Source organism: Carcharodon carcharias, chromosome 9, assembly GCF_017639515.1.
Source record: "Carcharodon carcharias isolate sCarCar2 chromosome 9, sCarCar2.pri, whole genome shotgun sequence".
Lineage (NCBI taxonomy): Eukaryota > Metazoa > Chordata > Chondrichthyes > Lamniformes > Lamnidae > Carcharodon > Carcharodon carcharias.
The window spans coordinates 121,156,901-121,228,989 of NC_054475.1; the positions used below are offsets into that span (position 1 = coordinate 121,156,901).

General features: G+C 43.9%; 1 protein-coding gene across 1 annotated transcript; it reads right to left on the reverse strand.

The window, feature by feature from the left end:
• Nucleotides 1-7,346: 7,346 nt before the first annotated feature.
• cysltr1 (cysteinyl leukotriene receptor 1) lies at nucleotides 7,347-49,308 on the reverse strand. Its single transcript, XM_041195892.1, has 2 exons — nucleotides 49,114-49,308; nucleotides 7,347-11,728 (listed from the first exon to the last, which is right to left on the reverse strand). The coding sequence occupies exon 2, from the start codon at nucleotides 11,689-11,691 to the stop codon at nucleotides 10,600-10,602; it is 1,092 nt and encodes a 363-aa protein (XP_041051826.1). The 5' UTR covers nucleotides 11,692-11,728; nucleotides 49,114-49,308; the 3' UTR covers nucleotides 7,347-10,599.
• Nucleotides 49,309-72,089: the final 22,781 nt, after the last annotated feature.

A 72,089-nucleotide genomic window follows, 5' to 3' on the forward strand; every position in this document is an offset into this window, starting at 1 on the left:
TGTGAATCTCTTTGTTTTACTCTTGCTTTGGAAGTTGCTTTTTTCCAGAATGTAAACATTTTTCATGTTTTCCTCATTGCCAGCATTTTCTGGAAAAATAAACTTAATAACTCTGCCTTATTTATCTTGCCGGATGTAAAACACCTTATCATGACCCTTTGAAAATCAACAACCTCTTATCTTCAAATGCAAATTCCGTTCACATTGCATCTGCTGGGACTTCATCCCAGTTTAGACATCTCCATTCCAAAATGCCTGTGTAACACTTAACCCCTTGCAATCTGACCTCCTTTAGTTTAGTTAAATTAGTCACACAGACACACACACACACATACACAGACATATACAGACACATACACACACACACACACGCACACACACATACACACACAAGCCTGCTTCAGTATCCTACAGTAATATTAGGGAAAAAATGAAATTTCCTTTATAAAGCAGACGTGTACATGAGTGCTCTGCTGGGGTGAGCTAGTCATACCATTTGAGCAAGTGCTATATATGGAAGATTCTAACTTCCAGAATCAAAACTATGTTTACATGACATCAGAAACAGAAACAACCCCAGTTTATACTAATATAGCACCATTAATGTAATAAAGGGTCCCATTGCATTTCACAGAAGCATTATAGAACACAATGTGACACCGAACCACATAAGGAGATATTAGGTCAAATGACCAAAAGCTTGGTTAAAGACGTAGGTTTTAAGGAATGTCTTAAAGAAGGAAAGTGAGTTAGAGAGGCGGAGAGGTGTCAGGAAGGAATTCCAGAGCTTCGGGTCTAGGAAATTGAAGGTGTGGCCACCAGTGGTAGATTGATTAAAATCAGGGATGCTCAAGATGCCAGAATTAGAGGAATGCAGATATCTTTGATGGTTGTGGGGCTAAAGGCAGTTACGGGGTGGGGTGGAAGCAAGGCCATGGAGGGATTTGAAACCAAGGATGAGAATTTGGGAGCTAATATGGGTCAATGAGCACAGGGGTGAAAGGTGTGCAGTACTTGGTGTGAGTTAAAGACAGCATAGTTTTGCATGACCTCCAGTTTATGGAGGGTGGAATGGGAGAAACCAGCAAGGAGTGCATTGGAATAATCAAATCTAGAATCAGGGCTTTAGTAGCAGATGAGCTGGGAAGGGGTGAAGTCAAGCAATGTCACAGAAGTAGAAATAGGTGGTCTTAGTACGGCATGCAGTCAGAAGCTCATTATCGGGATAAATGTAACACCAAAGTTGTGAACAGATTGGCTTAATCTCAGGCTATTGCCAAGGAGAGGATGGAGTCAGTAACTGGGAATGAAGTTTAGGAAAGGGGCTGAAAGTGATGGCTTCAGTCTTCCAAATATTTAATCAGAGGAAATTTCTGCCTTAGCAGCAGTGAAGGAGTTAAGAGAGGTGAAGATGAGGTTGAGATGGCTGTCATCAGCGTAAATGTGCAAACTGTGCTGTACTTTCCAACGATGTCACCAAGGTGCAACATGTAGATGAGAAATAGAAGGGGGCCACTCTAGAGGATAGACTCTAGGGCAGCATCCATCACCATATATGTAATTTTATTTTATTAAATCAAAACTGCTACAGTTCTCACACTAACTCACTCTAACATTCATTAAATAAGACAGGTCCATATTGGATAATGGTGACACAAATGTAAACCAGAAATCAATTCTACATGGCTGGTGGAGTCGAAATAGACTCAGAAGCCGGGGGCACCAAGTACTTCTTTCCAGTGTGATGTTAACTAGATAGTTTGCAGAATAAGTCTCATCAGTATAAGTAGTTATCAACCAGTGAGAACTTGATTGACCTTGCAGATACTCCCTTGTTGGTAATCGCAGGTTGGAACAGAAGATCTGAAAACCGTTAAGCAGGAAGTTACAGATGGTAAATAATTGCATAGCCAGCATCACAGGGAATGGAACAAAGCTAATAATATTGCCAAATGAAAACATTGGTGGTGTGTTGTTGAGTGTTGATGCAGAACGCAATATGCTGACATCACACATCAATGGCTGATCTGGACCCCACCTGGAATTCAAGTTTTGCTGTCATACAATAATGAAAATTATACAACAGAAAGATAAAAGATGCTGTGGAAAGCCTTTCATGATGTATCCAGCAAAACTAGTTCTTTGTTTTACATTTACTATATAGCCTTTGTTATAGTGGGCATTATGACCATAGATGGTAACTATGATAGATAAACTAACAAGGCACATACCATTTAAAAGGTGCAGGCATGTAGTGAATGGAGATTGTGATAGAAGCTCATTACTTTCATTTAAGGCAGATTGATCTTATTGCAAACTTTTCAGTTCTTTGGGTGAACAAGGGCAAACTCCAACAGATGCTGTTCATTTTCGGTAAGAAGGGCATATCATGAGCATTACACACACCGGTGATGAGGGTATCATTCATACCAATGACTGCCAGATACCCAGTTATCATTGCCATTGATTCCTATCCATTACTGGACTGAACATTTCTGAAGTCACCTGCATGCTTGACTGATGCCTGCAATGATCGGGTAGTTTCCACCATGAATAAAAATTAATGGTGTCTTGTAAAACAGATAGAATGATCCAAGACTCTTGTTTGGAACTGGTCAAATCAGCCTTTAAGCTGGAAGAATCAAAGTAGTTTATTAGACTAACAAAAGCTGCACAAATTGAGCTTGAATTCTCTTTGTCTCTTTGCCAATAGTCTGGTTACAAACTTTGGGTTGATGCTCAACTGACCCAGCATAAGCCATGTATTTTGGTCCCTTTAGTACTGGAGGTATTATATGTCTCTACAGTGACATGTGGGATGACCTGAAATCTACAAATAGTGGAGTCTGAGAGGCTAACGCAGGAATAACTGGGGCTGGCTTTGAGAGCAGGATGGGGAAGGAGTTTGGCCATGTGACCGCACACTGTGCCACTTTGCCTCCACAATATGCTTCATTTTATCAAGCAGGTTCCCAATATGGAAATCAGATTGACAGTCTTGGTTCCTTCTGGAATGGGGAATGCTCTGAAGGTGTCCCCTGGACAGGGGCAGGTAGGGAGCCAGCAGCTAGGCTAGTTACCACGGGGACGGGGAGAGAGGCAGGATCTTGGAACGGGGCTTGGTAACTAATTCTGATTCCTGATCCTGTGGGTGACCAATCCCTAATCCAGGGTGGGGGGGTCTGATCCTAGGATGGGGGGCAGGAGTGTGGTTTGTGGGGGGGAAATCTGAATGTGAGGGGTCTTTGGATTCTTATGGGAAGGGATTATCCTATAAAAGACAGGGAAGAAGGTAAGCTGGGAGAAAGGACTTCTGGTCTCTTGGCCCTCAAGCAATGCTGTAAAAATACGTACTCTTTCCATGAAGTGGTTCTTATCTCTCTTTAGCTGCTGAGTTTCCCAAGGTTTGGGAAACTCAGCCAGTCTGTCTTAAAGCTCGAAGGCAGGTTAAATCTGAGGCAAGCAGCCTCATCAAAACATTTAAATAATCAACCCAGGCAGGTTGGTTTGGCCTTGAGATTTTAAAAGTTTCTACGTCTCACCCAGTTGAGTGTAGAAATAATAAAGCATGGAAGAAAGTTTCAGCAGCAAGCAGCTGAGGTATTTTTAAAGGCAAGTGACATTATGGAGATGATGTAGGTGTTCCTTAGAATGGAGGGAAAGCAGCCAAAGCAAAACTACACACACTGTGGAACCAATGGATCAAATAATTAGACAGCCATGGAGTTGGGGCTGGAGGCGGACAGGCTCCCTATTTCCTGACAGTGGCTGGTCTCCCGCCATAGTCCCACATCTGGGCCATTTTGTTTCTGGAAGTATTGGGGTGGGGGTGATTGGTCTGATCACAAGTGATGGGTAGCCTAATAGACCATTTAATTGCCCTATAAAAGGCTACTCAGCAAAAGTCGACTGGAATGTTCCAGTTAGCTTGTTGAAGCTGAAACATGGCTTGGGTTGGACGTGGCCTCCCGATAGGAGTCCTGGTTGGGGGTTGAGGGTGATGCCAGTGCACCACCCTCCACCATAGGCTTTAGGCCACAACTGCGGCCACTGGCCATCCAGTGGAGAGGTTGCCCCTCCACAATGACGGCTTGGTATCTGTGGCCTTTTAATTATCAATATTTTTACCATCTCTTCAGAGGGCACCTCCATCATGAGGGGCCCTCCATCTCTCCTACCTGCATTGCCAGCTCTCGGTAAGTGAGGCTGCTGATGGCTTATTGTTGGAAGGCTCGTTAACTCAGTTGGCTAGATGGCTATTTTATGAATCAGATTAATGACAACAGTGTGGGTTTGATTTCTGTTCTGGCTGAAATAGACTTGGGACCTGTCAGCCTGCCCCTGAGAGTGCAAACCACCACTGCCAAGAAAATGGTTCAGGATCAAGCATCAGCAGACAATGAACCAAGGACAACCTTCAGGCAGAGGTCACATGAATGAATAGATAAATATGACCCATTCTCACAATAAGATTTAGCTGAACAAATATATTAGGCTCAAGAACACAGGGATATTGTTCACTTAATTAATCAAGAAGGATACCAGCTTGATTTCTTTATTCTAGGCCCTGGTTAATCTCTTTGCAATTTGCACACATCTGTTAGATACAAACCAGCGATAAGGTGTCCCCATGATGTATCATATTATTGTGCAAAGGAAAAACTGGCAGTTATACAGTGCCTTTCACAATCTCAAATTGTCCCATACATTTTCATTGCCATTGAAGTGTAATCACTGCTGTAATGTAAGGAATTTCTCTCCGCACTGAACAAGGACTGAACCTTATCAACTTGCTTCCTGCTGAAATGGTGGGATGATTAGCGGGTTGGGAATCTGAGGCCCTTTAACTGAGCCATGGCAATAGCTTCCTGCTTCTGAGTTCCTCACACAATTAGGGAGGCTGGGCGAGATGATGCTGGGTTTGAAAGGAAGAATTTCTCATTGAAGGGATCCTGACATGGGCTTCAAGGGCTTGGCTGCACAAGGATTTTTGAGACTGCAGCAACCCCAGGAATGGAGAGGAGACCTGGGTAGGCTGCTCCCCAGGCCTTTCACGCCTAGCTGGTGTTCCTGTTGTGGGATCTGAGGGGCGGCAGTGAGGTGATTATCGTAAGGGTGGGAGGAAGAGGACACCTCTCCAAGCAAGCAGTCATGGTTGAAAGTGAGAAGTGTGGTTTCTCCAACTTGGAGACAGTGCACCAAGAGGATCCACGACCTCAGGAGGGTGGGAAAGATGAGTGGCAGAACCCGTTCAGTTGCCAAACCCCATACTCTGACTTCCCCAGCATTCTCCTGCACAGCAATCCTCGGAACAACACACCTAGGTTGCAGCTCCACTAATTACCATCTCTCTCCAGGCACCTCAAAACCCCATGTGAACACCTAACACTCACACTTACCCTCATCCCTTTGCCCTCCCATGCCTCACAGTCACCCTCCACAAATTTTATTCCTCCCTCCCAACATGCACAACACTTAGCTTTCTCTCCTTGCAGAAGAGAGGGCTCTATTTGCCAAGAGGCAGAGACCCAGGGTGGGGTTGGTGGGGGGATGTTAGCTCTCCAGTGATGGGCATCTTGTTGTCCCCTGACAATGCTAGGAAGGAGGTCTTGTTTCAGAGGCTGCAGACGTCAGCAACAAATGGCTATGAAAACCTGAGCCTCATGAGGCATTGTTACTCATGCATGTCAAAACTGCTGACCCTCTGCCTGTAGATCCTGCATTGGGATTCTTGCCTTGGAGCTGAATCCCTGTGACCATCTCCTTTGTCCTCACAGGCAGATGGATGAGGAGAGGACAGCTGCTGCTGGTGTTGCTTCTGCTGCTGCTGACATTCGTGTCAGTGTTGGTGTTGGTGTCCTTCTTGTTCCTCATCAGAGATGCATTGTAGAGCTGAATAAGCTGCTCATTGCTGATAGCAGGGCAGTAGCATTGAGGTGAGTGAATTGCAAGACAGATGAAGCGACTTCCAAGAAATTGTCAATCACCTGTCATGCAGTGAAAGCATTCTCTGGGAGGGAGTGCTGTGAGCAAGAGAAGAAGTCCTTTCTCCTGAACATGACCGTTGTCCCCTGACTTTAACCCTAATTCCTGCAGAAAACCTCTCTAACCAAGTGTGGTATCAAGGAGCCCTAGAAAAATTGGAGTCAATAGGAATCAGAGGGAAAACACTCCCCTGGCTGGAGTCATACCTAGCACAAAGGAAGATGGTTGTGGTTTTTGGAGGTCAGTCATCTCAGTTCCAGGACATCACTGTAGGAGCTCCTCAGGATAGTGTCCTAGGCCCAACTATCTTTACCTGCTTCATCAATGACCTTTCTTCTATCACAAGGTCTGAAGTGGGGATGTTCGCTGATGATTGCACCATTCAGCAACTCCTCAGATGCCGAAGCAGTCCATGTCCAATTGAACAAAACTTGCACAATATCCAGGTTTGGGCTGACAAGTAACAAGTAACATTTGCACAACACAAGTGCCAAGCAATGACCATCTTCAACAAGAGAGAATCTAACCGTCACCTCTTAACATTCAATGGCATTACCATCACTGAATCCCCCACTATCAACATCCATTGACTAGCCATATAAATACTGTGGCTACAAGTGCAAGTCAGAAGCTAGGAATCCTGTGCGAGTAACTCACTTCCTGACTATCCACTATCTACAAGGCACAAGTCAGGAGTTTGATGGAATACTCTCCACTTGTTTGGATGAGTACAGCTCCAACAACACTCAAGAAGCTGGACACCATCCAGGACAAAGCAGCTCACTTGATTGACACCCCACCCACAACCTTCAAAGTTCACTCCCTCTACCACTGACACACAGCAGCAGCATTGTGTACCATCTACATGATGCACTGCAGAAACTCACCAAGGCTCCTTAGACAGCACCTTCCAAACCCACAACCGCTCCCATCTGGAAGGACAAGGGCAGAAGACACATGGGAACATCACCACCTGGAAGTTCCCCTCCAAGCCACTCACCATCCTAACTTGGAAATATATTGCCGTTCCTTCATTGTCAAAATCCAGGAACTCCCTCCCTAACAGCACTGTGGGTGTACCTACGCCACAGAGACTGCAGCAGTTCAAGAAGCCAACACCTTCTCAAGGGCTATTAGGGATGGGCAATAAATGCCTGCCTAGCCAACGACACCCACATCTCATGAATGAATAAAAAAAGTGCCCCATTGTCACATTTCCAATCATGTTGGTATCGTTGAGTACAACCAAGTGGCCTTTCCTCAGAAACTGGATAAGGCCAGTCATACAGAACAGCACTGACCCAGTGACTGAGACAGCCTCTCAGTCAAGAGAATTTGCAGTGTGCAAGAAGGCGCAAACATGGTGAGAAAAAATTCATTTATTATTTCCTGCTGTAGAAAGCTGAATATAAAATAATTACAAATGGTGAAACTTGCTTCTTGTTTCATGATAACAATACCATTTAAGGAATATAAAAATAGAACCTTCTGACATTATAAGTCAACATAACAAAGTTATGGTTGGTGTTCCTCCAACACTATTTCACCAACCAAAAAAAAATTGAGAAATTTGCTAACATAAGCAGAAATACACACTTCACATTCTTATGTGTTGAATTTACAGTGAGCACAAAGTGATGTTATAGACAAAAGAATTATGATACACAGTCGTTTACAAAGGAACCTGTTTTGTAATTATTCCTTTTAACCTTTTGGCTTTCCTAATTACTTCCCCCTTAACTAGTCAACATGAAATTACGTTTCTCTATCATGTTTATATTACACGCCTTCGTGGGGAGGTATCACCACATGAGACGCAAGGTGATGGAGATAAAGACATAATTGACCTGCACTTCCTGTTATGCCTCACCCAACGTGGGTTCTACCAGTGGAATCCCTGACCCCCATGGACCTTCTCCAAAATCAAAGGCATCCACATCCAGAATTGTCAAGGGTAATTTTAATTTAACTTGCTGGGTGGGCAAACCATCGGGTCGGCTGGACATCCAACATTACGCTCCATTGGATGTGAAACCAATGTAGCACCCAATCTCACCAGCTTCCCAATGGGGTGGGCTGGTGGACGCAATAAGTATGATTTTTTGAGCATTCCTTAACATATATAGTCACATTTGCTTTGATCCTGTTGCTGATTCTCTGAATCCACTCAGTGTTGTGATGAATAGAACTGAGAAGACAAGCAGTCTCACATTGGCTAACTTCCACATATAAATGTGCCAGCTATTTATTTTTAGTTCAAGTTTGCCTGCTCCATCAATTTAAGTCAGTGCATTTTGATTTTCAATGTTCGATTTAATATGTATAAATATCAAGATGAGTTTACCAACAGATCTTGGTGTTCAATTTTGGGCTCATTCACCAATGGTGTAATAGTGCTGGGAATAATTATCTTGAAACCTCCAGGTCCAAATAATTTTAATGAGACAAAATAGCGAGGAAGAAATATGAATGCAAATAGAACTATGTTGCCTGGTTGCAAGGACTGGAATGCAAGTCCTTGTGAGCCACAATTTGGAGCCCCTGACAGTGAGGTATAATTCTCTCAATTACAAAGAAAGGGATTAACTTTACTAACTTTCTGTTTGTTCATGTGAATTAATACCTTGTTGACAGCAAGCAGTGTACGCTATGGAAATTATGTTTGAAGTTACATAGATCATTTGTACAAGTTCTAGCAGCACTAACAGAATGGCGAGAAATTTAGTTTACATTTCCTTTAGGAAAAAGCTGGGCAGATTTCTGAGAGAGGAGATCAGCCTGAGTTACAGACGGTAGGTTTGGGGAGTCAGGATGAATTATACTAATGAGCCACCTCGGTCCCTGAGATCTTTGCTTGATTTCCTTCAGGCTTTGGAGAGGAGTTTTGCACAGTTTTTTTGATATTGGATACTGGTTGCTTTGCCAGGAGACCCGATGACAGAGGGATGGGTTGGTGGCACACCTGGGGAGCACCATGTCTGGATGGGGTAGGCTTGATGAATCATATGATCTTTTCCACTCCATTCATACTTATATGGCTCCCTTAATTTAAAAGAAATGCTTGAAGGCATTTAAAAAAGGGTTAAAAAAAAGTATCTCTGAAGGAGCAATAATTGTCATCAGTACTGCAATATATTTTACAAAGAGTTTTCAAAATATTCTAATAAATTCCTCATCCTACCCCCACACCATGTTATCTATTCCTTTTCCCCCAAAGTCTGAGCTTTGGAAAATTTAACTTTAATATGCCCTGAACAGCATAAATTCTCAGTAAAATGCAATACATGCCTGTGTCATTTGGCAATGGCTTCATGAGAATGGGTTGGAACCTGTATTTGTTTTGTTTATAGGTGGAGAAAAGCTGTCAGATACATCACAGTTAAATCATATGCTTATCACTTAATTTTGTATTTTAACAAAATTGAAGGAATGAGCATTTGAAAAATCAAACCCACATCTTCTGGCAACAACAACTCATTTTTCTTAATATCCACTTTTCTTTGTCTTGCCATTTTTTTCCTCATGAATGTTTCTCTGCTTTCTTGCTCCCCTGAAGGGTGCAGTTCCATGAGTGACAGATGTTCTCCAGCACTTGCCCAGGTGGACATTATTCAAGCATAATTGTCAGCAGATCATTTGATTGTGAGAGGGTATCACAGTCGAGATCCAATGCTAAACAAATGCACTGCCCATTTGATGAATGGGCAGCTGAAGTGTTTTGTAACATTCTGAGCACTACCTTGGCTGAGATAAGTTAACTTAAACACAGAAAAGTGATTCAACTTGGAAACTTTTTGCTCTGTATGGCCCATCTACTCATTTATTAAACTTGATGAGGCCTCATGATTCCTTAGTCTTCAATTTGGCTGACTGTTGGGCAACAAGCAATCCTTCATAATTAACCCCATAACCTTGAATCTTGCAGTCAGCTGGGGAGCTCCTCAGATTCTTCATCAAGGATTTAATCAATGATTCTGGTAACCTGTCTAGCATTTTGAGGAGGAAACAACTCCTTTATTGATTTTGTTTGAGGCTTGTTAAACCTAAATGTGTGCCCCCAAGCTCTCTCAGAGACCTCCCAGAGTTTTAAAGAATTGGATTATATCCCTCTCAACCTTTTTCCAAAAAAAGGAAGTTTAAGTGCTGGGACACTGTGCACATTAGCTTAATTAATTTCTAAATCATGGAATCATTAGTACCAACCCTTTTGAACCAAATCAAATTCCATTGTAATGTCAAGACCCCCAATAAATCTGATCAGTAATCCAAATATATATTTATCTATACATAAAATATCCACTTCAAATTATAGTTGGATGCTTTTCAGATACATTCTACATATATGTGTGTTTGTAAACCAACAAAAAGATTTTTTCATGGAGACCGTGGCCCTTTGAAAAATTATGAATATTCATCTTTTGAATACTGCAGTGAGTTACAATAAAGTTTTTAAAAAATTACAATAACACCACAATCAGAAAGTTCCTTTTACATTTGGTTTCTACACATTGAATCTAGGCATTTAAGCGAGTTTGGTTTACAATTGCTTTGTATGATGGCAACACTATGCTGGCGGAAGAGATTCCACATTTGAAAGGCTCAGTCCTTTTCCATTTACCTTGCTGTTTCGTTGCTGTTGCTTCCACTTATCTGAGCAGGATTGAAAGGATCTTCATCAGATTTATCTGGTTCAACACGCATTAACGAGCGCTTCTTTTTGTTTGACAGTTGATTGCTTGAGATGGAGGATTTTCTAGTGAAGGAGGTTGTGAGTCTTCGTCTAAAGTTCTCCCCAGAGAAGAAGTACAAGAGCGGGTCAAAGCAGGTATTGGCAGCTGCCAGACAGAGCGTGACAACTACTGACTTCTGCATGTAAATAACGTCATCGCAGTTCTGCCCCCACTGCTGCAAGGAATGCAGGTGTACTGTACGCTGGATGTGATACGGCATGAAGCTGATCAGGAAAGCACCTAACACGATTATGATTAGATGGATTGCTCTTTGACGCGATGCTTTTTTTTTGTTAATAGCTGCTGTGCTTTTCAATAATGTCCTTATAATAAATATGTAACAAATAAGAATGATGAGGAATGGCAGGATGAAGCCTAAAACCAGCGAAACATAGTTCATAATCAAAAGGCTTTTTACACCTCTACTGGTCCCAACTTTTGGAGGTTCAAAGCACTTTGTTTTATTTCCATAGGTGTGAGAGCCTGAAAGCAGGAATGGGCTACTAGTAAGGGTGACAAAAATCCATATCATGGCACAGACTATCTTGGCCTTCTTAACATTCACTATTTTCATGTTCTTTACGGGGAACACAATGGCCAGGAAACGATTGAAACTCATGGCAGTCATGAAATAAATGCTGCAGTACAGATTGACATAGAGAGAATAAGAGCTGATTCTGCACAAGAAGTCCCCAAAAATCCATCTGCCTTTGGAAGCGTAGTAAACCACACGCAAAGGCAAGGTGCAAACACACAGCATGTCCGACACTGCCAGGTTGAGCATGTAGACGTTGAAGGCCGTCCTCTGCTTGAAAGTTTTCACAAGGACGAACAGAGCAAATGCATTTCCTGAGAAGCCCACAACAAAGACAAAGGAGTACACTGTAGAATAGACTTGATTTCGGAAATCGTCAATCAGTGGACATGAATAGTTACTTGAAAAGTTAGTTGGGTATGATATTATTCTTCCAGCCATTTTTGAAGATTTTGTTGGAAGGAAATGTCTTCAGAATCTACACAGGACAAAAAGATGAAAAACAATGAATGCAATGGAATCTGACTACCACAACTGTGCATCTATCTTAATGGTTAACAGGATCTTGAACCTTAAAAACTTGTCTGTTTGGAATATCTGTCTGCAAAGGCAAAATTGAGTTGTCTATCGGATGAATATTATGGTATTTTTTTTCTGAAACTGCATTTAGGCAGCACATTTAAAGGAGCAAAATATCTTAAAGTGATGTAGAAGAGAGGGTGTCATCTCATATTGAGCAGCAATTGGGTGAAAAGTTAGAGGAGGTAATAGCAGGTGAAGTCAAAGAGGTAGGCTTTTTAAAGAAGGCTTTTGAAAAATGATGCCAAACAGATGGGTTGAGAATAGAGTTGAGAGAATTCCAACTGGGGCTATTACATTTAGAGACATCTAAGGTTAATTAGAGTTTACACGCTGTTTGGGGCATTCTGAGGTGTATTACATGCTAACTGCAAATTTGCAACTCCTTCAAATATGGGGGATAGAGGCAGGCAGGATCATTACATTTTGATACTTAAAAAATGAGTTGTAATTGGTTGCTGGTTGAGAATATGTTTGAAACAATTAGGCACAGGCATGACACTGCAGTGAGATGGATTTGCTACAGGACTTTTATACACACACATAATGTGCACACACCATGCATATGTCAAGTTAATCTGGCAACGAGCCTCATTGTTTTGTACTTCACAATGCCATTAGACCGTTTATATAAACTACACTGTGATCTTCAAGTCAGAAGCTGGATGAGCAATGTTCTAGTAAGAAAGTGGTTTAAATTAATCTTATCAGCCAGCCAGCAAGGTGTCTACACATCATGTTAAGGAAACAATTTATAAAAAGACCTTCGGTCGCTGTGCAAGGACTTGTGAATTTGAAAGTATCACTTTTATTGAGCTCTCATTTTGTTTTTGCAAGTCTCTGCTATTTTAGGTGATTACACTTTGATGGTTTATGCATGAAAGCTTTTCCGTTTAACCATCTGATAGCTATCAATATCACACCTCTGACCACAGTTTTCCTGTGATGTGTAATTGAACAATTACAACCAAGAAATTCTCTTAACTTTCCAACTTGTGCAATCCTGGATAATTATTGTTGGCAGGCTTTTCAATCTGTGGGTACCTAGCCTGATTCTATAATGTTTACACACTAGGAATCAGTGCATAGTCAGGATAAGAATCAGGAAAGCAAGCTGACTTAAACAAAAACAAAAATACTGGAAAAACCCAGCAGTTTTAGCAAACTAAGCAAGCTGACTTGTTTTCTGCCTATCCAGGGGATGCTTAGTGACTTTGTGGCAGTCCCAGCAGCTGAGATCATCTTGTGCTTCATTCAACAGGGGTGTACTTGGTTCTTGGACTATATGAATGGCTCAGTTTCACATCATTAATCCAATGAAATACCAAGGCAGGTAATGGCCTACATGAAAAAAATGCTGGCTGCTTGGAGAAGGCAGTGACATAGTGGTAATGTCACTTGCCTAAAGCTAGAGGCCTAGCTAATTCTTTGGAGACATGGGTCCAAACTCCACCACAGCAATTTGATTAAAAAATCTAGAATTTAAAAGCAGCTAATCTCAGTAATAGGGACTTTTATTTTTTTGGAAATCAGGTTCACTTTGTCCCGCAAATGCTAGCTGCGCCCTTGATATTAACACATTAGTTGAAACTTGAAACAATATAGGCAGAGAACTATTAACAGAGCAAACATTGGTGGCTTATTGGAACTAAGAATACAACACTAACACCATGTGTGCTTCTTCAATCACCTCCAGCTCTACACTTACAGTTACCCAAGAAGCTTGCGCTGTGTAGCGATTGGTCAATATAGTCACATGGTCGACTAACTACATTCTCTTAAAGGTACATAGCACTTCACTATACCACAGGGACCATGACAAAAACCTACCTGGTTCACTAATGCCCATCAGGAAGGAAATCTGCCATCCACCCCATGTGACCTACAAACTCTAGACACACAGCAATGTGGTTGATTCTTAACTCCCCTAGCAAGCTACTCAGTTGCATAAAACTGCTACAGAAAAGTTAAAAAAGAATGAAACCAGGCAAACCACCTGGCATTGACCGAGGCACTGGATATGATAATGGAACACCCAGCCCAGTCAACCCTGCAAAGTCCTCCTTACTAGCATCTGATGGCTTTGACCAAAATTGGGAGAGCATTCCCTGAAGCAGCATCACCATCCTTTTCCCACAGACCAGAAGTGGCAGCTCAGTGGTATACAGTTGGGAGGCAGTTGCTTGGGGGTTCTCAACATTGTATTCAGACCCCATGAAGTCTCGTGGCCTCAGGTCAAACATGGGCATGGCAACCTCCTAGGTTAACACCTATTGCCTCCCTCCACTCTCCCTAACCCCACCCCCCAACCAACCTCCTCTCAGCTGAACACCACTTGGAAGGCACTGAGGATGGCAAGGACACAGAATGCACTCTTGGTGGGGAGCATCAGTGCCCATCACCGAGCTGGCTGAGTCCTAAGGACATAGCTGCTAGACTGGATCTGTGGCAGGTGGTGAGGGAGCAAACAGGGAAAAACCTACTTGGCCTCATCCTCACCAATCTACCTGTCACAGATGCATCTGTCCATGACAGGATTTGTAGGAGTGTCCACTGTACAGTCCTCGTGGAGACAAAATCCCATCTTTACATTGCGGATACACCCTATTGTGTTATGTGGCATTAACACAGTGCTAAACAGGAAAGATTTCCAACAGATCTAGTGACTCAAAACTGGGCATCCATGAGGTGCTGTGGGCCATCAGCAGCAGCAGAATTCTACTCGAACACAATCTATAACCTCATGGCCCAGCATATCCCCCACTCTATCATTACCATCAAGCTTGGGGGATCAACCCTGATTCAATGAAGAGTGCAGGAGGGTATGCCAGGACCAACACTAGGCATATCTAAAAATGAGATATCATCCTGGTGAAGCTACAACACAGGACTGCATACATGCCAAACAGTGGCGTAAGCAGCATGTGATAAACAGAGCTAAGCGATCCCACAACCAACGGATCATATCTAAACTCTGCAGTCATGACACATCCAGTTGTGAATGGTGGTGGACAATTAAACAACTCACTGGAGGAGGAGGAGGCTCCACAAATATCCCTGTCCTCATTGATGGAGGAGCCCAGCACATTAGTGCAAAAGACAATGCTGAAGGCATTCGCCAGGAGTGCCGAGAGGATGATCCATCTTGGCCTCCTACGGAGCTCCCCAGCATCACAGATGCCAGTCTTCAGCCAATTCAATTCACTCCACATGATATTAAAAAATGGCTGAAGGCATGGGATCCTTCAAAGGCTATGGGCCCTGACAACATTCTGGCAATAGTATTGAAGACTTGTGCTCCAGAACTAGCCGCACCCTGAGCCAAGCTGTAGCAGTTCAGCTACTGACATTAGCATCTACCCAACAATGTAGAAAGTTGTCCGGGTATATCCTCTCCACAAAAAGCAGGACAAATCCAACCTGGCCAGCTACTGCCCCTCAGTCTACTCCCAATCATCAGCAAAATGATTGAAGGTGCTGTCAACAGTGCGATCAAGCAATATTTATTCAACAATAACCTGCTTGCTGATGCTCAGTTTGGGTTCCACCAGGGCCACGGACCTTATTACAGCCTTGGTTCAAGCATAGACAAAAGAGCTGAACACAAGAGATGAGGTGAGAGTGACTGCCCTTGACTCAAACAGCAATTGACTGAGTCTGGCATCAAGGAGCCCCAGCAAAATGGAATCACTGAGAATCATGGGAAAACTCTCCGCTGGCTAGAGTCATAACTAGCATTGGTTGTGGTTGTTGGGGTTCAATCATCTCAATCCCAGGACATCACTGCAGGACTCCCTCAGGTTAGTGTCATAGACCCAACCATCTTCAACTGTTTCACCAATGACATTCCCTCCATCATGAGGTCAGAAGTGGGGAGGTTCGCTGATGATTGCACAAAGTTCAACACCATTCGTGACTCATCAGACACTGTGGCAGTCCGTGCCCATTTGCAGAAAACCTGGACAGCCTTTGGGCTTGGGCTGACAAGTGCCAAGTAACATGTGTGCCATACAAGTGCCAGGTAATGACCACCTCCATCAGGAGAGACTCCAACCAAATGCCCTTGAGGTTCAGTGGGACTATCATCGCTGAACCCCCCCTCCCCTACTTTCAACATCCCAGGGGCTACCATTAACAAAAAATGAACTGGACCAGCCATATAAATACTGTGGCTACAAGAGCAGGTCAGAGTCTGGGAATTCTGTGGCGAGTAGCTCACCTCCTGACTCCCCAGAGCCTGTCCACCATCTACAAGGCACAAGTCAGAATGGTGATGGGAAACTTTCCACTTGCCTGGATGAATGCAGCTCCAACAACACTCAAGAAGCTCCACACCATGCAGGACAAAGTAGCCCACTTGATTGGCACCCCATCCACCACCTTCACATTCACCTTCTCCACCACCAATGCACAATGGCAAAAGTGTGTACTATCTACGACTTGCACTGCAGTAACTCACCAAGGCTCCTTTGACAGTACTTTCCAAACCCATGACCTCTACCACCAACAAGGACAACTAGGCCAGCATATGCATGGAACATCACCACCTGCAAGTTCCCCTCCAAATCACACACCATCCTGACTCGGAATAATATCGCCATTCCTATGCAGTTCCTTGGTCAAAACCTTGGAACTTCCTTCCTACCAGCACCGTGGGTATACCTACACCACATGGACTGCAGCGGTTCAAGAAGGTGGCTCACCACCACCTTTCAAGGACAATTAGGGATAGGCAATAAATGCTGGCCTAGCCAGTGACGCCCACATCCTGTAAACAATAAAAAAAGTTCCGAGTGGAAGCAGTGAGTGCTAGAGAGGAGGGTGAAGGAATGGCAAATTTCAACCCCAAGTATGAAATGCATGGCAAATTCAAGATGAGTTGCATTAAGCCCACAAGTAGTCTTATCATCTATTTTTAATCAATAACGTATTCTAAGTTTTTTTTTAGGAAACTGCTTCTTATGTTGCATTTATATTACAGTTAGCTGTCTCAGACCAGTAGCTGTGGTTTCCAGCCACACAGTTCACAGTTTACACTGGAACTCCAATTCTCCTGCGCAGAAGAGGGAACTGCACTCCACAGCAATGTTAATGTTACATTGAATTACATCAAATGTACAACACAGAAACAGGCCGTTGAGCCCAATTGATAAATGACAATGTTTAAGCTCCATGTAAGCCTCCTCCCACTCTTTTCCTCTGACCCTGTCAGCACATACTTTATACTTTTCTCCTCAACTGTTTATCCAACTTCCCCTTAAATTCATCTATGAGACCAGTTGTGGGCTTGGTTTGCTAATTTATAGCTTTGTCAACCTACATCACTAGTTTTGGTGATTTGTATATTCATTTTATAGGTTCTCCTGCCCCTTTCTCCCATTCAGACTCTTAGGGCAGAAACTTCTGTTCTGAAGCTTGGTGGTGGGAGCGGAAGTTGGAATGATTTCTGCTGAGGGACGGATGGCTGGCCACACGTGTCCTTGTACTGGTCAGCTCATTACTCATACATCCATGCAGAGCATGGCGATTCTTGCAGCAGGGACAGGCAGGAAGTCACCATCTCCACTGTTACCTCATGAAGTCCAAGGTCCGGGCACCATATTTAAAGAGCACACAGACAGCCTGCTCTATCCCTTCCACCTTTGCCCGCCCCCTGTTCCATCCTTCCATACTAATCCTTCCTCCCTTCCTTGGTCATCCTCCATGCAACTTGCACTGCCACCACCTGGTCTCAAGCATAGGCTGGCATTGAAACATAGAAAAATAGAAGCAAGAGTGGGTCATTCAGCCCTTCGAGTCTGTTCCGCCATTCAGTATGATCATGGCTGATCCTCTATCTCAACGCCATACTCCCGTTCTTTGCTTATACCCCTTGATGCCTTTAGAGGCTCCCCAAAGAGGAAAATGTAGCAATAGCTCACCATTAATCATGGAAGAAGTCTACCTTACCAGGTCCATGCTACTTGGGTGCAGTCATGAAAGTGAACATTCTAATTTCTTGTTGGCAGGGAACTTACTTTGGAAGGGAAACTTAATTCTGGCAAGGTGGCCTTTTGATAAGCATGCATGATATGCTTATGCAAGCAAAAGGGCTTCCCAACATTGTTTTTCGGGAAGCTCAATCCATCTTTATAGTCCCAAGAACAGAATTCACACAGTTCATCCTGATGTCAGGAAACTGATTTTTGGCCTCAAGCTAAATTAAGTTTCCCCGCCCATCAACTTTCTGATCCGGCAGGACTGGAAGATTCCACCCATTATATCCAAGCAGTATCTGGCCTTCTTATCCTTCATACTAAAATGCACAACTGCACACTTAACAATATTAAAATTCATTTGCCAATTGTATGCCCACTGTGGAAGTTTATTAATGCCTTCCTGTATGCTGTCATATCATCCTTTGTAATAACTACACCTCCTAATTTGTTATCATCTGCAAATTTTTAAATTTCAATTGCCCATTCCAAATTATCAGTGTAAATTGTAAAGAACAGTGGGCCCAGCACCAATCACCGTGAAACATCAATTCTCATCTTTTTCAGTCTGAGTAGTGCGAGGGAACTATGACCTTACCTTGTATATTTTTTATAAAATATATATAGATATCCTCATGACTATTTCTAAAATTTTAAGAACTAGACAAAGACCTTTTAAGATGGCTGAATCTATATCTGAATGTGACCCCATGAACAAAAGGAGCTACCTGGCAGTATCGAAGAAACTTGCACCTCGTTATCTCTGAAGAGCCACTAACAACACATTGTGGGCTGCACAGACCAAATTCAAAGAGAACTATACAGAGACCACTTGCATTTCATAACCAAAGCTGGCCAACCAGAGTCCACTTGTCTGCTAGGTCAAAGGACCCCACAACCTCCCTTTGAATAGTTGAGATGTTTAACCATCTCAAGCACCCAGGCGAGGGATACACATCCCTCGTCAAAGATAATGTGGAGAGGTGGGAGTCAAGTGACATGGACTTCTAGCTTGTGGAACCAGTCATATTGCCTTGCTGCACTGCAAAATCTCAGACTGCCATTTTACCATCTAACTAGCAGCATCACAGAAAAGGAGTTCTGCCCAGATTGAATACCTGGCCCCATCTACATTGTTTCTGTTGGAACTTCTGTACCACCACCTATAAGATTCATCTCTGCATGCCTATCTTATTGTGTGAAGTAAACTCAGTGGAAAAATGAATTATACAACATTGGCTTTCAACCTGCTGACCTCCGTGGACAAATACCTCATTGGACTTTGATTCTGGAATCTGGTACCCATGTGAAACACCATTCCTTTTCACTATGGTCTCTGTACTGAATCTTTCTTTTCTCTATCTCTCTTTTACTGTATGAGTGCAAAGTAGGCAACATTGCAACCCACCCCCTTCCCCCTGCATTTTGAGTATTGCAAATAAACTAACCCTTTGAGCTCATCCTATCTCAAGTTTGCTGTGGGGTATTAATAGAAATTGGAACATATCAAAACCAAGGGGTTGGGAAATACGCCACCACTTATAAAGAGGGAGACAAATCAAAACACCACTCTGTTTAGGGACAGGTGTTGAGAGGAGAAATTAGTGCTGTTTAAATTAACCCCCCTCATCTCTGTAACAGTAGCTACCCTTCTTAACCATTGCTCTTTGTTTTCTGTTTGCTATCTATTCTGCTACTTATCCCCTGACTCCGCAGGCTGGATTTTAGTGTTGGGCCATTTTGGAAACTCGAGCATGTCACCTCTGCCCATACCCACCATATTTTTGTCTCTTGGAGATGTAGGTGGGCAGGGTTAATGTCTTCCGAATCCGGAGGTAGCGACAGGGAAGTGCGCGTGTGGAGGCAGCCTGGTTACAAGCCCACTTTGGTTTGCTGGGACATTGGTTCAACTCTCTGACATAGTTCATATGGCCCCTAACCTTCATCCCTCACTTCCTCACCCACCCATCCCGATGCCCCCTCATATCCTCATACCACCCCATGTCCCCCAAATCCACCATGTCCCTCATGCCCCCTCATGTCGCCCACGCACCTTCATAACCCCCATTCCCACTCATAGCCCTCATTCCCTCTCATATGCCCCCATGCCCCTCCATGTCCCCTTGTATCTTCCATAGTCACTCACCCAGTATCAACTATGGGCAGGCCTCAGGATATCTTTGGAATGGTCACTTAAAAAAAAACTCCTGAGAGCTGTCATATTCAAGGACACCTCATACTGAAAAAACTCTTCTCCATAAAATTTACATATTCTCAATTAGCAGCAATTCATATCTAAACCTAATAGAATCACCAGTGGTCTAGTATAAATTAGGGTTAACATAACTAAAAATGAATTAGGAATTTCTTACTGATTATTTATTACTTATGTATAACAAACATTCATTTGATGCAAGTTTAATGTTGACTTCCATCACTAGATGTATTTAGGGCGGGGGTCTTGTGGTGCAGTGGGTGGTAACCCTGCCTTGGAGCCAGAATCTCTAAGCTCAAGTCCCACCCAAAGACACAATGATCCTGGAAGGTACGTTCATAATGTGGCCAAACAGCATTACAGGCCAAGAAAATTGATTGTCAACCTGTAAGTCCTTTCAATATGACTATGGCAAGTGGTAAGTGTAGGAGTGTGTCCCGGTCAGACATGCTTGATGTGGAGCGGTGCCCCTCAAGCTCTGGCAACCTGTTCTAGGAAAAACTAGCCATGGAAACAAACATAAGCATGTGCTTTATTTGCCTGATGTGCTAAGTCTAAGATATATTTAGGCTTTTGAGCTTATTGGTTTGCCTAAAAAATATTAATATTCTCTTCTTGAGTTCTCTGCCCAAAGGCTTGTCTGACACAAACAGCCACCACCTCCTACGGGTCGGACAAGGAGGCAGGTCCTGAATCCAACCCAGCCAGAACTGTTAGCATCCAACCAGCCATCCAGCTCAAGGAGTCTAAGTTGCTTTGGCAACATACACTTTTGCATGTATGTTGTAGCCTGGAACTAGGGATACTAGAGGCTCTAACTCCTTTCCATCACATGATGACCAGAAACCTCTCTAACTTACCACTTGCCATTGGTGTATGTTGGGAGGATTTACTAATAGATATGCAACCCATTTGGCCATATTATAAACTCACCTTCCTTGGCCATCAAGTCCTGGAGTGGGTACTTGAACACAGGCTTCTAGCTCAGAGGCAGAGGCAGGGACACTATCCACTGTGCCACAAAGCCTCCTCCATACTCTTAATACTTTACATAAATGATAACTTAAAATTTGGTTCATATTTCTCCAGCCTGCTCTCCATCACCCTGTGCTCATTATGATTTTTTTGTGTTTTCTGTTTGTGTATTAGCTCAGTTTCCCATCTTTAATCAGCTGCTGCTCTGCCTCCTCTCCTTTTAAAAATGTTTTAATTTATCCATTCATGAGATGTGTGCATTACTGGCTAGACCAGCATTTATTGCCCATCCCTAATTACCCTTAAGAAGGTGGTGGTGAGCTACCTTCTTGAACCGCTGCAGTCCATGTGGTGTAAGTACACCCATAGTGCTGTTGGGGAGGGAGTTCAAGGATTCTAGTGACAGTGAAGCAACGGCGATGTATTTCCATGTCAGGGTGGTGAGTGGCTTGGAGGGAAACTTGCAGTTGGTGGTATATCCATGCATCTGCTGTCCTTGTCCTTCTTGGTGGTAGAGGTCTCGGGTTTGTAAGGTGCTGTCGAAGGAGCTTTGGTGAGCTGCTGCAGTGCATCTTGTAGATGGACTGCTGCTACTATGCGTTGGTGTTGGAGGGAGTGAATGTTTAAGATGGGGGATGGAGTGCCAATCATTCAGGCTGCTTTGTCCTATAATCAGCTGTTGGCTGTCCCCAGTATTTTTTTCTGATGCTTTCTGCTTTCTTTACTTTTAAACTGTTGGTGCTGGGCATTCCCACTCTTCCTCTGCTGTCTGCTTCCTCTGTCTCTGAATTGTTACAATATAAATTCATCTTTGGATTAGTCCACTAATGTATAATCTGAATCACTGTTACTGACCAGGTTATCATTGGGTATAGATCATGCACATATAACAGCTTTATGTACTTATGCTAATATGCTTTGTGCAGTATTTAACTGTAAAATGGTTGGTCGATCATGACATTAAGTAAAATTCATGAGAGCCGTAAGTGAGAATGTTACTCAATGCAAATGGTGATTTCAAAATAGTCTCTCACCAAACCATAATATTATTTTGAGGCAAGTTATTTGTTTGTCAGTATAAGCCTTAGGTCATTGGTACCACACTTGCCTCTGAGTCAGAATGTTGTGTGTTTAATTTTCACTCCAGATACTTGAACACATAGTCCAGGCTAACAATCCAGTGCAGTAAGGAGAGGGCCCTGCACTGTTGGAGGTCCCATCTTTTGGATGAACTGTTAAGGCCCCACCTGCCTTTGCAGGTGATGGAAAATGTCCCAGGGGTGCTATTTTGAAGAACAGTGGAGTTCTCCCTGGTGCCCTGGTCAATATTCATTCCTCAATCAATGTCACTACAATTGATTATCTTGACTGCCAAGCCCGTTATGATATCATGAAGTTAGGAAGTGTGGGCAGGCCTGAAAATTTGCATCACTAGGCAGTGTGCAGGTTTGCTGGTACCATCCCTCCCAGAGACCATTTTCCCAGAGGTGGGTTGGGGATCATCAATAATGGGAATTAAAGGCCACCTAAGGCCTTTTGTCTGAAAGGGTGTTGGGGACAAGGCCAACTGCCTGGAGATGTCCTCACAGACATGGGGAGGAGCAGCACACCAGGCAAGCATCGAGACCCTTCCTGCCTGCCTGGCCACAGCTGTGGCCACAGGTCATCCTGTAGAGGGCATCCCCTCCACCATGGTAGCCCAGCAGTTGAAACCATTATTGAATTTAAACATTTCACAAGCTGAAGAGATGATGTCTCAAGATGGAGGGGCACCCCCTCTCTCTCTCTCACACACACACCTGAAAGGGCAGACAGTTCTTCAGTGCTGAAAGGCCTCCTATTGAGCTTCCAGCTTTGAGAGCCGATCACCATCCTCAATTGGATTGTGAGCCCATTCTCTGATGATTGAGTTTCAGGCAGACATCTGATAATAATGTGTTTTTAAACACAAATGTATTAATGTGTTTTAGCAGACGCAGTGCATTAGCCAAGATATGTGCACATCTTAGTTCTGTATAAATTATCAGCCAAAAAATTCAGCAACACAAAGTAACCAATCCTCCCAGCTTTATATTGTTCCAATGCACTTCCATCAAATTTCCCTCCCTTATGGTGAACATTTTAGGCAGATTAGCCATTAAAATAGCAGCAGGAATAATTTAACACAAATAGGTTGACCATTTGTCAGATAACATCATACAGTAATTTCTCCCTTATGCTTAAACTGTGCCTAATCTCAAACCAAGAGGTTACAGAGTTCTGGCTAGGTTAAAGGTATGCGGATGTAACTGTTCATTTAAAGTCATGTTTAACTGCAAAACACAGCTTAAAAAGTACCCTCCAGGATGAAAGTGAAGGTTTAAAATAGCAAAGAAAGGTTATGGTTTGTAGCCTTGCAGCTTAATTCCTGTAAGAGATGATGAATAATTACATAAAGGCAACTACAGAGGCATGAGGGAGGAGCTGGCCAGAATTGACTGGGAGATGAGCCTAGCAGGAAAGACAGTGGAACAGCAATGGCAGGAGTTTCTGGGAGTAACTTGGGAGATACAGCAAAAATTCATCCCTAGGACGAAGAAGAATATTAAAGGGAGGATGAGGCAACCATGGCTGATAAGGGAAGTCAGGGACAGCATAAAAGCTAAAGAGAAAGCATACAATGCGGCAAGGAGCAGTGGGAAACCAGGGGATTGGGAAGCCTACAAAGACCAACAGAGGACAACTAAAAAAGAAATAAGGAGGGAGAAGATTAAATATGAGGGTAAACTAGCCAGTAATATAAAAGAAGATTGCAAGAATTTTTTTAGATATATAAAGGGTAAGAGAGAGGCAAAAGTGGACATTGGGCCGCTGGAAAATGATGCTGGAGAAGTAGTAGTGGGGAACAAAGAAATGGTGGAGGAACTGAATAGGTCTTTGCATCAGTCTTCACAGTGGAAGACACGAGTGACATCCCCAAAGTTCAAGAGTGTCGGGGGGCAGAGATGAGTATGGTGGCCATTACCAAGGAGAAGGTGCTAGGAAAACTGAAAGGTCTGAATGTGGATAAATCACCTGGACCAGATGGATTATACCCCAGAGTTCTGAAGGAGATAGCTGAAGAGATAGTGGAGGTGTTAGTGGTGATCTTTCAGGAATCACTGGAGTCAGGGAGGGTCCCAGAGAACTGGAAAATCGCTAATGTAACCCCCCTATTTAAGAAGGGAGTGAGGCAAAAAACGGGAAATTACAGGCCGATTAGCCTGACCTCGGTCGTTGGTAAGATTTTAGAGTCCATTATTAAGGATGAGATTTCAGAATACTTGGAAGTGCATGGTAAAATCAGGCAAAGTCAGCATGGTTTCATCAAGGGGAGGTCATGCCTGACAAATCTGTTAGAATTCTTTGAGGAGGTAACGATTAGGTTAGACAAAGGAGAGCAAATGGATGTTATCTACTTGGACTTCCAGAAGGCCTTTGACAAAGTGCCGCACAGGAGGCTACTCAGTAAGATAAGAGCCCATGGTGTTAGAGGCAAAGTACTAGCATGGATAGAAGATTGGCTGTCTGGCAGGAGGCAGAGAGTGGGGATAAGGGGGTCCTTCTCAGGATGGCGGCCGGTGACTAGTGGAGTTCCGCAGGGGTCAGTGTTGGGATCACAACTTTTCACTTTATACATTAATGATCTAGATGAAGGAACTGAGGGCATCCTAGCTAAGTTTGCAGATGATACAAAGAAAGGTGGAAGGACAAGTAGTATTAAGGAGGCGGGGAGGCTGCAGAAGGATTTGGACAGGTTAGGAGAATAGGCAAAGAAGTGGCAGATGGAATACAACATGGGGAAGTGTGAGGTCATGCACTTTGGTAGGAGGAATAGAGGCATAGACTATTTTCTAAATGGGGAGAGAATTCAGAAGTCTGGAGTGCAAAGGGACTTGGGAGTCCTAATCCAGGATTGTCTTAAGGTTAACTTGCAGCTTGAGTCGGTAGTTAGGAAGGCAAATGCAATGTTGGCACTTATTTTGAGAGGACTAGAATATAAAAGCAGGGATGTGCTGCTGAGGCTTTATAAGGCTCTAGTCAAACCACATTTAGAATATTGTGAGCAATTTTGGGCCCAGTATCTCAGGAAGGATGTGCTGGCCCTGGATAGGGCCCAGAGGAGGTTCACGAGAATGATCTCAGGAATGAAAGGCTTAACATATGAGGAATGTTTGAGGACTCTGGGTCTATATACTCGATGGAGTTTAGAAGGATGAGGGGGATCCGATTGAAACTTACAGAATACTGTAGAGTTGTGAATCTTTGGAATTCTTTACCCCAGAGACCTGTGGTTGTGCCATCATTGAATACATTTAAGGCTAGGATAGACAGCTGTTTCGTTTCTCAGGGTATCTAGGGATATGAGGAGCAGACAGGAAAGTGGAATTGAAGCCCAAGATCAGCCATGATCATATTGAATGTTGGAGCAGGCTCGCTGGGCTGTATAGTGTACTCCTGCCCCTATTTCTTATGTTCCTCCTCCCTTGGCAGGTTGCGAATCTGAATTCTGAAAAATCTGATCATTTGTGGGCTGCAACCAGAAATGACTAAGGAAGCTGCTGAATTATTATGAAAACTCAACACTGTTCACTCATGTCTTCCAGTAAATGAGAATTCAACATGTCTATGTGGCAATGTGACTCTAGTTTCACACTATGTGGTTGACTTTTATTGCTCTAAGAAGGTTTAGGCATGGGTAATAAACATTGTCTCGCTAATGTTATCCATTCCCCAGGAACAACATTAACAATTAAGCAGCTTGCTTTCCCTCATGGAGTCAAGCTGTTTTGCTTCACAACAAATCCAGTGTTTTTCCTCCAAATCCAAACAGATTTTTGAACTATGTTGCATGATGTGCACAGCAGTTATGCATACATGTGTCAACGTGCCAATGATTGTGGTATGTGGGTGTACTGAGGCCCTAGCAAGGAAATTGCACAAATTGGTGGTATAACCCAGGACAATCTGTCCATCATGCAGTCGAATGTTGACTGGTTACAAACTGTACAAGCAATGTGATTGCAATTGCAATGTCTTGTGGCTAAACATAAACTTATTTCCTTAAAGTGGTAGGGGAATTTTACAAACTTTGTAACATGCCCTAAAATACGAAAATGGCATTTACAGGAACTAATGAAAGACGAAATAGGACAGATCATTTGAAAGTAAATATGGAAAAATAATATTCTGACCGAGCAAACTTTAGACAAGGTACTCTCTTCTGTGCTTTGTCTATTTTAATCGGCAACATTATAGCTGCCACATTTGTTCCTCTTCACTAATTCAAAATGCCTTTAATATGCCTTTGAGCTTAATTGGATATATTTATGAACTCCTAGACCTGAATTTTCAGCTCAGCGGGCATGATTGGCGGGCCTGGGAGCGGTCAGGAAACGGGCTGCTGACTGTGATCAGCACCCAATCGCGATTTCACGCAGTCTGGCCAATTAGCAGCCAGCCAGCATGAAACGCGCGCTGAAAAGCTCAGTGCTGCTGGGGTGAGGGCGGGAAAAGGGCAGGCGAAGAAGTTTCTGTGGGTGCGGGTGAACACTGACAGAAAGCTCCATGAAGGCAGAGAGCTGCCTCAGGGAACTACAGACCCGCAAATCATGAAATAAACTTTTGAAAATCAGGAAAAAAAGTTTCAAGTAGCACAATGAGGCATCTGAACATATAGATAATAAAAATGCTGTCCATGGATTTTTATTTTATTTAATAACAGAAACCTCATCCCACCCTTGGATGAGGTTTCATGAAAAATGCAAAGTCTGCCTGCCTGGCTGATTCACCCATCTGCTAACCGTAAGGTTGGATGGACCACAAAAAATTGGAGTTAATTGCACCGTTACTGGGCTTAATTGCCCTCTTAATTGTCGGCAGGCGTGCTTCCGAGTTTTGCTGAGTGAAATATCGTGCGAGTGTGGGATGATGTCGGGTGTGGCGCCTGCCCGTGAGACGCAAAATTCTGCCCCTTCTTTCGGTCAGTGAGTAGGATTTGGGACCATTGATGGGTCAGGTGTATGGGAAGTGCGATTACAAAGAAGAGATGTAATGTCCCAAAAGTCCACATTACTACAAGGAGCGGGGACGCATGGTGTCTTTTATTTCTAGTTCCTCACCGAGCTCCATTCAAAATTTCCCTTCCCCAAGTGCTGGCTTGTACAAAGCACTCCACTCACCACTTTGCTGATACTATTATATCTTCTAATTCTTAAACTCAAGCTCCTCCCTCAAGTAAAATGTTTAAGTTATTTCAACTCATTACTGCCATTTCTGAACTGGAACAAACGAGTTGACTGAGCAGCTTTGGAATGCTGCTGAATTTTCCCATTAATAATCTGACCAAGGCCATTAGAAGCATTCAATGTTTCCCGGAGTCTTGGCTGATTATTACTACATTTTTGGAGGGTTAGGAACCTTCACAGCTACATAAAACTGGTTGAATAATGCATTTGTGCTTTTTGATGACATGTGGCACTTACTCACTTTTCACAATAATAGGGGGCCAATGAAAAATATAGCCTTCATAGAAGTCTTTAATATTCATGAAATGTACTTCACACTTAATCAAGACAGGTGGCTATGGAATAAAAAAGACAAAGAGAAAGACTCCAGGATAGGCACTATATTGAAGGAAAATCTTATGGCTTGAATTTTCATCCTCGAGGCGGAGAGCAGGAGTTGGGAAAATTCCAGGCTCGGCCCGCCTGCCTTGGGAGAAAGTGCCCACAAAGACCGGATCTTCATTGCTAGGAGGCTGGTGAGGGCTGGAGTTGGGCCAGCCAATCCGGGAAGAAGTCACAGCTGCTACTGGTTGTGAGGCGGCCTGATTAAAAGGCCTCGGTGCTGTAGGACTTCATCCCAGTTAAAATGAAAACAGAAAGGACCTCCAGCCCTCACCCCTCACACTCCCTCACCCTCACACATTCCCCATACCCTCAGCATGCCACCTTATGCCCCTCAAACCTTGTGCTTGCTGAGAGCCGAGGCATCCATTACTCTTGTTGAAACAGCCACACCCAGGGAAAGCATTGTTTAATTGACAGCTCAGGCTCTCTGATCACTGCAGTCAATTTTACAATGTTTATTTATACAAGGTTAAGTGGTTTCAAGGCCTTGTAGTTTTTGCTATTGATACTTTAAAGGGTCTGGATGATTGACACTTTTATTGCCTTGTAGTGAAATGCCATTTTTTTAATAGTGGAAATTAATAAATGAATTACATTTTAAAAACTTTTCTTTTACACATTCTATTGCTTCATAAACAATGGGTCAATGAGCATGGAAGTCCCATTGATTGGCATAGGGAGCACAGGGGCCATGGGGCTGGCTGGAGTACCATAGCTTGGCAAGGGGAGCATGAAGGGCCAATTGGGAAAAGGTGGGGTGGCAGAACTTGGCATAGAGGATGTGAGGAGCATAGCTTGGCATTGGGAGCATGAGAAGCTATGGGGGTGGGTGGAGTGTCATAGCTTGACATGAAGGGCATGAGGGGCTATAGGGAAATGGGTGGGAGGGCCTTACCTTGGCATGGGGGCATGAGGAGAAGCTTTGGAACTCACCTTTTAAAAGGCTCCCTCATGCAGACTAGGGTTTGTGATTCCCCTGAGGGACTGTAAAGCATGACTCTTTCAAAACCTGGCCAATCACAATGGAGCCAGCCAGGTCGGGAGTGCCTGATGAGGGCTTTTGACAGGAACCAGCCCACACCCTTTAAAGGCACTCATGAAAATCAAACAGCCTGGGAATGGAGTTGCAAATTCTGGAATAGGGACCCGCCCATCATTTTTAAAAGTTCTCCAGTCATCTCGACAGAGTGAAAATTCAGGCCTATAACTCGAACAGATTTGCTGATGAGGTAGTCTCCGCAAACATGACTAAACCCGCCAAGAAAAGGGATTATAAGTCTTTTGGAGTTTGCATGGAAAGTGAACCTACTTACATCAATGAGGAAGTTGTTAAATGAATGGATAAGTGCTATCCAATGAATGAATGTTAGATTGGGTTTCTGAAGGCATTTAGCTGAGTTGTAAATATAAGACTTTTAAAGATGCTTAAGGCTCATGGAAATAATAGTAAATTAGCTCTTGTTGATGTCTGATTTGGCAAGGAAGAGACCGCTGTTGTTGACACCTGAAAGTCAAATTGAATTAGGGGCTATCACATCAGAGCCTGTCCTGTCCTAAACTGATATCCAGATGGGTGACAGCCCCCACTGATAACATATATTTGGGAGATTGCCCCTAACTAATACTGTCTTAATGTGGAGTTTACAGCAACAAATATTTCTGTTCTAAATAAAGACAATTCTGTTTTAAATCAAAAACAATTATCAGCTCATTCACACAAGGGTTAGAACTTCCAATGGCCAAAGCACAAGTAAGAACAAGGTTGGACTACTTACCTATGCATGTAAATTTCAAACAATTGACAATGTCTGCATAAAAAATAACATGTACAGAATTTAGCTTGAGTCCCTTAAGTGTTCATACATGAACATTGCTGATTAAAATATCGGCCCGATTATTGTTTTGAGGCAGATTAATCCAAAATTTGTGAGAATACCCAAGACAGGAGTCATCTATCACAGGGCCGCAGTGTGCACAACCGCAGCAGTGATTTTGAATGGTTTTTAAAGGCATAGGACTGCTTGAACTGTAATGCGGTGACATTTGGACAAAATGTGTTCTTTAGGTTCAGTGTGGGCTAGAGTTCACTGATTACGGAGATAATCTGACTACATAATCTCTGAAAACTGATAGAAAGTTTACACATTTCAGAATGTAACAGAAACATTTTGTCCTTCTGGATTGAACATTTTAACCAATTATTCTAATGTCAGTGCTGTGATATATGATTCATTCCTATGGAAGTGAAGTTGATTTTTTATTTGCTTCTCTTTTCAAGAGTGTCTGCCCAAGGCTAGGTCCCTCAATCAAGCACCAAGTGGCTTTGACTAAGGGAACCCCACCTGGGAACCTGCAAGCAAATATGCCAGGGTTTGCTTGTGGCTTTCCCTGCATGACACGCCCCTTGCCACCACTAGGTTAATACCAGCGGTGATGGGATGAGGCCCTTAAGTGGGCATTAATTGCTTGCTTAAGATCCTCGGTTGGAAGGCCGTCTGTGGGTCTTCCCATCATTTATTTATTGGGTGGAGACAGGCAGGCGGCAGGCTCCACTCCCACCATCCTCCCGACTGATTAAATGCCCCCGTTCCACCAAATTTGCCACAGGTTTCTGCCCATTTGTGATTCCCCGGAGGGGCTGTAAAGCATGACTCTTTCAAAACCTGGCCAACCTCCACAATGGGACTCTCTCTCTCTTTCTCTGATGTGATATTGGGCTATTCTTCCATAGTGGCATCACAAAGAGCATGATGGCCTCAGTGCAGATTTTTCATTCACGGAGCCATTGGGCAGCATTTTATAATGTGTACAAATATCATTTAAGTCAAAGCAGATAGGCTGTCTCTCCTGATTGAGCAGGAGGTGGGTCAGATGGAGATTGTAAAGAAAACACAAAGAAGGGTAACATTCAATGAGCATTATACTGCTAAATGTTGAGTAATTTTAATGCACACAGATAGATCAAAGGCAATCCATTCTAATACTTTGCTGTTCTAACTTCTTGAACCTCTCTGATTTTAATCTCTCCATCATTGGCGGCCGTACCTTCAGCTGTCAAGGTCCTAAGCTCTGGAATTCCCTCCCTGAACCTTTCCACCTCTCTTGCACTCCTCCTTTAAGAAGCATTATAAAACATTTTGTTTTATAATGCTTCTAAGAAGCATTTTGAGATGTATTATTATATTAAAGGTTCTGTATAAATGCAATCTGTTGTTGTTTAGTACCGCTGAAAGACTGTTACAAGATCTTATAATACAAATGAGCCAGAATACAAACCACTCTCATTCAGAACCTTGTCAGCTTGGCTCCACTAGTTGTACTCTTGCTTTGGAATCAGAAAGACTTGGGATTGAGCCCCATTGCAAGATGGGGGCCCACAGTTTTGGTTGATTTGGTGCAGTACTGAAAAAGTGCGGCATTGGGAGAAGTGCCACCTTTTGGGGGAGGTATTAAAAACAGAGACACATGGAATTGTGGCTTGGAGCAATTACCAGGTGTAAAAGGTCGAGCACAGAAATACAGAAACATAGAAAATAGGAGCAGGAGTAGGTCATTCAGCTCTTCTCCCTCATTCAATATGGTCATGGCTGATCCTCTATATTAACGCCATCCTCCTGCGCTCTCCCCATACCCCTTGACATCTTTAGAATCCAAAAATCTATTTCCTTCTTAAATATATTCAGTGACTTGGCTTCCACAACCCTCTGTGGTAGAGAATTCCATAGGTTCACCACCCTCTAAGTGAAGAAGTTTCTCCTCATCTCAGTCCTAAATGGTCTACCGTGTATCCTGAGACTGTGGCCCCTTGTTCTAGACACCCCCTAGCCAGAGGAAATATCATTCCTGCATCCAGTCTGTCTATCTCGGTCAGAATTTTATACGTTTCAATGAGATCCCCTTTCATTCTTCTAAACTCCAGTGAATACAGGCCTAGTTGGCATAATCTCTCCTCATACAACAATCCTGGCATCCCAGGAATCAGTCTGGTGAACCTTTGCTGCACTCCCTCTATGGCAAGTATATCCTTTCTTAGCTAAAGAGACCAAAACTGCACACAATACTCCAGGTTTGGTCTCACCAAGGCCCTGTATAGATGCAGTAAGACATCCTTGCTCCTGTACTCAAGTCCTCTCACAATGAAGGCCAATGTACTGTTTGCTTTCTTAACTGCTTGCTGCACCTGCATGCTTGCTTTCAGCGATTGGTGCACAAAGACACACAAGGCCCTTCATACATCAACATTTCCCAATTTATCACCATTTAAATAATACTCTGCCATTCTGTTTTTCCTACCAGAGTAGATAACTTCACACTTATCCATGTGAATCTGCCATGCATTTTCCCACTCACTCAACCCTGTCTAAATCACCTTGTAGCCTCTTAACACCCTCCTGATTGCTCACATTTCCACCAAGTTTTATGTCATCAGCAAACTTGGAAATATTACACTTGGTTCCCTCATCTAAATCATTGATATATATATTGTGAATAGCTGGGCCCAAGCACTGATCCCTGCGGTACCCCACAAGTCACTGCCTGCCACAATGAAAAAGACCCGTTTATTCCTATTCTGTTTCTGCTAACCAATTTTCAATTCATGCCAATATATTACCCCCATCCCATGTGCTTTATTTTGCACACTAACCTCTTATGTGGAACTTTATCAAAAGCTTTCTGAAAATCCAAATACGCTACATCCACTGGTTCTTCCTTATCTATTCTGCTAGTTACATCCTCAAAGCATGTCTGGCACAAGCTGTTACGCAGATTGTTACACCATCGCCAAATTACCTCGCTCTTTTATGGCTGTATATCGGTCTTTTTGCTTCAATGCACTGTGGCTCTATGTAATAGCAGGACATTACGGTGAATCTTTATAAAACACTGGTTCCAGCTCAACTGGAGCCTGGTTCTGGATACTTTAGAAAGGATGTGACAATATTGCAGAGGGTGCAAACAAGATTTACATGAATGGTTCCAGGGATGAGACACTTCAGTTACATGGATAGATTGGAGAAGCTGGGATTGTTCTCTTTAGAGAGGCAAAGGTTGAGAGGAGGTTTGATCAAGGTAATCAAAATCAATGGTGGACAGATTAGAAGCTGTTCCCATTGGTGGAAGGGTTGACAACAAGAGGATGCCAATTTAAAGTGATTGGCAAGAGAACCAGAAGCGAGATGAAGAAAATATTTTTTTTAACACAGAGAGTGGTTAGGGTCTGGAATGCACTGCCTGAGAGTGTGGTTGAAGCAGATTCAATGGAGGCATTCAAAAGGGAGTTGGATAATTGTCTGAAGAGAAAAGAATTGCAGGACCTTGGGAAAAAATAGGAGAGTGGGTCTAGCTGAAATGCTTTCACTGATAGCCTGTGCAGACATGACATATAAATGGCCTCCTTCTGTGCTGTAACCACTCTATGATTCCATATTCACATTTCCTACACTTGGGTTGGTACCAAAACATGAAATAAAGTCTAGAATTTTGGACGCAACAAGAATTCAAGTTATTCTTTCAGTGTTTTATTGGGATTCCTTTTATCCTCACTTTTCTGTCTCCTTGGAAGCATTTTTAAAGTAATAGTATGTGTCATATTAAAAATTAAATAGCTTCCACATCTGCATGTCCTTCTGGCTAATGTGTATGAATGATGGTTCTAGAGTAAAGGGTTAATGGTCATGTATTTACTATGAGGTCTTTGTAAATAGTTCTAAATAAATCGTTTCAAGAAAATCTATGTACTATCTCCAAGTCACTTGTAGAGCAAGTAAAGCCTCATCAAAACAATGATAAGCTGGCTTGAAACTTTAAATAATTAAAGAAGGAATATATTATGTGAATTCCAAACTTCCCTCCTTCTTTATGTAACAACAGGTGACTGGAACACACCAGTAAGCATACTGACTTTTTAAAAAATGGAATCTTTCACAAGATGCGGGCGTTGCTGGCTAGGCCAGCATTTATTGCCTATCCCTAATTGCCCTTAAGAAGGTGGTGGTGAGCTGCCTTCTTGAACTGCTGCAGTCCATGTGGTGTAGGTACACCCACAGTGCTGTTAGGAAGGGAGTTCCAGGATTTTGATCCAGTGACAGTGAAGGAACGATGATATATTTCCAAGTCGGGTGTGCGGCTTGGAGGGGGGCTTGCTGGTGGTGGCGTTGCCTTGCATCTGCTGGCCTGGTCCTTCTAGGTAGTAGGAGTCACTGGGACTTAGAAATATATTACCATTCCTTCACTGTTGATGGATTAAAACCTAACTCCCTCCCTAACTGCACTGTGGGTGTACCTACACCACATTGACTGCAGCAGTTCAAGAAGGCAGCTCACCACCACCACCTTCTCAAGGACAACTAGGGATGGGCAATAAAAAATGCTAGCCTAGCCAGCCACACCCATTTCTCTGGAAAGAATAAAAAAACAGAACTGGATCTAAGAAACTGACCAAGAGTTGTTTTGCTTCCAGAGCTGTTGGTAAATAATTGGTATATTCCTATTTATCCAAAGTCCAGAGGTTCTGCACAATTTTTCCTCTGTTGAATTCCATTTCCCCCTTTTTGTTTCAAGTAGTTGCTAATACTTGTTAAAGTTTGTGTGAATGTTAGACCAGCCACATGATCACCCTGGAAATAATTTACTATATCAAAGGAATGTTGATGGACTTTGATCATTACTGAAGCCTCTCATTAAATAAAAAGGAGTGTGTCTCACATTATGTATCCTGTTCTTTTGCACGCTTGAAATGCTGGAAAATGTTTTGCATTGTCACCGAGATATAGGAAACCAAATAAGGATATTTTATTGACAGAAATCTTTGGGGAATGTAAGGATTTTCTTCCCTCAGCACAAAGCTGCAGAATCAGATTCTGTGCAACTGTCACAGGGAATGGTTGAGGGAATAGATATCTTTAAGGGGTAGATAAACACCTGGGAGAAGGGAATAGAAGGGTATGTTGGTAACCTGACATGAAATAAGGTGGCAGGAGTCAGGTGTGGAGCATCAACACTGACACAGACTTTGGGGCTGAATGGTCTGTTTCCCTGTTGTAAAATGCTATGTAATTATATGGTACTTCATGCATTGAGACAAACTTGCCTAAGAAGAATAGCTTCTCTTTCACTTGTTCAATTTACCCTATAACTCTGGTTGTGAATCCTCAAACGCATTGATTCACGTCTTCAGATATACCGCTTAGGTACAGGACAGAGTTCAGGCAGCAAGAATATGCATTCTAAGTCTTGGACTCCAGCCCCTCCATCAGAGATTTAGGCCAGAATTTTCTTGTCAGTGTGCGGGACATGCCACGTGGTGACGTTGGACGACTGTCCCAACGTCACTGCAATATTTCAGTGGGCGGGCACACGATGATCTCCGATGTGTGCCCGCCATTAATTAATGGACCACTTAAGGCCCTTGAGGCAGCAATTGACATTGATTTTTTGGGGCCCATGCGATCTTCAGGTCGTTGCATGGGCGCAATGGTCAGGCAGGTAGGACACATTTGAATATCCTCATCCACAGGCGGGATAAGAGGGGTGAGCGGGGTTGCGAGTGGTATTTGTCAGACATTTAGATACTCCTGTGTGAACAGGAATACTTCAAAACTCTTCACAGCTGTTTGGACAGGAGTAACAGCCTTCAGGTCAGGACTCTGAGTAAACATCATTTCTGAGGCCTTGCTGGTTTCAGGAAGCCTTCCCTTAGCCTGGGAATGGGAGTTGTGCTCTCCACTGGAGGCACCTCCTCCTCTGAGGAGGAAGGGAGGGCCAGAAGGGGGAAGAGGCCAGGAGTCCATATTCAGCCTCCAGGGTAGCCACCTTTGGGAGGAGAGGCACAGGCACAAGGGGCGCAGGGCCAACAGGAAGTCCAAGGCGGAAGGGGTCACAGTAGACGCCACTATCCTGCTGCCAGTGTATACAGGTGGCAATGCAGTTACCTCAATTTGTCTGAGGTGCAGTGCCAAAGGATGCTCCGTCTCTCAAGGCAGACAGTGGCCTCCATCTGTCAGATGATAAGCCCTGAGATCTGCATCAACTATGTGGGTGGGCACCTCATACCAGTGGCATTGAAGGTCACAGCTGCCCTCAACTTCTATGCCTCTGGCTCTTTCCAGGGGTCAGTGGGTGATCTTTTTTGAGTCTCCCAATCAGCTGTCCACAGTTGTGTCAAGCAGGTGACAGATGCTCTGTTCAGGCATGCATTGACCTTCATCCACTACCGCTGGGACGAGGCCAGCCAGAGCGGGCCAGAGGCTTCACGGCCTTGCTGGGTTCCCCTACGTCCAGAGGCAATAAACTGCACACATGTGGCCATCAAGGGGCCAGCAGGTGAGCCCGGTGTCTTCGCCAACAGGAAGGGCTTCCAATCCATGAATGTGCAGATAGTGTGTGATCACAGGATGCAGATTCTGCAAGTCTGCAAGGTACCCAGGCAACTCCCATGATGCTTACATCCTGAGACACTCCCAGGTGCCGAGGCTTTTCAGTGCTCCTGCCCGGCTGGATGGATGGCTGCAGGGTGACAAGGGCTATCCCCTCAGAAGGTGGCTTATGATGCCTCTCTGCCATCCAAGAACAGAAGCTGAGCAGCGGTACAATAGGAGCCACACCTCCACAAGGGCTGTGGAGGAGAGAACCATTGGTTTTCTCAAGATGCACTTCTGTTGCCTGGACCGCTTGGGGACACACTCCAGTACTCCCCAGAATATGTGTCGCTGATAGTGGTTGCATGCTGCACTCTCCACAATCTTGCGCTGGAAAGGGGCGACGCAGTGGAGAAAGAAGATGTAGATGCAGTTCCAGCTGCACACGATGAGTCCAGTAATGATTCCGAGGATGAGCAGGCTCAGGAGAACGCTGAGGGGGGAGACGCTAACCCGGGCATCACCCAGGGAGGCAGGGACACGCGGGAGGCTTTAATCCAATGAATCTTCAGCTAGTCCACTACAGATGGACCTTCAACACAAGCCAGGGCTGCAGGTGCCATACTCGATAACTGAGTGCTAAATCTGCCTGGGTAGGAACATTAACTATGTGCCTTGTCAATAAAGCTCAATGTGACACAACTCACTCATACATCATGGGTTTCCCTCCAACAGCAGAAGTAAGGAATCACTCTGAGCCATGTTCACATTTCAAAATTTACTGATTTAACAAAATGAAGCACAAAAAAAAAAGCAAAGGTGTTACGCATCACACCGAGTGGTCATCAACTAATAGTGGGGCAACATAAAAGCACCAGTGAGAAACCCGTGGTGCACTTAAGTTGTTTTAAGTTTACGTTTCCAGGTGCTACTTCTAGGTGCTCCCCCCCTTGCTGGCACTGGCATCTGAGACAGCCTGCTCACCGTGCTGTCCTGTTGGTCTCGATGACCTTGGCAGATGTCTTCTGGCCTGTGGAGATTTTGATGGCCCTGCCTGGGAGGGAGCAGCCACTTCCACAGCTGGCTTCTCCCCAGTCGTTGCAGCCTCATTGGATGCTATGGTCACTGGCAGAGGATTGGAGGAGCTGCTGCCCTCATCTGGAGTGCCCTGAGAGGAGCCCGCAGAGACAACAGGCGGCTGCTGCACCAACGTGAGGTTGCTTCGGACCTCCCTGCTCACCATTGATGGATGGACACTGAGCTAGGATATTTGGTGCCCAAACCATCTCCCACACTGTCACTGACCAGCTGAGGTCAAAGCCGCTGTGAGGGCTTGCTGGTCTGAGCACATCCCCAGGAGGCCCTGATTGGTCTCCTGGAGGAGCCTTTCCACAAGAGTTGCCATTGTCTCCATGGAGGAAGCATGGTGCTCAGCCATGAGGCTCATTGCATCAGTGATGCTCCGCGTGGACTCTTTCAGCACAGGCACCATGCCATGTATAGTCTCATGTATCTCCGCCAGATCCTCCCGCATACCCTGCTGCACTTCCAGAGTCTGCTGCCTCACGGATGAGTCCAGAGGCACATCATCAGCTACCGACCGAGCATGTGCCTGGTTCCCAGCAGTCCTCCGACTGCTGGTGCCCTGGGCACTCTCTGTCTCTGCCCGTACCTCAAGCGAGTGTGAAGTGCCCTCACCGCATTGCCCTGGGACACTAGCCGATGATCTAATCATCCAAGGTGCTAGTATCTGCGCTGGTGCCTGCCTGGCAGAGATGGTGTGTCGCTGGTAAGTCCAATTGTTCAGTGCCCTCAGGTGTCAGAAGTGGACTCTCTGCCTCCTCCTCCCGACCCTGCTCCAGTGATCCTGAAAGGAAGAAAAAGGGCATTTGATTAGTTAAAGTCGAGACAATGACAATGTCATCCCAGGCCCCCAGGTCAGTGTGATCTCATCCTTCCATAATCAATGGTCAACCCATGTTGCAAACTTCAATCACTGAGCATTGCCATGGCTGCTGGGACACACATGGTGACCTCAGTGCTCGGCAATCTTACCTCTCCGTGGCACCCCAGCCTCACCGCCACCGGTGGACCTGGGTGCATAGCGCCTCTCCAGATCCATCGCCTCCTGCTCGTATCTGGTGGTTATGGCCAACTGAACCTGCCCTCTGCCAGACCACATCCGCTTGGCGGCACTATGTGCTGTCTTCTCCTGAAAAGGAGGGAGGGCCATTGATTAGTTCACCCTGACCTGGATTCCTATCGCATCCCTGCTGCCTCAACCAGAGTGGGACATTGCAGGGCTCCAGTGAATCATCACCCTGCAGCTGCCACACACTCGCACCAAGAAGCCAGGGCTGATCCCCCCCTTGCCCACATGCTGCCTCCATCACATTTGGCACCACACGGTCTAACCTTGCAAAGCAAGCATGCGGAACGCCAAGGGCAGCAGGTGGAAAGGTGCCACGTCACCTCCCAGCATGTTAGCACCCTGACTTTGACATGTTTCGCAGTTCCAGCACTGTGCCTAGGTGCAGATCCTTGAGGTTGCCCCCAAAACAGTGCTCTGGGTGTCAGTGTCACACATGCAGCGGGTGCAGGACCCATCTCAGCATGATCCTCTCAGGGTCAACTAGGCATAGATGATATCTGCTGGCCCACCCAGCGAGGGAAACATGTCGTGAAGGATTCAATGCTGCAACTGCACTTGGGTTTGGGGGAAGGGTGGGGGGGGCTTGGGGGGAAAGCCTACCTGCTGTGTTCAGTGACCCCTGCCAACATGGTACTCACCGTTCCCGAGTGCAAAGGTTGTTGAATTGCTTGTGGCACTGGGCCCACGTGCGTCACACCACATCATGGGAGCTGATTATGTCCGCCACCTCCTCCCAGGCATGGTTGGTCATATGGGGGGGCCTCTGCCTCCCGTCCCTTGGAACGAGGACCTCCTGCTGTGCTGCCACCTCCTCCAGGAGGGCAGCTAGGCACTCATCAGAAAACCCACTGTCCTACCCTCCTGCCTAGCTTGCTCTGCAGTAGCACTCTGGGGAGCCCTTCTACTAGCCAATATGAACAGCCTTTGCAAAGGCTGCCTGCACTCTATTTGAACAGGCCACTGGGTCACCATTGGACCCGGTGGTCATTGTACTCCCGTCGCCACCTGCCCACTCCCGCTATCCTTGGGAGCTGCGTGAAGCTGGGCAGGCCTTAATTCACCTGCCCACGTAAAGTGGTGGTGCGGAGCTGATCACTGGCAGCGAATGGCTCTGCACCAGCCCGCACCTGCTTCTGAACGACCCGCCTGATGGGGAGAAAATTCTCCCCTTAAGTCCACAGTTAAACTTCACACTTGTCCAAGATTTGTAGCTGTAGCCTGGGAGGCACAGCCAGCAAGACTTGAGTGACATTGTTAGCTGGGACTTTATGTGCCCAATAGAAGAGAATCCTTCTTCCTGTTCTTAGCTTGTGCTTGCTGAATAGTCCGTATTATGGTGGGATAAATGAAGCACTTGAAGTTTCTACGGAGTCCTTCATTATTAGTGCTTTTATTTCTAAAATGCCTGACTTGCTTTGGTCTTTTCTGGTTGCAAAGTATATTTACAAATGTAAATATAAATTGATTATGTTACGAACCTGTCCTTTCTACATCTCTTTATATTATTCAGTATCTTGTGTATGACACATACTTTTTGTCCATAGATCTTATTTATTATTGTTACAATTTTTGGCTGACTTTTAGCAACAAAATTTCCCATTCTATGTCTATATTTGATGTCAGTTGTCATGATGGACTAGTAAGCTCGGTGATTCTGTGGGGTGAGTTTCTGACATCTTTGCATTTTGTATGTTACAAAAAGTATTAAGAGCCTTTTTTTCTGAATTATCATGATTGTGACACTTAGTACATTGAGATTAGCAACAGCACCATTTACATTGTGTTACATGATCGAATGTTCTTCATCTTCTAAAATAATGCTTCTCAGACTGGAGTCCATGGATTCTTGAGGGGATGTATAGACTTTCAGGGAATCTGTTATGTCGAGCCAGTTGTAGAGGTGGGCAATGTGAACAACCGCCTATGGTGTCGTGGTCAAGAGTAAGAGGAGTGGCGACCAGAGGGATGCTCTTGCTCTCTCCTGTTCTCTGCTCTCTCCTACTTTTCCCCTACTCCCCTAGTGCTCTGTCATGCTTTTCCTCTTTATGAGCTCCTGCCAAGGATTGACAAACTCTGCAACGAACGGCAAACTCATCTAACTGATATCTGTAAGTAAACATTATTGAAACAGACTTTATGTGTAGCCCATTCATATCATGAACTGCTGTTCTATAATGACATATCCTCAGGTTTTATGTGAGAAACTCCATGGGTGGCCTTCTTATAACTAATATACAGAATAGCATGTTAAAAAGATGAATCGGTATATAAGAGTATATCAGAAAGAATGAATCAAGAAAAGGTGATTTGTTCCTCTCATGTGTCCCTTCTATAGATTATTTTCACTTTTCCCCATTATAACAAACTCCAGCTAAATGAGTGCTAAAATTCTTCTGTGGTAAACCTCATATGGTTATTTAGTTTCAAACCTGCTGTCAATTTAGGAAGCCCAGACTCCAACGTTAAAATTGCTCTTGATATATGTAATTTGTCACTTAGATGAGTCAATGGTGATTGTTGCACTTTTCACTTCCTGTCGTCTTTAACAGCATTCAGTAACTCATCATGCAACCAATCTTGTACCAATTAGCTGAGGTTAGGTCCAATTCTGATATTATCATGCAAATTTTTCGCACATTTCTGCCAGCGGTAATTAATTGGAGTTTTACAATACTTCAGTTAAAACATTTATTTTATTCATTAATGCTTTGTTTTGTGAGTCACTAGAGGATTTAATGAAAGAAAGAACTTGCATTTTTATAGCGCCTTTCATTTGATGAAAGAAAGAACTTGCATTTTTATAGCGCCTTTCATTACATTAGGGTGTCCTAAAGCATTTTACAACCACTGAAGTACTTTTGAAATGCAGTTACTATTGTAATGTAGGAAATGCAACAGCTGATTTGCACATAGCAAGGTTCCAGGAACAGCAATCTGACAATGACCAGTTGATCTGTTTTAACAACGTTGGTTTAGGGGAACTCAGCTGCTACTATTCTATGTAGTGCAATGGGGATTTTATAAATCCACCTGTGATGTCTAATCGGAAAGATGGCACCTCTGACAGTTTTCACTGACGCTGTACTGCACTGGGGTGGCAGCCGAAATTTTGTGCCCAAGTCTCTCCCAATTTCAACACTTATGTTGCAAAGATGAGCATATTACCCACTGAGTCACAGCTGGTACCATTCTGGTGGTACGGCTCGCTAGGTGCTGGCTGGCACAGGCACTATGTTAAAAGGAGTTACCCCTATAAGATGTCATGTGGTCAGGCCATGTGCATGCTTCAGAAATCGAATTGGCATGTGAGATGTTCGGAATATCAGGTGAGTTGGGAAAGCCCAAAAATTAGGTGCCAGCAATTAAGAAAGTGTTGCTGACTGACCATACAGTGCTGGCAATTTTTTTTAAAGTGGGAAACAAAATCCTTTGGGGAGAATCAATGGTTGATGACCTCCTGTTCTTATTATAATGTTAATTTGCTAAAAAAAATCAATTTTCAGTGCTTTTCTTCAGGCTATTATTTGCCACAAAAATCTTTTCAAAATGATCTGATTTTCCACAGCTCTGTTGATCTTTGCCTCGAGGTTTATATTCAAGTCTGCTCAGCATGATTGAAAAACACAAAAAGAATAATGTTGCAGACATTGGAAATCTAAAATGAAAGCTGAAAACATCAGAGATAATCATCTGCTCAGATAGAATCTGTAGAGCAAAGAGACGAGCCAATGCCTTGTCCACCTTTGATGACGGTCCATCAAAGATTACACTAGGTGGCAGTAACAAACATCCTAACTATTGCAAGATAATCAAATTGATTTTGGCCACTTTAGATAATTAAGGGGGCATCACCTGCACTGAAAAGTGGGAAATCGCTCTATTTGTTTATCATCAAGTAAACAGCATAAAATTGCACTACAGCATTGTGACATCATCGTGGAAGTGAACCTCTGCAAGAATAAAAAGTTTGAAAGTACTTTCTCATAAAAATCCTGTCCCTTTCCTGGACAACTCATGTATACAACTAAAACAGACTGGGCCTGAGTCCACTTTCCTTCGTTGAGAATTGAAAATATCAGATTGCATATATGGTTAGTTTCCGCATAAATTGTTCCAGCGAAAAGACTGTAGAGAATTATTAAATATTAAGTGTCCTGAGGTACTGGGTGGTGGCAGGTGAACATTTCATTTGTTCATATGACATCCCTTCATTTTTACTTTAACACAATTTTTTTTTCATGGATGATCTTGAATGTGCAGCACTTTAATCTTCAACTGTGGGCATTCTCTCTAGATCATTTTCCTACATCATTAAATAAATGTAGCATTGAAATGATTATTCTACCATTTAAAACACCTAGTTAAAGTACAATGGACATATCTTCACACTGAGCAGTGATATTTTCACTGTAACACTTACTAATCAGTAAGAATGAGTGTTCACTGTTCTGAAGTTTGGTTACGTGAAAATCCAAAACGCGGAAATCAACTGTAGTCTTTGACTCTTTGAGTCTTTCTAAACAGCAGCAAAAGACACAGATCTCAACCACACAAATCACTTCTTCCTTTATTACTCCGAACATGGATTTAGGTTGCACCTTGACTAAACACAAACAGACATCACTGGAATAGAAAGCATTCAAATGCCCTTTACCAGGCCCCTAAGAACAGGACATTAATATAAGGATAATGACAGACAGGAATTGGTCTGTCTAATCTGTCCCACACAACTGCAATGCATTGTGTATCACAACGTATATATACACCTCACCCCATCCAAAAGTCTGGGAGAGACAAAAAAACACACACAAAAACCCAGTAGATATTATTGCCCCTGAAAGATATAAAGTAACACAACACAAAAATTGCATTACATTCATGGATATCAGGACTTGAATTATGGTATGAATATGAGCAAGTTTACTATTTTGTTCTGCTGCACCTGTGCGTTACTATACATTTTCTAAAAGGACAGGTCAATGTGAAATTATCTGAAGCAAGCAAAATGAACTGGAATTTGCCTATTTTGATCACAAACACAATTCTGCCCTTGTCCTTATGACTAGCTCCATAGTTGCACTTAAACTTGAACTGCCTATTGTAGAAAAGGAGAATGTGTGGGCATGGTAGAAAGGAGTAAAATTTTGTGCTTTCTGAATGTGTTGCTTATTTGACACTCATACATTGAAAGGAGAATCATCCACCATTTGAAATGATTTCCTTCCTATGTTTGCATGCTGTCTCTTCAAAGAGGGAAGACTTTGAGGGCTATGTCTAAGGCAGTCTGGTGGTGTGAGAAAGTGAATCAATCAACTTATCTTCTGATTTTACATCCTACGGTATGGAATCTCATCTCCATTTAATGTGTCCCCTTCAAATAAACCAGACAAAATGAGGCCTATACTCCTATACATATGTTTTTCAACTCCATGCTCCAACATTCTTCCTCAATTATCAAGGGATTGTCAAAGGAAAGGACACTATCTCTGGTACTCTGTCACTTATACCTCCTTCGCATTTTTTGGTTTGTTTTATTTTCATCCCCCACACCCCACCTCCATCACGCACCCCCACCCCTAACCCCTCCAAACCTCATGCTGTTCTCAATGTTCTGCAGGCCTGAAACCAAAGAGGTTTGTACAAGGCATGTGGAGACAAGCATAATTGAGTATAATAAGTGACAGAGGTCAGAGCACTTTCAATGCCAGTGCTGTTTGGATGTCAATAGTTTGAAGGCAACTACATCAACTGCCGGCAATAGTGAGTGTATTCCCATATCTACTAATAATTGAAAGCGAAAATGTCTATTTAGTGATTGTGAGCCATCCACCACAAGTATTCAAATTCACAAGCCTGGGAATTTGAATGACCTTTCTGAGGGGTAATTAACAACTAGTGAAATACTCAGTGCAATTTACTGATGAAAGTTTCAAAAGCTCAGTAGATTATGGCTCAGTAGTGGGGGCAATAACAATGGGTTCATACAGATGTGGATAGCCACCAAATCATCCTCTTTGGCTTAGGCTTCTGGTTGCCAATATTTTAATACACACAGTCAAACTAATTGGAAACTCTGGGACATTATATCCAAATTTTTAAAAATGTGGGCATCACTGGCTAGGCCAGCATTTATTACCCATCCCTAATTGCCCTTGAGAAGGTGGTGGTGAGCTGCCTTCTGCTTTGCCAGCTGCACACGACTGAGTGGCTTGCCAGGCCATTTCACAGTCAATCACATTCCTGCAGATCTAGAGTCACATGTAGGCCAAACCAGGTGAGGCCAGCAGCTTTCCTTCCATAAAGGGGATTAGTGAATCAGATGGGTTTCTATGACAACCTAATCATTGTCATCATTAAACTTTTAATTCCAGGTTTTTAAATTCAAATTCCACAATCTACCATAGTAGGATTTGAACCAAGGTTCCCCAAGCATTACCCTGGGCCTCTGGATTACCAGTCCAGTGACAGTACAACTACACCACCACCACCTCCCCCATACTATTGGTAGGAATACATAATGTAGGCTAAATGCCCCCTCCCTGCCAGAAACATTAAAAATAACTTCAGTTGAAAAACTGGACCATAGTTAAGTGTTCATCCCCAGTACAAAGAACAATCACTTCTAGGCTGCCTTAAGCAAAAAGTAGAAATATTTTGACAAAAAGAAAAATAAAAGCCAAGAAGAAGAAGAAGGAATTGCTTGGAATTACTGACGCTGGAACTTGTAATTTGGCAGGGGAGTCTGAATGGATGAAATTGGAGGATTGGAGAGGATGCAAATGAGATGAAATTTAGAAAACAGCCGACATCGTCATTCTGGTCCTCCTAATTACTCGTTGGAGATGCTGTCTTTTGAATGAGATATTAAATTGAGGCCACATCTGTCTCTCTAGGTGCATGTAAAAGATCCCATGCCATTGTTTGTGGAACAGTGAGATTTCTAGGCCAATAACTATCCTCAATCAAAAACAGATTAATGCGTGATTCGTGTTACTTGCAGTTTGTGAAACCATCCTGTATGAAAGTTGGCTCCCTTGTTTGTTTCCATAACAGGAAAGTTTGACAGGAAAGAAAATATGTCTATGAAGCACATTGGCACAATAGAGGGTGTGATGCTTGAGTACCACAGTTCTGTCCAAGAAGTATATTATTTTCAATAATAATTCTAGCGGTAAGTACTCCTTAAAAGATTGGAACAAAGGTAAAATTTGCAGTACCAAATGCATTATTATTCAATATCTGTATTCTGCACATTGTTTGTACAAAAATGAATAAATTAATGATCAGCTGAATGACAGGAATCTTTCTTTTATTTATTGTCTAACTAATTTCTTCTTCCTACACATCCTTTGGGGACTCTTAGTTGTCGATTCTTGCACAACCCATTGATAGTAACTCCATGCTGAGTCAATTGATTATATCAGTCTAAGTATGTAATGTGTCATTTGATCTGTGGTGTCATTATGAACTTCATAGTGCAGCGATCTAATCAATCCCATTTATCTTCCCTTTTCATCCACGTCCTTTAATATTTGGCCAGTCCAGCCCACAGATTTGGATAGAATAAATTACTTGTTTCTCTCACATTTCAGTGTTATACTTCACCCAGAAGAATTACCAAAAGTGAACAAAACTCACCCCACAAAGCGAAATGAGCCTTAATGGCAGTCACATTTATTTTATTTCCCCTTTCTTCAAAACATAGATATTGGGCAAGATAGATGGGCTGAATGGGCTCCTTCCTGTTACTACATCAAAATCACAATCTAGTATAAGGACGCAGCTCTTGTTTCCTTCAGGTTTCCTGCTGTGTGCATCAGGTTTGAGTTTTTTTCTGTGGAAATTCTGCATTGCCAGTATTCACAGTGTATTTTTCTGGGGGCTAAAGGGCAATTTTTCATGACCTGTGGTAGAGCTTACAGAAAATTATGCTGCCCAAGATAAGAACGAGGTGACAACAGTAGCAAAGGTAGAGGTTTTTCGTCACCATTCTCACTGATAGTGTGTTTCCTGAAGACTTGGATGTGAGTAGGAGGAGGAGATGTTAAAGATCATGAAAGATTAATTACAGTCATAGACAAGATACCAGAGGGCTGCTGCAATGGTTTGAATATATAAAAGCTGCAATTTCCAATTGCTTGTAGAAATTTGAAGCAATTAATTGTAAATTTGTACAAATATTGTAGAAAATTTACAGAGGCTGGTATAAATATACCACTTGTCTCTTACATCCAGACACATGGATATACAATCTTGTAATCTAGGAGGGGGGAAACATTGAAAGAAGAAAGAAAGCTTTGAGTAGTATGTAAAAGTAGACAAAATGGAAATTATTGAGAAATTAAGGTCCAATGTTTTGACAGCAACAGGAACTCCAGGAAAGATTCAGAAACATTTTAAAAGCTTCAAAAAGAGGAAGCGTTATAGAAATGGTATAACAGATGAGCAAGAAAACTCAATTCAATAAAGAGACATTAAAAAAACACTCATGTTAAGTGATGAAGACAGCAAATGGAATGGAAATAAACTGCGCAGGAGTATAGTGCTAATGTAATAAGCCCACTGAGAGATGATAAGTAAATATGGAGAATAAACGCCGATCTAATTAGTACCTAATAAGTGCCTAACTTAAACTGATTGCAGAAAGGACTTTCAAAAGAAACTGAAAATGGACTATAACAACTTGTATTTATAAAGTGCCTTTAACATAGTAAAGCATCCTAAATCACTTCACAGAAGCATTATCAAACAAAATTTGATATCAAGTCACAAAGGGGGGTATTTGGATAAATGACAAAAAGCTTTGTCAAAGATCTAGGTTTTAAGGAGTGTTTTAAGGAAGGAGAGGGAGGTAGAGGGGCAGCGAGGACTAGGGAGTGAATTTGGGGCCTCGGCAACTGAACACATAACCGCAAATCGGTGGAGTGGTTAAAATCAGAAATGTGCAAGAGGCCAAAATTGGATGAGCACAGATATCCCGGATGTTTGTAGGCTGGAGGAGGTTTCAGAAAAAGGGACGGGTGAGGCAATGCGAATTTGAAAACAAAGTTAAGAATTTTAAAACCAAGAAGTTGTCAGACCAGGAGCCAATATAGGTCATTGAGCACAGGGGTGGGTGGGTTAACGGGACTTGTGCAATTCAAGTAGTAAACTTCAACTTAGTTATGTAACAATACTGCAAAATATGAACAAAACCATGAACAGAGTATTGTTACAATAGAAATAGATGTAATTCTTATCGTTGATACTGTAATAAAAAGGACAAAAGGAGATTCAGTTGGACAGAACCAAGCTAAGGGACAATAGGTAGGAACCAAGTTCTAGAAGCTTCATGTGCAGGGAAATGAAACATTGTAGTCGCAATTGTCCAACTCTGGTGGTCCCTGAGACATTGCAGAGCTACTCCCAGAAACCAAATACAGTTCCTCATTTCCTGCATTTCAAATAGGTTAGACAGCAAGAAGTTGAATGCCATCAAGCACTTGCACACCATTAAGCAGAACATTAATTTCTAGGGTGTGAAGTCAAGTAAAACGCAAGTCAGATAATTTCAATTTTTAAGATAGTTCAAGGAGCACTGTAATTACCAGATTATTGTACTGCCAGTTATTTAAAAGTACTTGACAATTCCAGGTTTTAGGTATTTTCAAAAATTCAATTCTGGATAGGTGCTTCAAGTGCGGTATAGCACTGTCAGCATTGGCACAGTCCTGAGTTGGGATTTTGTTGAATTCTCCTGACCAGCTACATTATTTTTTTCTTTTAGGAAAAACTTGAACTGGAAAAAAAATCTCAAGTAAAACTAGCTATAATTGAGTCAGTACACCATAACCACAACCCCTTTCCTTGTCAGAGATCTGCTCCCCGCTCTGACCTGGGTACACTCACTATGTTGCCATCCTTGGGCTAGCTATGTGAAAATAAATAAACCAGGTTTCCTAGTCCTGTTTACCATTCTGAGTGGGAAGTGCATTCACCAAGCACAGGATCAAGTTTGACTTTCACATTATCCGTGATTGATTGAAAGCAGAGATAGAAGCCCCTCTGCCAGTTGGCTACAGGAGGCTTGGCAACTGGCAAGCCAAAAAAAATATCGTAGAAGCAAAATGCTTGGGGAAGAAACAAACACTAAAGAAAGCTAAGGGCCATGTAAAACCAAAGTGAGTATGGATACATATAGAAAATATATTTTATGACCATATTGGCGACTTTATTCTGCCAATTCACTTTCCCATTTCCTTTCCAATTTTGCAGCATTTTTCCAGCCCATCTCTTGTACCATTATTTTTTTCTCTCCGAAGGGTCTACAATGCAATACGATGTCTTGAGGAAGCAGCTGGGAACCAGCATTTCGTTTCTCAACTGAGAGGGGCACTATTTGGCTCACACTCTTTGTTTTCCCTTCCTTTCTAGTGGGAAGATTTCCCATTTTCATTTGATGCTTTACTTGCTCATCTTGATGAGAGCAAGAATTCACTGTCAAAAGAATCATGAGTATGAAGCCTGTGTCAACACTACACTGTAATGTTAATTAAAGAGACAGCGTACGGTTGTGTTCTATATATTTCTAGATTATTCACCTTTCATGTTCAAACTTTGGCTCTTCCATGAATAGACAGCAAAATCTAATGCTTCCATTGATTAAAATTTAAAACTTAATTTTAGTGTTACTAGTCTGAATCCTATTTCACTTGTTAAAACTCAGTGATTGTCACTGGTAAATTCTGAATACATAACAAACATTATAAACTCAGAATACAGAGAATACCTTGATTTAATAGTGAACACTGACAAACATTCGGCTGAAGATTTATGTTTAACGCCTGAGACTAGGCATTACTAATTCTGAAGTTTGTAAATGAGAGCGGGCTGCTCAGTTTGCTGATTTACGAGTTTCAGTTTTAAGGAGATGTATCAAATTCCAGCCCCACCTTTATACGTTTTCTCCTCAGCTTCTTACCTTGTCTCAATTGACTAGCTTCCTTCTCATCATTTTCATCTGAAACTCTGGCTGAGAGAGCTTGTCTTTTCCTCCTCTTTCTGCTATGCAATGTGAAGGTAAAAGTAGCCAGACACGAGCAGGAAATCTCTCAAGCCTGCTGTCTTCAAACAGACTGCATCATGCAGTGAACTGCTAGTCAATACTGCGAGCAGGGAGCCACCCCTTTTTGTGTAATAATAGACAGGATTGGCGAAATATCAGATTGCAGTCTAATTACATAACAAGATCCGAGGCAGCCTCCTCAAACACAAAAGAGCTCACACAAGCAAGTAAATCATTACTACATTAACCTGTAGACAGTGCACAGATTTGCAAACTGGGTCCTTCAGACTCAAAAGGATCTGGCAAAAATTATCTCAATGTTGAATTATCAGCTTCATCATTTCTGTTGCTGTCTGTACACAGCGCACACTTCTGTAAAGATAGTGCCATCCTCCTTTGCTTAGTTGATACAATCTTTCACAAGTTAGCATAAAGAGTCCTCAGGTCCGGGCTAACTCTGTCAAGGACCGAGTCAGAGTTTAAAAAGGCTCCTTGCAAGGCTGCAGACAATATAGAACATCTTGAAGACAAGAATATACACACTTTTTGACTGAAGCACACTTGCATCAGTCATTTCGTCTCCTGCTGCAGAAAAAAAAATGATAATGCATCTGGAGAGGGTTTTGAAGAAAGGGAGGGACGTGAGGCTTTTACACTTAAAATTTTAGTTATTGCAGATGTTTCCCTTGACTGTAGTTGGTCTTCTAATTCAATATCTTTCCTGCCAGCTCTTTCATTCTGAATTTCTCTCCTGACCATGTCGGGTCTCTCACTTTGGATTTCTCTCCTGTTGTTACTGGCTCGCCTCAGTTGGCGCTCCTGGCTGCTCCTGTTCCAACCGCCTCCCTCCCAACTCCGATTATGCAATGGTGACTGGGTTATCAGCTGGCCTCTCAAAAGAATTTATGGGGTATGTGGAACATTCCTTGTTCCAGTCCTACTCCGGCCCCCTTCCACAACTCTTTCTCCGGTACATTGATGATTACTTCGGTGCCGCTTCATGCTCTCGTTGGGACTTGGAAAAATTTATTAATTTTGCTTCCAATCTCCACCTCTCCATCATTTTCACGTGGTCCATCTCTGACACTTCCCTTCCCTTCCTTGACCTCTCTGTCTCAATCTCTGGTGATAGACTGTCCACCAATATCCATTACAAACCCACCGACTCCCACAGCTACCTCGACTACAGCTCCTCACACCCCGCTTCCTGTAAGGACTCCATCCCATTCTCTCAGTTCCTTTGCCTCCGTCGCATCTGTTCTGATAATCTTTTAAATGAAAACCAAATCAACAAAATTGGGATAAATCAGGCACAGCCCCTAATTCAGGTCAGCTGTAAAACCAAGGACAAAGTTTAAAGGAAACTTACAAACTTTAAATCAAAATGTGATTAAAGGGGTCAACAAAACACCCCAGTCCCCGCGGTGCCCACCGAGCACGGAAGGCCTCGAGAGTGCCAGCAGACACCGCGTGCTCCTTCTCCAGGGACATCCGGCAGCGAACGTAGCCGCGGAAGAGGGACAAACAATCGGGCGGGACTCCCCCGTCGATCGCCCGCTGCCTGGACCTGTTAATGGCCAACTTGGCCAGGCCCAGGAGCAGGTTCACGAGGAGGTCCTCCTCCTTCCCGACCCCCTTCCGCACCGGGTGCCCATAGATCAGGAGCGTGGGGCTGAAGTGCAAACAAAACATCAATAAAAGGTTTTTCAAATAACTAAAAAGGGAGTGCAGCCTACAACACCCTATGTATACATGGTCCACGGACTCCACAAGACCGCAAAAAGGGCATGTGTCCTGAGAGTCCGTGAACCTATGCATCCTCTTATTATAAGGGACTGCTGCATGCAACACCCTCCAACCCAGGTCCCCGATAGAAAGGGGGAGGACACCTCCGTAGAGGGCCTCCCATCGAGGGCCTCCGCCGCCGGACGGCAACAAGGCACGCCAGGGCGTGTCCGGTCGACGGACAAGGGCGAGAAAATGGAAGGTGTGCAGCAGCAGTCCGTACAAAAAGCCCCTCTTTGCCGTGCCAAAAGGCACAGAGGGCATGTCCCCGAGGCGGCTCATATTGCGGGGCACCAGCACCCGAGGGAGGGTTCGGGGCTTGGGGCCAATGTGGAATTCCGTCCGAACAGGGGAACGCTCAGATGGAAGACCACCGCGCACCTGGGCCACCTCAAGACCCAAAATAACGTCGGGTCCGAGCACGACCGTTCTCAGGTCTTGGATGGCATCGGCTGCGACCTGGACACTCACAGACGCGCGTCGCGCCAACTCCTGCGGGAGCATCCAGCCCAGTCCTCCGCCACCCAGCACGTCCCCGATCCTGGTCACCCCTGCGGCCACAGCCCTCCTCTCCGCCAACCACTGAAAAGGACGGAGGGGCGGATTCCTGAGCAGCGGCTCTCTGACGATAGCCGCTACTCCTGACGGGGGAGAGCTGCGTCGCGAGGCGACCACTTTCCAGACTTTGATCAGGTCCTGGTAAAAGACGGGCAACGCCTGCAAGGAGCCACCGAGGCCCAGCTGTTCTATAAACAGGAGCTGTACGTCATAATTCAGGCCGTGCACCTGACGGAAGAAATACGTCATCAGGGCACACCATGTTCTGATGATGCCATCTTCAAAAACAGTTCCTCTGACATGTCCTCCTTCTTCCTTAACCGAGGTTTTCCACCCACGGTCGTTGACAGGGCCCTCAACCGTGTCCGGCCCATCTCCCGCGCATCCGCCCTCACGCCTTCTCCTCCCTCCCAGAAACATGATAGGGTCCCCCTTGTCCTCACTTATCACCCCACCAGCCTCCGCATTCAAAGGATCATCCTCCGCCATTTCCGCCAACTCCAGCATGATGCCACCACCAAACACATCTTCCCTTCACCCCCGCTATCGGCATTCTGTAGGGATCGCTCCCTCCGTGACACCCTGGTCCACTCCTCCATCACCCCCTACTCCTCAACCCCCTCCTATGGCACCACCCCATGCCCACGCAAAAGATGCAACACCTGCCCCTTCACTTCCTCTCTCCTCACCATCCAAGGGCCCAAACACTCCTTTCAAGTGAAGCAGCATTTCACTTGCATTTCCCCCAACTTAGTCTACTGCATTTGTTGCTCCCAATGCGGTCTCCTCTACATTGGAGAGACCAAACGTAAACTGGGCGACCGCTTTGCAGAACACCTGCTGTCTGTCCGCAAGAATGATCCAAACCTCCCTGTCGCTTGCCATTTTAACACTCCACCCTGCTCTCTTGCCCACATGTCTGTCCTTGGCTTGCTGCATTGTTCCAGTGAAGCCCAACGCAAACTAGAGTAACAACACCTCATCTTCCAACTAGGCACTTCACAGCCTTCCGGACTGAATATTGAATTCAACAACTTTAGGTCGAGAGCTCCCTCCCCCATCCCCACCCCCTTTCTGTTTCCCCCTTCCTTTTTTTTCCAATAAATTATATAGATTTTTCTTTTCCCACCTATTTCCATTATTTTTAAATATCTTAAAATCTTTTATGATCTCCCCACCCCCACTAGAGCTATACCTTGAGTCCCCTACCATCCATTCTTAATTAGCACATTCGTTTAGATAATATCACCAACTTTAACACCTATGTGTTCTATTGTTGTTGACATCTTTTGATGATCTGCTTCTATCACTGCTTGTTTGTCCCTACAACCACACCAACCCCCTCCACTTCTCTCTCTCTCTCTCTCTCTCCACTCCCCCCACACACCTTAAACCAGCTTATATTTCAACTCTTTCTTGGACTCGAACTCAAGTTCTGTCGAAGGGTCATGAGGACTCGAAACGTCAACTCTTTTCTTCTCCGCTGATGCTGCCAGACCTGTTGAGTTTTTCCAGGTAATTCTGTTTTTGTTTTGGATTTCCAGCATCCGCAGTTTTTTTGTTTTTATCTCAAAAGAATTACCTGGAAAAACTCAGCAGGTCTGGCAGCATCGGCGGAGAAGAAAAGAGTTGACGTTTCGAGTCCTCATGACCCTTCAACAGAACTCAAAATGCTTGGTTGCACATGATAGCGGTTAGCTGGCTGGTTTCTGATGGTTGATGGTAACTATTTCCTGGTACTTGAGAGTTGGCTGGGTGTAAGTAATGGCTGACTAGCTTCTATGGGTTGTCTATTGATGGTTGGATGACTGAAAGATTGATTCAGGTTATTGACTGGCTGGCTATGGCTGGATGGCTGGTGTGTTATTTGGTCTTGCTGTCTGTATGGTCCAGGTTGCTCACTGCCTGAGCCTTCAGAGGAGCCTATCTCCATGGCATGGGGACCTTGTGACCATCAGGGCTAAACTATGGAAGTGTATAAAGAGTCTACTGAAAAATGCACAAAGTATATTGTCAAGAAACAACATATTTTGGAGGGGAGAGTCATCATGCCTGAGACTCACTTAGTCGACAGGGATAAAAACAGAAAATGCTGGTAAAACTCAGCAGGTCTGGCAGCAACACAAGAGAACCAGAATTATCAGCCGGAATTTTCTTTCTCTGTTGCCATCAGGTGTCATGTCTGCCTTGAGTGGACAGTACGGTGAGAAGGTCAAAACTTAGTTTTACCCAAACCAGTTTGCAATCGTCTGCTCCGCCTGTCAATGGCAGGCTGCCATTCCCACCACCACACATCAGGAATGTCTTTTAATGCATCTACATCTCATTATAAGCCCTGCTCACCGGAATCATCCCCCCCACGCTGGATCATCTGGGCCATGCCCACGTGTTTCACAATTGTACATAAGCAATGTGCACCAGGCAACCTACTTTTCGCTCAGGATTTTGAGGTTTGTTTGCCTACCTTTCTTCCAGCAGTCATCAGCACCAGGCTTCTCAGGCAGCACCACATCACTTTTAGGGGGGCTCATGGGCAGGTCTCTACTGACAAGACCAGCCGTAAGTTGGGGGTGGTTTTTCAATGGCTGCAGGGCTTGGGCTTGCTTGGGGAAGGGGGATAAATGGCCTCAGGCAACGGAAAAGGCTGAAGAGTGAGGGCTGTACTGAGGAAGGGAGGTATCCCAGGGTGTGTGTGGGGGCACATGTTGAGATGTGCAAATGGCCTCAAGACGGTGAGGGCTGAGGAGGCAGTCTCCAGAGGAGATGAAGCTAGATGGACATGTGAGGGTATGTGTGTGAGAATGGGTGGTGATGTCCCTTGAGCTGGCAGTGAGTGAGATGCCAGTGAATGTGTGATGGGCTTGTAAATGTGTGAGTTTAGAGTGATAAGATGATTGCCTTATCCTGGCAGGACGGATGAGATCATTCATTCATTTTCTGCACTGGATGGTCGACCTCTTGTCTGCAGTGTTGGCACTGATCACCTATCCCAAGCCGGAGTGGTGTGACTGATGGGCCTCCTGCGGCCAGAGCAGGGATACAGGACAACTCGGCAGGCCTCCATGATTTCCAGAAGATATCCCAGGATGCGTTACTGAATTGGGGCTGCACCCTTCTTGGCTTTTGGGGATAATGTCTTCACCGGTATCCTCCTGTGTGAGGAAACGGTGAAGCAGTGGTGTGGCAGGCAAATCGGAGGCTGCCCGTCAGTGAGATGGCATATTTCCTGTGGCTGCATAATTAATGAGGTGGGAATGGAATGATACAGCATGAAGAGCTGCCTTTGCAGCTGGCAGGTAAAATGCCCTTTTTTCCGGTTGTTACCATGCTTAGTGCAAATCTGGGATGATTCCGCCCATAATTTCGAGTCCAATATGACTCTTCTTTGGAACTAGAATTAGAAAACAGGGCCCTGATTATCAGCAGAATACAGTCAGGTAGGTTAAACTGAGGACACTTGCTCTCCAGTGCAGTGTTTGGGAGTCAGTGGGATTGCACCTATTCTACATGGGGCAGATGAACACAAGAGCCATGATGGGCATGACTTCAGAATATGGCACTTGTCTGTCATGATGGTGGGGGGAGGGGGTGCACGTTTCAATGGCCTCCATGGAATGTCCATCAGGTTTGGGTGTGGGTTACAGTTTAAGTAATAGGCGGAGACCTCAGTCTTTCATGGCGGCCTGCAGTGTTATGTTGTGACTGCATTTACGGCTAAACACTATCCATATAATAGTTTCCACTCTCCACCTGCATGATGCAGAGCAATGGATCTAGTTAGCACTTGGTGACTCCTGAGACATCTGTTAGACGGCTATGACTATGCAATGTTATAGGTGTATGCCTTGCCTCATGATGTTGGCATATTACATGTGGGAATGTTGGTTTGCACATGAAAGTCTGGCTAGCATGGCTTGACATAATCCCTATGCTAGCTCTCAGAAGGGCAGTCAGCATGGTTTTCTGATCCTGACCGATCTATCGGTGTCCTAGGATTCCTCGTGCATATCATGATCTGTTAGTATGAAAATGTGGATGCTTCTCATGGATGAGAGTGAAGTTTCTCTATACTTGCTGTGTGCTCTTTAATTAGTAACTTTGTTAATAATAATGCTTAAATGTGGTGTAGAGACTAACTGGGCCACCTCACTCCCAAATGCCACGTCAATGCTGGATGTCAATTTAGGATACTCCCGACGAAGGCTGGGTCATGAGTGCTTGTCAATGATCAGACGATGCTGCTGCTAAAGCTCTCTCTGTGCACAGAAAGGTAACTTGACTTGCAGGCTCACATCTATGATTGAGAGTGACAGATCACAGAGTCCTAAAGAGCGATCACATCCTGGGGTTCAGTATGAGGATGAGGCCAGAACATTATTCATGCATGAGAGATGCTGCAGTCTGGATTCAGATCAGTTCTCAGGCGGTCAAGCAAGAACCAGTGATTGATGATTGTCCTCCTTAAGGCACCTTGCAATGCTCCTGTCATACTGCCATGATTGCACTGATATTTGCAGTGCTGTTCCTGCCTCTTGAAGGCTGCCGTAGGCAGTGAAATGCTGGTGCGATGTTTGAAAGGACTGCACCATGTCTACTTGTTTCATAGTGCTCGTTGGTGGAGTTCTTATCCCATTAAAGAATGGTCACATGCTCCATAAGCTGCTTAGCCTTCCAAGGATGAGGCCATCATCAAGCAAGATTGTGACTACTCATTCTGAGATTGATATCCTTCATTGAGATAGTAAGGATAGGAAAGAAGGTATTAATATCTAGCCTGCATTGAGGGGGAAGGTGAAATGGGTTTGTATAAGCTAGTTGTCTTCATCGCCCTGGAACCTTGTCGCTATAAGGGTCTCAGGGGCATGTCTGTCATGTCTGGCTCATGCAATGGCCTCCTCCTATGGGACATCAACACCCTCAGTCTCTTCAACATCATCACCTTTGGCCTTCTCATTGGAGGAGACATGCATCACCTCCATCTCTCTATTTGACAACTCATCCCCCTTTGGAGCATCAAGTTGTGTAGAAAACCACGATGATACGGGACACCGTCTGGGGAGGGTACTGGAGAGGGCTGCCTGACCAATCCAGATATCTGGACCGACATCTTCAAATGCCAATGGTCTGCCCAATCAAGGAGTGTGTTGCAGAGTGAAGTGAGCTGCATTGTACCTCTTCTCTGAATCACTCTGTGGCTACCGAATGGGTGTCATTAGCCACCTCCTTTGTGGGTAGCCTTTATCAACAATGAGCCAACCCTGAATGCGTTGAAGACCCTCGAAGATCTGTGGCACCTGCGAGTGACTCGAGATGTAAGAGTCATGCGAGTTCCCAGGGCACCTTGCACAGACCTGCATAATCTGGTGATCACAGATCGGCCATACTTTGAGAGAATGGAGGCCTTTTCTATTGATAAATCTAACCGGCTGCTGCCAGGGAACTCTTAACGCCACAAGTGTGCAGTCCATGGCATCCTGCACCTGTGGGAAGCCGGAGATTGCTGCAATCCCACTGATCTGGTTGGCTTCATTGGGGGAGAACTGGACCTTATTGTGTGCCTTACTGAATTTTTAAAAAATTCATTCACAGGATATGGTCTTCATTGGCTGGGCCAGTGTTTATTGCCCATCCCTAGATGCCCTTCAAAAGGTGGTGGTGAGCTGTCTTCTTGAACCGCTGCAGTCCATGTGGTTTTAGTACACCTATAGTGCTGTTAGGGAGGGAGTTCAGGAATTTTGACTCAGCAACAATGAAGGAATGGCACTATATTTCCAAGTCAGAATGGTGAGTGGCTTGGAGGGGAACTTCCAGCTGCTGGTGTTCCCATCTATCGGCTGCCCTTGACCTTCTAGATGATAATGGTCATGGGTTTGGAAAGTGCTATTGAAGGAGCCTTGATGAATTCCTGCAGTGCATCTTGTAGTTGGTACACATGCTGCTACTGTTTGTCGGTGGTGGAGGAAGTGAATGTTTGTGGATGGGGTGCCAATCAAGTGGGCTGCTTTGTCCTGGACGGTGTCCAGCTTCTTGAGTATTGTTGGAGCTGCACTCATCCAGGCAAGTGAGGAGTATTCCATCACACTCCTAACTTGTGCCTTGTAAGTAGGAGGAGAAAAGAAATCATCATAATTTGTATGAGAAATATAAACATCTAACTACATATTTATATTTTGAATCTAAACTAAAAGCATTTTCAAAAGAGAAATCGTGGGACCCAGCAGTGAATAGTTCTTGACACTAAGTACTAAGTACTTAATAACCTGATATTCTAAAGTAAGATGTGTTGCAAATTGAACATTTTTTTGATCCAGCTGTGCATGACAGGGAGATTATTGTGAGATTAAAAGAAAGGGTTTGATCCTTCATAAATTGTTCCCCCCATAAATGTGAGGGTGGGATTTCCTGGTCCCGCCCGTTGTGGGAATCATGGCGTGCAGGGGCGGAAAAGGTCTAAAAGCCAATCTTTTGCCAGCGGGAAAATAGGTTATTTCCCCTCAGCATTTTCATGGGGGGTCAAGTTTTCTGCTACTCCATGTTGGCAACCACATTTGCAAGCCTTTGCATCTTGTGAATCTCATGAAAAACTCAGCTTGCCGGAATTGTGTTTACACTCCAAATCTAATTGACCTGGCAGTGGATAATTAGACCGGTCTGATTCATAAGTGGCGTGCAACTGGTGAACTGCAGCTCACTCATGACTTTGAGGTTTGTATGTGCAGCATTTTCCTACCTTTCACTGCACTGCTCTCACAGCTGCTCCAACTCCATGCCACGGCTGCTCAGGCAAGAGCAGCAGGAAGGGAAGGGGCAGAGGGAAGGTGGCATTTGAGTGGTTGGTGGAGCAGTGGAGGTATGGCTGGACAGAGGCAAAGGAAGGTGTGGAAGGCACTCACTTGATTAGGTGTGGAAGAGGTGACTAGAACCTGGGAGGAAAGAGTGGACAGAGACATGTGATTAGGGGGAAAGGGTTGGTGGGGGGGTTGGGGAGTTGGGTGTGTAACTGGAGCCTGGGAGGTACAGGGTGAACAGAGACACATGACTGGGGGAGGGGGGTCAGGGGGTGCTTGTGTGTGACTGGAGTCTGGGAGGGAAGGGGTGAGCAGAGACACATGACTGGTGGGCTGTTTAACGGAAAAGTGGGGATAAGTCTGCGGCGGTCCAAGGCAACCTAGGGGTAGGGAGTGGGCAGTGATTGGAAGCTGCTTTCATAATAGAAGTGGAGCAGCACCATCTCAATAGCCAACGTAATGACAGCGTCGAAAAATAACCTTGGAAAAATATTACTAGGGGAGAGGTCTAAGGGCTTGTGGGAGGAGTCAATTACTGCTACTGGACCAATTGAAGGGGCACCCTAATAATTAGCACTTCAGGACATGGCGAGCAAGGCTCAGCTGAGACATGCTAGGAATACTCAAATGCCAATTGAAGGATTAGGGCACCTTAACTCATGGTCTGCATTCTTGTGAGAATCCATTAGGGCTTGGGGCCAGATGTAAATTGGGCATGAATGACCATTTGTCCTTCTCAAAGGATCATGAAAAAGTCAGAGAGATCCAACTATAAAGGGGCCACGATAACAGAACATATACAACATGTTCCAGACAACCCTACACATTGCAGTTGAGAGGTTCTGGCTTTACACGCTCAATAATTGCAGTCACTAAATTAGTACAAGGCTGGGCTCTAGTCTACTCCAGAGGAGGAAGCCTGACAGTGCCCTGACTGAGGTTAATAGCACCTTGCTGTATCATCCAGATCCAATGCCCCGTGTGAATGCGTTGTCACACTTGGGTTGATGGGGGTGTGGTGGGAGGTAGAAACTCAGCTACCAGTCATCCTTAAGGCTGTTTTACAGCTACAAGGGAGAATCTGGGGATGGAATTCCTGGAATGAGGGCAGCCCGAGGGCTTCACAATGACTCCCTATCTTGGTGATGAAAGGTGACCATAATAATGACCAAGGATAATGTTCAACCATGTCTTTGATCAATTTTTCCACAGACACAAGGAGGAGTGCAGAATGCAGGCAGCAGGCAATGCTACCTTATTCATGGCTTTCATGCAATTGAGAAGCTGAAGAAGGGCCCGCCACTAGGCAATACAAAGAGAAAAGCCTCAACCTGAGGAATATGGGTCAGCAGGGCCCCAAGAAGACTAGAGGCTGAGGAGGATAGGCCAATTACATGGAGGTGTTAGGCATGACCCATGGTGTACCAAAAATGTCTCTCATACTTGCAGATGAGCAAGAGACAGTGCTGCTGATGCCTTTGCTTGTCAAGGGATGTAGTGGCTCACATCTGCCAGATTATTCAGGTGATCTGATGCTGCAGGGACTGGGAGGTCATCTATTGCCAGTGGTTCTAAAGGTGGCTGCCATACTTATCTTTTTTGTGAGGGGCTAGTTCCAGGGCTCCACTGAGGACTTCTATGGAATACCACAATCCTTTGCTTATAAATGCACATGAGAGGTCACCGATGCGCTATTCGACAGTGAGGTAAGAGTGACTGCCCTTGACATCAAAGCAGCATTTGACCGAGTGCGTCATCAAGGTGCCATAGCAAATGAGTCAATGGGATTCAGGGGCAAAACTGTCTGCTGCTTGAAGTCATACCTGGCACAAAGGAAGATGGTTGTGGTTGTTGGTGGTCAGTCATCTCAGCTCCAGGACATCACTGCAGGAGTTCATGAGGGTAGTGTCCTCAGCCCAACTATCTTCAGTTGCTTCATCGATGACCTTCCATCACAAGGTCAGAAGTGGGGATGTTCGCTGATGATTGCACAATGCTCAGCACCATTCGCAACTCCTCAGATACTGAAGCAGTCCATGTCCAAATGTAACAAGACCTGGACAATACCCAGGCTTGGGCTGACAAGTGACAAGTAATATACACACTGCACAAGTGCCAGGTAATGAACATTTCCAACAAGAGAGAATCTAATCATTGCCCCTTGGCATTCAAGGGCATTACCATCACTTAATTCCCCACTATCAATATCTTGAGGATTACCATTGACCAGAAACTGAACTAGACTAGCCATATAAATACTGTAGCTACAAGAGCAGGTCAGAGGCTAGGAATCGTGTGACAAGTAACTCACCTCCTGACTCCCCAAAGCCTGTCCACTATCTACATGGCACAAGTCAGGGGTGTGATGGAATATTCCCCACTTGCCTGAATGAGTGCAGCTCCATCAACTCTCAAGAAGCTTGACGCCATCCAGGACAAAGCAGCCACTTGATTGGCACCACATCCACAAATATTCTCTCCCTCCACCACCAACGCACAGTGACAGAATTGTATACCTTCTACAAGATGCGCTGCAGGGACCCACCAAGCCTCCTTAGGCAGCTCCTTCCAAATCCACAACCTCTACCATCTAGAAGGACAAGGGCAGCAGACGCATGGGAACACCACCACCTGGAAATTCCCCTCCAAGTCACTCAACATCTTGACTTGGAAATATATCACCGTTCCTTCACTGTTGCTGGGTCAAAAACCTGAAACTCCCTCCCCAACAGCACTGTGGGTGTATCCACACCAAATGGACTGCAGCAGTTTAAGAAGGCAGCTCACCACCCCCTTCTTAAGGGCAATTATGGATGGGCAATAAATGCACACATCCCATGAATGAATTTTAAAAAACCACTGTGACTTTCAACTGTACTCATCCAGCTCCTTCCAGGGATCCACTGGGAACACATGTGAAACCTTCCCATCGGCGCATTTAGGAGATGACCTATGCCACGTTCAAGAGGGTCGGTGATGGACTATGAGTGCCACTGCACTGATCCAGAAAGTCAGGTTAACAGGTCCATCAGCTTGGGGGCCATCGCTGGAGTCCTTCATTTGCAGTTTGTCATTGACTCCACGCATAGAGTCATCAAAGCTCTCACTCGCCAGCTAGCTGCCTTCATCATGGGAACGGCTTCCATTCAATCAATGTCCAACTAGTCTGTGAGTACTGCTGACAGATCCTTCAGGCCTGTACACAGTTCCCTGGAAGCAGCCATGATGTCTACATATGTCAGTAGTCCCAAGTATAACAGCTATTCTGGGACTCTGCATGTCTTCAGGGATGGATAGTTGGAGTCAAGGACTATTCAATAAAGCACATGGCCTCTCATGCCTGTGAGGGATGCACATATGGATGCAAAAGAGAGGTACAGCATCTGCCACCGGACAACTAAAGCAGCCATCAAGCAGGTCATTAGACTTCTGAAGTTGCGATTCCACATGGCTTGAAGTGATGGCCTGAATCTTGGCTGCTCACATAATATCAGATCCTGCTGATTGATGAAAGGTCACAACATTTTAACAACTTATACTTGTGGCTCATCCATTGGTTCTGATAGGTTTATTGAGGTTTTTGTGCTTTTTGCTTATCAATGTTGACAATGTTGTCACAGGAAAGCATTTTCACCAAGCACGCTGAGAAGCATACAAAATGTTATACTCTTCATAGCTTTAGTCTAAATGGTTTCAGTTGCAGCTGCTGCAGCTAGACCAAGGGAGTAACGTTCAGTGATGGACCTGGACATTCAGGTACATGGAGGATTATTATAACACAGCACTTGATAAAAGCTGAGTTATTTAAAGTCCCAGAAGCAAACTTTAAACAACTGTCATAACCTATATTTTCAAGCGGTTATGTTTGAGATGTAGTTCTAAATTCAGGACTAAGACCACCAGTTCTTGGAAGTTTTTTTTTATCAAATTACATGAGACATTCATTAATTTACACAAGTTAAACATGTGCACATGACTACAAATTACTACTATCATAACATTTTAACAAATTCCCAATCTCCACTAAGGCAACAACAACCCATAGACTTTAAGCAAACACCAGGCAAAGCATTTTCATCTTACAAATTCAAAACGAGGTTCCTTTCACTTTGGTTCTTTTGCAGACAGTTGTAGGCTTACAGGTGCTTTGATGTTACATGCCTCTGCTCTGCACACACAAATTTGTTGTCCGTTATAGCCAGCACATCTCACTGAATGCAAATTTTCATTGTATCAGCAGCCCCTTTGAATTCCACCTCTTCTAACACAAAAACTCCTTTCATAGCATCAATTTTATTAGTAATATAAACATTGTTTGGTTTCTGCTAGCTAGGTGCCAGATTTTTTTTTTTCTTCTCCGCCGATGCTGCCAGACCTGCTGAGTTTTTCCAGGTAATTCTGTTTTTGTTTTGCCAGATTTCACTCCCCTTCTTGAATGTTCTATTCAACAAAATGCACATGCACTCTACCTTACTGCTCACATCTCAAAACTACTGTACATCAAAGCACCCAGACTAACTGGTTTTAATCCAATTAAAACATGCCCACAGACTAAATCTCTATTTAAAAAAGTAATTTCCAATAACATTATATATATTAATAGCTTCATGACAAAGGTCTTGCTGAGGCCAGGCTGACAGCCCCTGGCATGGACTGCTGCAGGCATGTTAGACAGGGCAAGGAGGGGAGGTGGACATGGGGAAGGCAAAACTCTGATTGACACAGGGGGTCTGAGAATGAAGTACATCCTCCTTTCACTGACCAGCAACCTGCAGCGTACTTTCCCCACTTTAAAAGAAGTGTAATTATTTACAATACGTGATCATGTTTAGTTACCATTAAATAAGTGCAGAGGGCTGGTGAATTTATGAGATCCTAAAGCATAAAGGTAATCTGCAGGTATACCAGATCTTGTAATGGTAACCTTTTCTGGAGGTTTCTTTAATTGTTCAAAGCGATCTGTGAGATTGTCATTCTTGAATGTTGTTCCTGGTTTCTTTCAGCATCTAGTCCGAGATACATTAGGACTGTACAGTGGTTGAGGAGCTGGAATGGATTTGATTTGTCCTTGGTTATGCCTCACCACTGCACCTTTGTGTGTAATGATTTTATAGGACCTTGGTTCTGAACAAATCCTTGTCATCTCGACTGATTGCCAGGTACCTGCTGTGGGATCCTGGATGTGAACTTGTTGTCCTAATTGTAAACTTGGCAATTCTGTACCCAGGTTTTTATTGCATACATTAGCCATCCTTTCTTGCAGTTTTAAAAGTTACTCTCTAGTTTCTGAGAGAGTAGAATGGGTAAGAGTAGGTAGATTGGTATGCACTGGTCTGCCAAACATGAGCTCTGCCGGTCATGGAATAGTTACACTTAAAGGTGTTGTTCTCAGGTGTAGCATTACAATGTGTAGATCTTGCTTGGCCTGTCTACATTTGAGAATTAGAGATTTCACCTTGTGAATCATTCGTCCAGTTAGGCCATTAGATCTTGAGTAATAAGGTGAAGTAGTGTGATCAATATTCCACTTCTCAAACATATCCTCATATACGTAACCAATAAATTTCAGACCGCTGTCTTAGTGATCTCTTTAGACAAATGAAATAAACTGAAAATAGCACTTAGAATATTCACAACAGTTGCGCTTGACATATTATGCAATTGTCCAGGAATAAGGTAGTTGATAAAGTAGTCGACAATGATAATGAGGTTAGTGCCGTCGATACGAAAGAGGTCGGATACAATTTTAGATCAAACTTCATGTGGAATCAATGGTTGTTTGTGCTGGAAATCATTACCTGCTAATGCTTTAAATGGTCAGGCAGATTTGGTGATGGATGATTGCCGCTGGTTGGCCAAAAACATTCAAATCTCTGCTGTTTGGTCTTAAGGGAGCAGGGATAAGGGTTATACAGAGGAATGACTATAGTTAGAGAGCGGTATAGGGATAATGGGGACAAGGGGCTTTAAAAGGTGGTGGAGTGGGTGAGATTGGTTGCTGCAGAAATGATGTGATAAATTGGCATTGACAGGATTTTAAATGAGAGGTGTGAAGAGTGCAATAAGGTGATCTGGTCAATAGGGAAGACGTTGCCAGAGCAGTAGGGAGACAAACCAAGGTGTGGTCTAGAGATAAGAGCTACACAGCCTCCTCCTCCTCCACCAGCTCTCCCTCAGCCACCCCAATGGTTTGAGTGAGACAAATGTAGAAAGTTTAGCCAGGCGGGGAAGTTTCATTAAGGGGAAAAGGTGTCACCAGCCTTTAGCCATGTCTCTGTCAAGGCCATGATGTCAAAGCCATCATTCACAATAAGCTCACAGATGGTAAAGATGTTATTTACAAGTGACTATTGGCTTTAATATAGTGAATAGGGAAAGACTATCTCCTCTGGTTTAGGAATCAGTGGGGAGAAGTCAGCAATTAGAATTCTCATGAAGAGATTGAGAAGGTTTGAAAAATATTCCTTACATAGAGGGTTGTTGGAGCATTGAGTGATTAAAGCAGAACTTGATACAAGACTAAGAGGAAGAGCAGGGCAGTAGGATTTGTTTTCAGATTGCTGTAGCAGCATGCAAAGATATGATATGCTGAATGGTTTCCTTAAAAGTATTCTGTTCCTGAAGGGATGAGTCATATTTTAGCCATCAGAGGTAAACAATACATGCAGCATAAAAGCTCAGAGTATTTAAGTAATACATTTTTCACAGTGTTTTAAAACTGCACTTTTTTGTTATGTATTCATGGGCATCGCTGGCCAGGCCAGCATTCATTGTCCATCCCCAGTTGCCCTTGTTCAGTGGGCATTTTTTTTTTGTTGGTTCATTTCTTGAAACGAGGCACATGGGAACATTTAAAAGAAAGGTAGAAAGCTTGAAGACATCAGAGGTGTGCTGTGTTCTGCTCACAGGCAAAAATGAAACAAAAACTGGATCACAAGACACATTTTCCTTGTAATGATATCATGCTGATATCTCTTAAAGGCGTATTACAACACTGCCATGGTCAACAAGTCCTGGAATGGGATTTGAACCCAGAGCTTCTAGTGTAGGGGTAGAGATGTTACTACATGATGCAGTTATAGCCACACAGGGTACAAGGAAACCCTGTTTCTGTACTTCAGAATGATTAGACAGAATGATAGACTGGCATGTTGGGAAGACCACAGTGAGTTTAAATTACAAATGCAATTACAAGTAATGTCCTGGGTCTATTTTCTTTCTTCCTACAGGAGACTACAGCTTTAAGATAATTTGTGAAACTGGATTATGCAGTCAAAATAGTTACAGTGCAGAAGGAGGTCATTCAATCCATCATGTCTGTGTCAGCTCTCTGAAAAACAACTAAGCAAGTTGCAATTCCTTGCCCTTTCCCTGTAGCCATGCTTTTTTTTCTCTCTTAACCATTTGAAATCCATGATTGAATCTGCCTCCACCACACTCTCAGGCAGTGCATTCCGGATCCTAACCACTTGCTATACAAAAAAAAACTTCATGTCATGTTAGTTCTTTTACCATTCACCGTAAATCAGTGTCTTCTGCAAGATGGAGCATTTTTTTCTCTATCTACTCTGTCTGGACCTTTCATGATTTTGAGCACCTCAATCAACTCTCCTGTCAACCTTCACACCGCTAAGCAGGACAGCCACAGCTTCTCCATTCTATCCACCTAAGTGAAGTTCCTCATTCTTGGAACCATTCTTGTAAGTCTTTCTGCACCATCTCTAAAGCATTTACATCCATCCTAAAATGTGGCACCCAGAATTGGATGGAATACTCCGGTTCTGGCTGAACGCCTGTTTCGTAAAAGTTCATTGTAACCTTCTTGCTTTTGTTCTGTATGACCCATTTTATAAAGCCCAGGATCTTGTATGCCTTTTCAACCAGTTTCTAAATCTGCTCGACCACCTTCAATAATTTGTACACATAAACCCCAGGTCTCTCTGTTTAGAATTGTACTCTTAATTTTAAATTGCCTCCCCTCATTCTTCCTACCAAAACTTATTACTTCATACTTCTCTGCCGTGTGTCTGCCCATTCTACCAGTCTGTCTATGTCCTCTTGAAGTCTATCACCACCCTCCCCATATTTCATAATATTTCCAAATTTTGAGTCACCCTCAAATTTTGAAATTGTGTCCCATACACCCACATCTAGGTCATTAAGATATATCAAGAAAAATAGCGGTCCTAACACCAGCCCCTGGGGAACCCCATGTATCCCTTCCACCAGTCTGAAAAGCAATCATTCACCACTACTCTTTGTTCTCTGTGTTACAATTATGATGTTTATAAAATTGTTATGTTTTGGTATTGTGTCTTTAATTTTAGGTAAAATGAAGGGGTCATGTGACCTGTTCTGAAGTCTGCCTGATAGCAAGTCTGGATTGTTTGATTGTTAGAGATTAAAAGGGGCTCAGGTTGTTTTTATTGGGAGGAATGTGCAAGGTGTTTACACTTGGAGACAGTGGCAGTAGGCTGTGTGCTAAAAGTGGTTAGACAGTGAGTGTCCAAAGTCCTTGAATTATCAACCTGTCATGCAGCCCTTTTTCTGCTTCATATTATTTTCTATCTTTTTCATCATTGAGGGAGCTCTGGCTTTGGTTACCTTTCTCCTCGTGGAAACAAACCTTGAATATATTTGAGCCATCTCCTCTCTAAAGGCAGTCCATTGTTCCTTTACAGTTTTACCTGACAATTTTTGATTCCAATTCACTTGGTACAGATATGTTCTCACTGCACTAAAATTGCAACCCCTTCCCCCAATTTAGTATTTTTTTACTGTAGATTTGCTCCTTGTCCTTTTCCATGACACTATGATCACTGTTCCTTAAATGAACCCCAACTGACACTTGAGCCATTTGACTCACATCATTCCCCGAACCATTTCCATCAATATGTCCATTGGTTTAGAAACATACTGACCAAGAAAATTCTCCTGAACACACTTCGGAAACTCTTCTCCCTCTCTGTCCTTTGCACCAATACTATCTCAGCCTATATTATGATTACTGAAGTCCCCCATTATCACTACTGTTTAGTTTTTGCAGCTCTCTGCAATTTTCCTACAGATGTGCTCCTTCATATCTTTTCCTCTATTTGGTGGTCTATGAAATACTTTCGGTAGTGTAATGGTCCCTCTAAATAAATGGATTCTATCCTTCAGCCCTCCCTGCCATTCTCTCTCAGCAGCACTATTATTTTCTCCTCGATCAATACCATCACCTCTCCTCCTTTCTTTCTTTCCCTATCCTTCTTGAACACTTTATATTCACAAATAATTCAAACCATTTTTGAGCCAAGTCTCTTTTATCACCATATCCCCAACATATTCCCATCAGCAATCTGTGCCTGTGGCTCATCACCCTTATTTACCATGCTTCAGGGGTTTATGTTGGTGCTGTAAACCTAATTTAGAACTTATTGCATTTCCTCTTCATCTGTTTCCAGATTTCATACCTTACTATTTCTTACTCTAGTACCATCTGTCTCTCCCAATGCTTTTTGTAGCTTGTTTCTACTTTCTAATGTGACATCATTGGTTCCCAACCCCCCCCCCTGCTAAGTTAGTTTAAACCCTTTCCCACAGCACTAGTAAATCATCCCACAAGTAGATTGGTCTGGCTTTGTTGAGGTGAAACCTGTCCACTCTGTATAGATCTCACCTCTGGCCATGCATTCATCTGCTTGATCCTCCTATTTCTATACTTACTAGTGTGTGGCACTGAGAGGAATCTGGTGATTATTACCTTTGAGATCTTCCTTGCTGGTCTATTTCCTAACTTCCTAAAATCTGCCTGCAGGACCTCATGCCTCTTTACATTAGTATTGATATGGACCATGACCTCTGGCTATTCATCTTCACTCCTGCAGAATGTTAGGCAGCTGCTCAATGACTTTCTTGATCCTGGCACCAGAGGGGCAACAAAATATCCTGGAATCATGTCTATGGCCATAGGAATTCACATATGTTTCACAAACTATAGAATCTCCTAGCACTATTGATTCCCTATTCTTCCTCCTACCTCCCTCTATAGCTGAGCCACCCATGATGCTAAGCACTTGCATCTTGATAGACTCCCCAGAGGCAGAATCACCCTCACTGGTATTCAGAATTGATTATCTTTTGGAGAGCAAGATGCATTCAGGGGACCTCTGCATGGGTGCTTCTTGACTTGCTGGCAGTCACCCATTCCCTCTCTCCCTCCATATCCTTAAGCTGAAGGTGCACCACCTCCAGAAATATGCTATTCACATTGCTTGCAGCCTCGCAGATGCACCACAGTGACTCCAGCTGCTGCTCAAGCTCCAAAGCCTGGAGCTCGTGCTGCTCAGTTAGTGGAACTTCCTGCACATGTTGTTGTCCAGGATATTAGAAGTTTCTTGGAGTTCCCACATGGAACAGTATGTGCATTCCACAGGGTTAAGGGTTTGGAATTACAGTTTGGAATAGAGAATGTCAACTGAAAGAAACCTTAGGTGCAATATCATAAACTTATGGAAAAGACGGATTATGTTTAAAAAAAGAGACTATCTCCAGAAATCGCAGTTTACGTGAGCTTCCACCTCACTAGAATTTCAAGACTACTGTGGGAAAAATCTGCCTCAGCCATGAACACCAGGGAAGGGCTCACAAAGAGTAAGTTTTTTTTATACCTTTTAACATTGAATCTTAAATCGGACCAAATGGTTACCTCTTACTGTTTAAGTTGTAATTTTGCAAGCTTGTGTGTGTGTGTATTGTAAAGGTTGGAATGTTGGTTTATCTTTTTAAATATATTTATATCCTCACCTAGGTGGGCTTTCAGCACAATAAGACTAACCCCTTTACGTTTAAACTCAGGAAAGCCTGCCAGATTGAGGGCTTTGCTATCAGCATGTAAGTAGTTAAGTACAGACACTGAATTAATACCACCACCCTTTTAAATGACAAAAAACCCTGTTATGGTCAATCGAGGAGTGGGAAAGAAAGGCCAAGTCCTGACATGTGTCCTCACCAGTTGTAACATTAGGGTATTAAGCAGAGCAGGTCTGAAATAACTTTAATTCAATAACTCTATTTAGGAAGTGTTACTCCCATCCTAGTTAACTGTGCTACTTCATCACAAAATGATGATGTTACATCTAAAGAAGAGACAGAGCAATTATGACTGATTTGTCAGTTGAACTGGTTGTACACTCAGTCTAGACCAGATGCAAGTTTTGATGTGCTGGAATGACGTACAATGGTGAAACACTCAAAAGACATTAAAGTCTTAAGGGCAAATAAAACATTGAAAAAATAAACCTGGAGAAATGTGCAGTTATTTCCCACCTCAGGTGGCCCAAAGAGAATGAAGTTTTTAGCAATGCTTTGCATGCTAATCTTCTTGATAGGTATTTGAGTGGAGCTGGTTTCATTATACTTCTTAAGGGTGAGAATGGGAAACGTTGTCCTTTAGCTTGGGAGGCTATGGAAATAAAATGGGTTGTTAAAATACTTTAGCTGTTGAAGCACTGGCTCTTGTGAAAGCAGTGTTCATGGGATCCTATTTACCAAATATTTTAAGTGAGATTCTACACAAAGGGCTTACTGAGGTGGTACACCCACTGAATTTGTGCAGCTAATCATTCATTGTAGGATAATATGCACCCTTGCAAAAAGTGTGACTGAGAAAAGTTACAGATTGACCTAAAACAAAAACAGAATTACCTGGAAAAACTCAGCAGGTCTGGCAGCATCGGCGGAGAAGAAAAGAGTTGACGTTTCGAGTCCTCATGACCCTTCGACAGAACTTGAGTTCGAGTCCAAGAAAGAGTTGAAATATAAGCTGGTTTAAGGTGTGTGTGTGGGGGGCGGAGACAGAGAGAGAGAGAGAGAGAGAAGTGGAGGGGGGTGTGTGGTTGTAGGGACAAACAAGCAGTGATAGAAGCAGATCAGCAAAAAATGTCAACAACAATAGAACAAAAGAACACATAGGTGTTAAAGTTGGTGATTTTATCTAAACGAATGTGCTAATTAAGAATGGATGGTAGGGGACTCAAGGTATAGCTCTAGTGGGGGTGGGGAGAGCATGAAATATTTTAAAATATTTAAAAATAATGGAAATAGTTGGGAAAAGAAAAATCTATATAATTTATTGGAAAAAAAAGGAAGGGGGAAACAGAAAGGGGATGGGGATGGGGGAGGGAGCTCACGACCTAAAGTTGTTGAATTCAATATTCAGTCCGGAAGGCTGTAAAGTGCCTAGTTGGAAGATGAGGTGTTGTTCCTCCAGTTTGCACTGGAGCAATGCAGCAAGCCAAGGACAGACATGTGGGCAAGAGAGCAGGATGGAGTGTTAAAATGGCAAGTGACAGGGAGGATTGGGTCATTCTTGCGGACAGACCGCAGGTGTTCTGCAAAGCGGTCGCCCAGTTTACGTTTGGTCTCTCCAATGTAGAGGACACCACATTGGGAGCAACGAATGCAGTAGACTAAGTTGGGGGAAATGCAAGTGAAATGCTGCTTCACTTGAAAGGAGTGTTTGGGCCCTTGGACGGTGAGGATGGAGGAAGTGAAGGGGCAGGTGTTGCATCTTTTGCGTGGGCATGGGGTGGTGCCATAGGAGGGGGTTGAGGAGTAGGGGGTGATGGAGGAGTGGACCAGGGTGTCCCGGAGGGAGCGATCCCTACGGAATGCCGATAGGGGGGGTGAAGGGAAGATGTGTTTGGTGGTGGTATCATACTGGAGTTGGCAGAAATGGCGGAGGATGATCCTTTGAATGCGGAGGCTGGTGGGGTGATAAGTGAGGACAAGGGGGACCCTATCATGTTTCTGGGAGGGAGGAGAAGGCGTGAGGGCGGATGCGCGGGAGATGGGCCGGACACGGTTGAGGGCCCTGTCAACGACCGTGGGTGGAAAACCTCGGTTAAGGAAGAAGGAGGACATGTCAGAGGAACTGTTTTTGAAGGTGGCATCATCGGAACAGATGCGACGGAGGCGAAGGAACTGAGAGAATGGGATGGAGTCCTTACAGGAAGCGGGGTGTGAGGAGCTGTAGTCGAGGTAGCTGTGGGAGTCGGTGGGTTTGTAATGGATATTGGTGGACAGTCTTTCACCAGAGATTGAGACAGAGAGGTCAAGGAAGGGAAGGGAAGTGTCAGAGATGGACCACGTGAAAATGATGGAGAGGTGGAGATTGGAAGCAAAATTAATAAATTTTTCCAAGTCCCGACGAGAGCATGAAGATTGACCTAGCTGGCTTCAAACAAATGCTGGAGAGAAAGAAAATTTCTACTCATTTGTTAAATGAGGGGAGGATCAACCAGGGCTACGATAGAAGTTGTACTTGCTCCCTGCAGTTTAAATTAGAAGATGGAGGACAGGTGTTCTATTGGGACTGGGACCTGGAAGTTAATCAGGATAAAGGAGGTTTGGTCTAAGTACAGTAAGTCCCTAGCTTGGCCTAAATGGCCAAGTGGTTATGGTACTGGGCTTATAACCCCAAGATCAAAAGTTCAAATCTCACAATGGCAAACTATGAAACAATGTAACGTCATCTGAATAGGAACAGATGGAAAAGGGTTTGTACTCAAAAGAGTTACAGTAAGTCCCTGTTTAACGCTGCCCTGTTGCTTTGCTTTAATGTCAGTCACTCAATGGGGCTTGTGTTCTTTTTATCATTGTGAGATACATTTTAAAGCTGCTTTGCTGTGCTGTAGGACCATGCGAGCCGATTGGTACCGTTTTGGAGTGGCCTTTCCCACTCTCTGACTCTCTTGCTCAGCACTTCCCTCTCCTGAA

Excerpts from the sequence above, each read along its gene's own strand:
- cysltr1 (XM_041195892.1), bottom strand. The coding sequence starts at position 11,691 with ATGGCTGGAAGAATAATATCATACCCAACTAACTTTTCAAGTAACTAT.